The sequence below is a fragment of the Papaver somniferum genome, chromosome 4 (assembly GCF_003573695.1).
Source record: "Papaver somniferum cultivar HN1 chromosome 4, ASM357369v1, whole genome shotgun sequence".
Classification (NCBI taxonomy): Eukaryota; Viridiplantae; Streptophyta; class Magnoliopsida; order Ranunculales; family Papaveraceae; genus Papaver; species Papaver somniferum.
In genome coordinates, this window is record NC_039361.1 from 106,699,581 (window position 1) to 106,771,669 (window position 72,089).

The 72,089-nt window shown below is 36.1% G+C and overlaps 4 protein-coding genes across 5 annotated transcripts in view; 2 read left to right on the forward strand and 2 right to left on the reverse strand.

Moving 5' to 3' along the window:
* Positions 1-1,021, forward strand: part of LOC113274148 (two-component response regulator ORR24-like) — a 5,593-nt gene extending 4,572 nt beyond the window's left edge. The window contains exons 5-6 of the mRNA XM_026523632.1: positions 1-458; positions 591-1,021. The exon at positions 1-458 is cut by the window's left edge and continues 856 nt beyond it. Of these exons, the coding sequence (XP_026379417.1) occupies positions 1-458; positions 591-689 (557 nt within the window). The 3' untranslated portion in view covers positions 690-1,021. The remainder of the gene's footprint in view (positions 459-590) is intronic.
* A 5,430-nt stretch (positions 1,022-6,451) lies between these two features.
* LOC113272944 (mavicyanin-like) lies at positions 6,452-7,108 on the forward strand. The gene is made up of 2 exons (XM_026522726.1): positions 6,452-6,623; positions 6,714-7,108. The coding sequence occupies exons 1-2, from the start codon at positions 6,452-6,454 to the stop codon at positions 7,106-7,108; spliced, it is 567 nt and encodes a 188-aa protein (XP_026378511.1).
* A 2,044-nt stretch (positions 7,109-9,152) lies between these two features.
* LOC113272945 lies at positions 9,153-9,728 on the reverse strand. Its single transcript, XM_026522727.1, has one exon. The coding sequence runs from the start codon at positions 9,726-9,728 to the stop codon at positions 9,153-9,155; it is 576 nt and encodes a 191-aa protein (XP_026378512.1).
* Positions 9,729-43,614: 33,886 nt separating this feature from the next.
* Positions 43,615-51,726, reverse strand: LOC113276270 (serine hydroxymethyltransferase, mitochondrial-like). Of its 2 annotated transcripts, XR_003324223.1 has the most exons (11): positions 51,456-51,726; positions 50,637-50,859; positions 50,410-50,536; positions 49,625-49,717; positions 49,408-49,500; positions 48,923-49,120; positions 48,323-48,388; positions 46,713-47,657; positions 45,721-45,937; positions 44,078-44,689; positions 43,615-43,884 (listed from the first exon to the last, which is right to left on the reverse strand). XR_003324223.1 is itself a non-coding variant. In XM_026525847.1 (8 exons), the coding sequence occupies exons 2-6, from the start codon at positions 50,639-50,641 to the stop codon at positions 49,016-49,018; spliced, it is 423 nt and encodes a 140-aa protein (XP_026381632.1). In that variant the 5' UTR covers positions 50,642-50,859; positions 51,456-51,726; the 3' UTR covers positions 46,569-47,657; positions 48,323-48,388; positions 48,923-49,015. The 2 variants fall into 2 exon arrangements, 1 of the variants encoding a protein (XP_026381632.1); XM_026525847.1 differs by lacking the exons at positions 43,615-43,884; positions 44,078-44,689; positions 45,721-45,937 and having other exon boundaries at positions 46,569-47,657.
* Positions 51,727-72,089: the final 20,363 nt, after the last annotated feature.

Below are 72,089 nucleotides of genomic sequence, written 5' to 3' on the forward strand. Positions count from 1 at the left end.
TACCTGGTCTGGTTCATGAATCCCCCGCCATTCAATCATCTTATTCTGTAATTGAAGAACCAAACTCAGACCCTGATTACCTGAACAGCGAACCATCCTCAGTTGCACCAGTGGAAGTTTCTAATCCGACCCCTCAACCACCTTGCATGAATACTAATGGTTTTACTGTTCCTCAAGATGAAGCTTCTTTCAGAGGTGGCATAATTCCGAATGCAAATCATCAATCCATTTCCCCACAAGAAGAAACTCAAGTACCAACTGTACCGGTGGCACCAGCACCATTGGTACAAGAGGCGCAACAACCGGAGCAGGCTGGGACAGACGAAGAAGATCCATTTGAAGGATTATATGATCTACTAAGGAACGATTCTAACATTGGGAGCTCACTTCCTCCTTTAATGGACAATGAGGATTTTGCACATTACTTCCAGGATTTCGAGCAATCTAATATTCATCAGGCATGTTTTCTTACACATTCGTGAATATATTCTACATAATAATTTGATTCGGTTACTTTCTAGTTCGGACAGTAAAGATCTTGTTTTAATAATACTAATCAATGGCTTTCTATATTACTTTGATAAATGTAGGGAGAAATATATGGTGGGAAGGATTTTCTCAACCCCGACTTCGATACAAGTGCGTGTGAAGTGACTAATGGTGGAAATGACGGGATATCCCAGTTGTAATTGGTTCAGATATCCATGGAGGTCGATGGCACCAGAAGTCATATGTTTGTATCAATGATGGATCCCGCTGTGCATTCAGCCATGGAGAAGCTTTCTAGCTATATTGAGACATCTTAATAATCTGCTATCACGGTGGATTTCATTCAAGATTATAATCTTAGTGGTTATTTCCTGAACCTATTTGTGTTTGTTATCTTAATTTGAACTATTTTATTTACATAATAAGCTCTAAAAAATAAGGGTGATACTATTTGAGTTATCAAAACTCCAGCCATATTATGTGGCTACCATAAAAACCATATCCAATAAAAATGGAACAAAATTCCCATTTTCATTTAAAATCGTTAAATTTAGTTTTTTATTAGATTTCATAATTCTAATCTTGCCCTTCATGTGTATACACGATCCTTTGGAGGAAACAAATTCAGAGATTATGAAGATCATATTTTCCGAGAGAATTCGAGATCTTTTCTACTGAAATTTTCATGTATTTAGATTTTAGGGTTCATATAAATCCGATTCTTCCTAATTCATCAATCTTTTCAATTCCTAAAATAGTTTTTAGGCTTAATTTTATATCTAATCATCTCCAAAATTGATTTTGAGATCTCGTTTTCGTTTCAGTATAGTTGAAGTAGTGAAGAGATTATAGATAACAATCCTTCGAACTGTATCTGAAGATTAACTTTTTAGTGTTGAAGAAATTGAAGGACTTTCGTTTTCAGATCTCGTCTTCTTTTCAGCCTACAAAGAAAAGAAGAGATGTTACAGTTTAAGCCTTCAGATTATCATCTTAAGTCCATCATCTTCAAATTGATCTAATCGTAGCAGTAGTCGAATCTCCATAAAACATGATTCCAGCTTATGAAAACGATACTTGATCGTCGTGAAGATTCTCCGACATTGTTCAAATGATGTTTTAAACCTTGATATGTTTTTAGAATTCATTTTCTTTGACTGTTGTTGTTCATTTGTTTTCTTGTCTATATATTTTTACAGTTAAACATGTCAATTTTTTTGCTGATGTTTCATTATTTTTTCATTTAGGTTATGTTTTTCCTTTTGGTTTCACCTGCAACGATATTAGAACCCTTTTTGATTTCATCATTTTTACTACTATGAAAAAATAAAAAATCACTTAAGCATATTGCATGTTATCACCTAAACATATATATGTAGGATTTCTGATTGTACCTATATAAACAATGGATGGAAAAAAAATCACATTACTACCCAAGTAATTAAAGTGACTAGTGATTTATTTGAGATTTTTTGTTAGACCATATTGCAGTAGTTTAGTACAATATATCAAACTATGTTTGGTGTGTTTTCTGGTGTAGTTTAATACTTTGGTGTAATTACACTTGTGTCTTGGAACTTGAACACATTCCGTTCCTAGAAATATATCATAATTTTTCATTTAAATCTTAAAATCCTCAGTTCTATGTATGTGTGTCTTAAGGCTAGGAATGAACCCTGTATAACGAGTCATAATATTGATATATGGAGATGGGTCTAAGTTAAGAATACATGCTATAATTAAGACTTTAAATCAGGATCAGGACCACTTCCTGGTCCAAAACTCTTGGAACGGAGAAGATTCATTTTTCTACATGTTACAAGATTAAGCCGTGATACGACCCTTTTCCTTTTTGGTTTCACCTGCAATATGTTGGAACCCTTTTTGGTTTCATCATATTTACTATTATATTGGAACAAAAATACGTTGGAACCTTTTTTGGTTTCATCATAAAGCAGTTAAACATATAACATTTCACTACACATCCAGTATATTAACATGGTTTGGTTTAAGTTGCAGGGCACCAATAAACATAAATGTGATAATCAGTATTGAAATCATTCATAAAACATTTAAAACTTAACTATTATAAGCATTTTTAAAGAAAACATATAATGTTGCAAAAGGCTATTACAAGTATTACAACTAGCTAATGTTACACTAATTTTTATGTATGCAATGACAGTAGTGTCTTCTTTTCTAATTCTTTGGTGGTTTGTCCACCAGTATCTTACAGGAAATCCTTTCTCTCATGTTTTCCACCTTTTCTGATGTATTCTCCTCATGAGACTTCATGATTTCTCTTCAAGAGGCTCTTCATGTAATAGCAAACATGAAGTCCGCAATCTTTCCTGAATTTACAAAAAAATGTCTCAACGTTTAGACTTGCAAAAGAATATTGTTAGTATGAATTTAAAAAATTGTTTCATCGAAAAAATCAGAATAACCAAAACCACCAACAGTTTTGGTGGAACCAAATATAACAAAGGGAAAATGATGAAACGAAATTGGTTCCATCAAAAAGACAAGAATAAACTACATCACCAACAGTTCTGGTGGAACCAAATCTAATAAAGGGAAACTGATGAAACCAAAGATGGTTTCATTAAAAAGGCCAAAATAGACTAACACCACCAACAGTTCTGGTGGGATCACACTAGATCTAACAAAGGGAAAATAATGGAACCAAAAATGGTTTCATCAAAACAACCAGCACTAATCAACACACCAACAGATTTTTGATGGAACTAAATTAGACAAAAGTGAAAATAATGGAACCAACAATGGTTTCATCACAACAACCAAAATTAATCAACACACCAACAGAGTTTGTAACCAAAATTATACAAAGTGAAAATACGGCAACGAACAATGGTTTCATCAAAACAATCAGAATTAATCAACACACCAACACGGTTATGGTGATGAAACCAAACAGATAAACCAAAAATTATTTTACTAAGAAATTCATCATTAGAAGATCAGTTTACGAACAATCGATAAAACGATGATGAAACCAAACAGATAAAACATCGATCCATGTTAGTTCAAACACTTAATAATTTACGAAGAACATGAAACAAAATATTCAATTTACCTTTTGGAGTATTTTTGATCGTTGTACAGAGCAATTCATCTTTCTTCTTCATTTGTTGCGCATTTTTCTTCACCATTTTTACCAGCTTTTCTTATTTTGGTTTCTACTCTTTTGATTTTAGGTCATAATTTGTTTCAATTTTGATTTCTAATCTTATATTTCAGGAGAATCGATTCTTTTTCAGTTGAAACAGGGAAAAAAAACAATTTCGTAGATATGTTTCTAATTTTTGAGAAGCAAAGGAAAGAGAATGGGAAAAAGAATAGGAAAAAGAAGAACGATGAATCGAGGATATTAAAGGGGTCTACTTGTTATGTTAGTTTTGGGCTGAAAGAAATAAGGGGTATTTCGGACAGTTCTGCTATTTTGGGTTCTTTTATATCATTTGTTTTGTCGGGCCTATCTTACACCGATGTAGACATCCATGGGGATGTAACGCGCGCATTATTTTATTTATTCATGTGGTTTGTGTTTGTGACTTCAATATGTGATGAGTTGTTTGCCTGAATGAGTATCTAGGTCGTGCACCTATATAGAGTTACTCAGTCTGCTGCTAGTAGATATGCTTAGATTGGAAACCTGTTTTGAGGCATACTGAATTTTTTTGAGGCATACTTATTTATTATCCCATCTAGGGTGGTTTTATAAGGGGTGTCTAAAGGTAGTGCAATTACCTATATATCCTTAAATAATCTAATTATTAGAGTGTGCTTATCCTCAAAAACCTAAAATCAAAATTCAAAATAACCTTTAAACTTAAACATCTTGGACTCCAATTCAATCAAGCAATCAATCAATCAATCAAAGGAAACACGAATCTAATCGAAGTGAGCGATGTTGGAGTGCGAAATCCAAATCTAAATTGCTCTTAGATGTATTTTAGGATGCATTTTTAACAAACCCATCTTGTTTTTGATTGATTTTATTTTGTTTGATCGATAAAATATGATTTCAAATATGAAATTAGGGTTTTCAGAAGATCAGTTCGGCTGATCTTAGAATATCAATTTTGAGCCGAACCTAGTATATGATTTAGAGAAATACTATGTTTGGCTAATGCGATTTTGCTAGATTTTGTTCGAATCAACTGAACCTAAATTCGTCAGTTACAGAGTGAAGTTCGGTTGATAACTTGTCAGCCGAACCTCTGTTTTTTGAAAATACACCTGGGTTCGGCTAACAACGATTTTGTTCGAATCAGCCGAACCTAAATTCGTGAGTTACAGAGTTCTCAGCCGAACCTCTGTGTTTCGAAAATATACCTAGGTTCGGCTGACAAGTTGTTAGCCGAACATAAGTATATTTTCAGAGGTTCGGCTGGCATGTTATCAGCCGAACTATTTTCCAAAAATAGGGTTTTACTAACCGAACTTCTTGAAAATGAAGAACACGAAGAACAGTTCGGTGTTATTGGATTTAAAACTAAGTCATCGAACTCTCTGTTCGGTTGTTTCGCAAAAAAAATTTAAAACTACAAAGTAACCGAACTCCACCCTTAGAACCGAAAAAAAAATCCAGTCTAACCGAACTGTGTTGTTGTGGCCACTATCTTGAGTTCCAAAATAACCGAACTTAGCCAATAGAGTTGGGTTTTTTCGCAAAAAAAAATTAAAACTACAAAGTAACCGAACTTAGCCAATAGAGTTCGGTTGATTCGTAAAAAATACTTTTAACCGAACTCCTTGTATTAGAACAACAAAAGTCCATAAGTTCGGTTCCTTCGAAAAATAAGGATATCACCGAACTTTCGTAGTAACCGAACGTTTGCCTAATTGCATATATGCATATAAGCCCAGTTCGGTTGATTCGCAAAATATGTTGAAGTTTGCGAACCAACCAAACTTCTAACACTAGGTTACTTTTAACCTGCAGTTCGGTTGGAAACTTGGTTGCGTTGAAGTTTGTGAACTAACCGAACACACAAGATGTACCCAAATAAATTGTTAAGTTCAAAGTTCGGTTACCTACCATTTTATCCTAGGTAATCGAACATTACACAGTACGACCAAAACCTCCATTAACGAGCGAGTTCGGTAACCTGCGTGTTTGGAAAACGTAACCGAACTACACTTTCAGGTGTGTTCGGTTACATGTTCTTGACATATGGTAACCGAACTGACCCAAATCTACATAAAAATTTTCATTTTTTTTGAAAGTTTGGAGCAATTCAACCAACATTATCTAAGTTTGAAGCACACCTGGGTACCCAAATACCCTTCCTCCGGTTGTGGTTGGTAAAATCCATCGTTTTTCATGTTTTCCTTCTTCATCTTCTCTAACTTTACTCTCTCAATAATTCTACTTCTTTAAAAAAAAAAACATCTGATTTTTTGATCTCACTAATTATCTTTAAGTTAATCATCTCACTAATCATTACACTAACTATTATTAACACTAATTAATCATCACCCAAAATTAATCAGGAGGGTAATTTAGGTATTAATATAAATTTCCAGATAAGGGGTGACCTAGATTTATTTCTAATGTCTTTGCCCAAAATAAAACCATGGTCCCCCAAAAAAACCATAGTCCCCAAAAAATCGTTCTTATGAATAGTCCATACCATATCATTAGAGTACAGCCCAATACTAGGCCCATTAAAGGATTCACCCGATATAGAAATAACTCCTTTTTTTTATTTTTGTTCTCTCTAGTTCCTTCGAAGGAGAATGGTTTATGGAAACAACTTCCTTGTAAAAATCAGAATGGTTTTTAGAAGCACGAACGGGTTTGAAGACAATGCAAAATCTATAAATAGATGACCCTGATAAGCTTAGCCTCCCACAAACGTACAGATTCACAATTATTTGTCTCTGCCTCCTCTCATTAAACCTTGTTCAATTCATCAACTTGAGCTTAGAAGATATGGGTTTCAGTAGCAAAGCTTTGGTTTTCTTCCTGGTAACTATGATGGCAGCAGCTTCGTCAATGGCTGCAACTTATGATGTTGGTGATACTGCTGGTTGGACAACCATAGGAGACATCAATTACGATGAGTGGGCTTCTTCCAAGACTTTTCACGCTGGAGACACCCTTCGTAAGTTTCTTCTTTTCAGTTTTTCGGTCGATTTTTATATCTAGTTTTTTCTTCTTTCATCTTTTCTTGATGGTTTATTGTTTGTTTTAGGTTTCGTCTACAATCGAGATTATCACAATGTCTTACAAGTGACATCTTCAAACTATGAATCCTGTACTACAACAGCCCCACTCGCCACCTACTGGACAGGGAACGACGCTATTCCAATCATGAGGGATGATGATCACTTGTATTTCATCTGTGGTATCCCTGGTCACTGTGAAATGGGCCAGAAGGTTGAAATTCAAGTTGCTGCCCAAGCTCCAGCTATTTCACCACCTTTAGCAACTCCGCCACCAACCTCTACACCTTCAGCAACTCCGCCACCAACCTCTACACCTTCAGCAACTCCGCCACCACCCTCTAAATCTTCTGCGTCGTTTCTCTCTTGCAGTCTCCTTGTCGGTTTAGTTGGTGCCGCAACTTATCTTATTTTCATGCACTAGTTTTGGTTACAAGTCTTTTTGAGGTTAAATTCTTTAAAACTGTTTACAGTGGGATTTTTATAATTTTTTTCAATTCGGCAATCATGGGATTTTTATGAAATTTATTTATTAATGTTTGATTAAATTGAGTAGTTTTAGTAGTTTTATTTTCTTTTCATAAACAAACCAATCAACTGAAGAAAAAAAATATATATGAATACTGAAAAAAAATATATATGAATCTTCAGTCAACTAGGCATCAAAAACTTTATCCAGAGTACTTACAGAAATCAAGAAATTCAATAGCGGAATCATAGAACAGAAGTACTAAGATGAATTACTGGGAGAACTAATGATTTTTCAAATATCTCAAGCAATATCATGGAACAGATGTGTACTAGATGAATTACTGGGAAAGCTAACGAATATCTCTCAAGCTTCTTCACCACCAAAAACCTCAAATAACCTAAGAGTGTAGTGCAGAAAACTCTGGTCAAAATACTGCTTCCTGCTGTAACACCTATGCTCCACTTCACTTGGATACACAATCTCTGGAGCATAGGTAACACCTATGCTCCACCACTTGGATGTGCACAATCTCTGGAAATTCTAATGTACACTTCACTTGTAACACCTATGCTCTAGGTCTGCCAGAAAGTTGTCTGAAACTTTAAAGAACCTTTGCAAGGCTTCTTTTTTCAGATCAGCTTGCCTCTGCGAAAGATTACACTTATGTGCCATATGTTTTTCTTCCTGAGTCATGAGTGAAACTCAGAACTGTTTCTTCAATCCATATGTCAAGTAGTCTAGATATGTTTTGTGTCTCTCATAAGATGTCACAGTGTTCTCCACTATTTCAAAAGAACTCACTTATAAAATTCAAATTTCAACTTAAACTCTAATAACGTCATTCCAGTCAAGGGCAGAGCTCACAATAACAGTATCTATAACTGCATACTTATGTTGAAAGAAGCACAAACTGGGATATTCAAAATCTACATAGATACTCCATACCTAACTAGGCTAAGATCATTATAGGTTTGGAATTGTTTCATAGCCCATTACTAGGCTCGCGACGCTTAGAAAGTTCAGAGAAGTTAATCAACCAATTCCACTTTCTTGTAGGAATCAGAACGGTTTTAGAAAACATGTAGTGATTTGGACACCATACAAAAGCCATAAATAGATGATCCTAATAAGCTTAGCCTCCCACAAACATTCAAATCCACTCTTTTTTCGCTCTGCCTCCTCTAATCAAGTGTTGTTCAATTCATCAGTGATTTGCTACCAAAAAGTTTATGCAGTAATGTCAGAATGAAACTCATAACCATTTCTTCAGTCAAACTATGAACTTTAATATATTCCTTCTGATTTCAGTAACACGTCTCTCTTGTAGCGTTTTTCAGTATTTCACCAAATTAGACTTTTAACACTTTCATCAGAATACAATAGCAGTCTGTAGCCTAAACAGGACTCACTCATAGCATTCGTAGTTTAACTTGAACCCTTTTTTAATTCTGGTCAAGCGCAAAGCTCATAATAACAGCATCTTCAACTACATACTTATGTTGAAAGAAGCACAAACTAGGTGTTGAGTATCCACTAAACCCCCTATCACCCTACAGGTTTATGTGAACTTCAAACATAAACATGCACATTATGCAATTCCACATCATGCAAAACAAGATGTTCAGTACTAAGTTAAACATTTCGTGTCATGTAATTTGCACACAAAGCAAGCGTGTATATCAATGTTTTATGTACTATACTTGTGCTAATGTTTGTCAATTCTTTCTAAGTTCTCCGTTTCCTCATTCAAAATCTCATGCTTTCCTATTCTCTACCTACAAGCAATCAAATTAAAATGCTCGAAACGCCCAAGTTCATAGCATGAGAAGAAGCTAAGATCACTTGAATTTGAACAAAGCAAATTATTTCATTAATACACATTTGCTAAAGGAAAAAAAAAACAGACACATAAACACAAACACAAACAAACAAAACAAAATTAGGGTTTAGAGTTAAAGAAATTGACCCCAAATTAGAAGATTCCAGCTTGGATTACTCAGGCATGAAACTGATAAATCAACTCCAATGATCTTAACCTTGTTGCTTGTGGATCAAATTTATCTTCAAAACCTTGAACTAATACAACCCCATTATTAGTAGTAGTATTACTGTTACAAATCGTATCATTATAATAAATTCTTTGATCAAACCCTTGAATTGATGAAGGAGATGATAAATTCCTTTTCCGTCTTTTATTACTGTGAATCACACAATTCTTCATCCTTTCTTCAACTTTATCAATAATAAATTCAGAATCCTCTTCTTCATCTTCTCCAACTTGCATCGGTTCAACTTCATCATCACCACCACCGCCACCAATGGCTGAAGACACAGAATTTTCTAATTGCGGGGGTTGTTGGAGGAGGTGGGGTTGTTGTGGTTGGGAAGAATTGAAATTGGAAAGGAAAGAAGTGAGTTGATTCTGAGTGTTTTGAAGAGACAAATAAATTTGGAAGATTTGTGTTTGTTCTATTGTGTTTGGTAATTGTTTTGCCATTAAGGTTGCTTTTTCTAGTGATGCGATTAGTTCTGTTAATGGTGGTGGTGGAATCTCCACTGGTAATGTCTCCATTACTGCAGACCGGCTGTGTCTTCTTCTCCGGTGGTTTTAGATTTTAGTTCAGTTTAGCTTAGTTATGCTCTGTGCTTCCATCTCACTCTCAAAGTCTTTTAACTTTCACTTCGGGACTAGGTAGAGACTAGAGAGTCATTTTAGCGAGTTGGGTAGGCTAGAAATGTGATTCATTTTTGTTTTATTATTATTTTTATTTTATTATTTTATCAAGTTGGGCTACCTGTTCAATTAATGTAATAGTATGTCGTTGGAGCTTAACTTGTTAGGCTTCCAACTAGTTTCATGTAATAATATCCATCCAATAATATAATAAATAAAAAAAGTAGGAATAAATTTTTGAGAATAAATTGATTTATATTAATAAAAAGTTGCCCTAGACAGGGATATTCCTCCAATGTGATGTGAGTCCAAATCACTCGCTTCGCACGGAATACATAAGAAATAAATTTAAAAAGTTGCCCTAGACAGGGATATTCCTCCAATGTGATGTGAGTCCAAATCACTCGCTTCGCACGGAATACATAAGAAATAAATTTAAAAAGTTGAAAAGAGACAAGACTCGCTTTTGTTGCCTCGTTAAAAACCTTATCAAGAAAAATCCATGGTGGTAAACCCTTGACTAAGAAAAAGAGTGCAACACGAAAGGTCCATGAAACTATAACGAAATTGAAACTATTTAAAAAGATAAAATTACATTTATAATTTTTCGAATTCTTTGAAATTTTCTGCTCTCCATCGGTACCCATTGAGCTGTCTTCTAATGGTAGCACTATGTATGTCGCCACAAGCAAGTTGCGGAAGTTAAGCGTCTTCACTCAAATAAAACTATCAATATATGGTCCTGAGCCCTTCTATCAATAGCAAGACTAATAGAAGTGTCACGATGGCTTGTACAAGATAGGAAATTCGTCCTCTTGGCGATTGAGAATATTTTTTTAGCCTTTTCTGCAATCAAGAACTTATAAAATGAGAAATGTATCTCCAAAGAAATACAAGTAGATGTGTCACGATTTACAAAATCGGACCTAGACAAAACATAACTAACATTGATTTTCAACATCATGCTGTTTCACAGGGAAAGCCATTGTTTCATGAAAAGAAGAACTACACATGTGGACTAATGAGCTACTCAGTAACGTAACAAAGGATAAGCCTCTTATTTAAGACCCAAAATTAAGCTTCTTAACATGAAACCACTATAAATAACCTATAACCAAGAAATTGAGCAAAGATATGTAGTATTGTTAACTAGTACATAGAACTAATTTATAGTTCAATATAAAAACAACAATTTATAGAATACAGAGAACTAACTATCATAAGAGCTAAATACTAATTTTTAGTAAAACATTTACCTAACAGGGAACGTTAACGGACCTAACACTAGTGAACTTGAATAGTAATCATCATAAACTTATGAATTAAACTATCAATTTGCTTCAATTTTGTCTTGTATACTTCTATGAGAATATAAACAATTGAACAACTCTAGAACTAGTTTTATTTGAGTCATTTGAACTAGTTATGGTTAAGATGAATAAGGTTGATATGAAAGTGTTCATATGGCTAACTTCGGTTAACTATTGTTGAGCCAACAAATATGTATATGTTTAGGTACGTTTACTCATATCTAAATGAAGTCACTTTTCATTTGTGTGGAACAAGCTAAGTTCGATCTAACGGTTGAAAGATATTAGCTTTGAGTCTAATCATCTTTTCATCTAACGGTGAATATTGAATGCTTTTTTACCAAGGTAACATTGATTGCAAACCCTGATTTGAAGACTATATAAAGGAGAACTCTAACAACTGGGAAACCTAATCCCCACACCTCATGTGTGACACTAGTTGGTACTAGAATCCAATCTCCTTTAACCTTAGTTTTTTCCAAAACCCTGTAGGTTAACGACTTGAAGACTTCATTGGGATTGTGAAGCCATACCCAACTATTTTCTGTGTAATTGCGTGTTCTGATCTTGTTATTTTCTATATATCGTGATTGAGTACTATCTTCTCTAAGATTTTCTCGAGATTTAATCTCTGATAGGCAAGATAAAAAGTAGTCACAAACATCTTCGTCTCATTATTTGTGATTCCACAATATCTTGTTTCGTTTCCATACGATTAAGATTGTTGTGAGGTGATTGATATTTCTAGGATGTTTTTCGGGAATATGAGTCTGGTATATCGATTGGTTCTGTTCACCTTGATTTATCAAAAGACAGAACAAAATTCACATGTTTATCTGTGGAAAACAGATTTTTTTATTCAATAGAATTTTCTGTGTGGGACAGATTGGTTTATCAAGTCTTCGACTTTGGGTCGTAGCAACTATTAGTTGTGGGTGAGATCAGCTAAGGGAATCAAGTGCGTAGAGTCCTGCTGGGATTCAGAGATGTATGGAGCGCAAATGTACCTTGATCAGTGTGAGATTAGTTAGGGATCAACTACATTCCAATGCGAAGTTAACATGGAGTAGGCTAGTGTCTGTAGCGGCTTAATACAGTGTAGTGTTCAAATCTGGACTAAGTCCCGGGGTTTTTCTACATTTGCGGTTTCCTCGTTAACAAAACTTCTGGTGTATGTGTTATTTCTTTTCCGCTTTATATTTGTTTATATAATTGAAATATCACAGGTTTTGCGTAAGTTCAATCAATTGTGGATCCAACCTTTGGTTGTTGGTTAAATTGATTGACACTTGGATACTGGTTTTTGATACCGTCCAAGTTTTTTCTTATATTTCAATCGGGCTCGCAAATTCCTATTTGTTTGATTGCAGATTGAATTGAGAAATTGAGATACAATTCTTTGATATACTTTTCTTAAGATTGAGTCGGACTGACTAGTTGATTCTCTTGAAAGTATATTGGAGTTAGTCCATACAGATTACTAAGAGAAATACTGGGTGTGGTTGATAGACCCCCGCTTTTTCAGAATGAATAGAATCTCGGTTTTAAACTGTAATATTTAGCTAAGATGAGATAAAAAAAACTACAATAATTTGGACTAACTACAGGTTTTCTGATAGTTTTTTAAGATATAATTAGCTTATAAAATAACTAAAATAATTTTGGCTTAAACTTATATTTTTAACTTATCAGCGGATTCTGGGGATTTAACTTATATTTTATCCACTACTCAAATAGATCTCGGAAGATGGTTAGAAAATGACAGAGGCAAATTGTTAGAGCATTGCTCGGTCGAACTCGCATGCGTTGCTATCTCAAGCATGTTTGTCAAGTTTAGTTGTCAAAACTATATGTCTTGATTTCTAGACTACTTATAGCTAAGTCTCGGTTTAGCACAGTTTAGTGTAGTTGAGCTCCATACTCCATGGCGATCATCTTACAAAGACGAAGAACTACTCAAGGAACAAGTGGAACTTCATCCGACTAAAAGGTATGTGGAGACTTGAACTTATCTATCAATCAAAAGTCTATCTACTCTATCTCCTACTCTTGAAACAAAGTCGTATAAGTATGATAGTTTTCATACATACAATTTGTTATTTCGAGCTGAGTTTACTTGCCTATCTTTTTCTCGAAATATGTGTTGGTACGCTTTCGCTTTAACCACTTTTCATCTTAACCCGTGAACAAAGTCATGATGACGTTTCAATCTTGAAAATAGCTTTGATGACGATAGTTATGAATAACGATTGTTATAACATTATAGAAGAATGTTTAAATGATTGAAATGTAGAGTTGGGATTACGTAACCAACTATGGATATAAGCATATATAGTGTGTTCGCACATTAGTGTATAAATCCATGTGTCCGAAACCAAGTGTGTGCATACGGTATTGGTGAAGGAGACAGGTTGGGTGTGCGTACCAGCGGAATTTTTCGAACCGAAAATTTCTGCTGAGTTTGTAAGTTTGCAAACTTGTTAAACCAGTCACCTTGGGTACGCATACCCGTACGCGTGCTCACAGAAGTTTTCGACCGAAAATTTCTGCTGAGTTTCTAAACTCAATTCTGGTAGCTATGATACACGTACCCGTACGCGTAGCCAAGCTGGTTATATTTCTCAAATCGGAAGTTCATGAACTTAAAAAATAAATCAATAAGGAATGAAATCTTTGCAAACCATGGCTATATTATTCATGAACGGATTCAAGTAAATCAAACCGATTTTGTTTCAATTATGTCTATTCATAAAGACCTAAGGAATTGAACAACTCTTCAACTAGTTCTTATGAGTCATTTGAACTAGTTATGTGAAGAAGATGAATATGGTTAATATGGAAGTACTCATATGGCTAACCATTGGTTAACTATATGTGAACCAACTAAGTGTACACGTTTAGGTACGGTTACTCAAACCTAAATGAAATACATTTCATTTATATGTGACAAGCTAAGTTTCGATCTAACGGTTGAAAGATATTATCTTGGTTAAATCAGGTTTTTCATCTAACGGTAAATATTGAATGCTTTGTTACCAAGGTAACTTGGATTGGAAACCCTGATTTGAAAACTATATAAAGGAGACATCTAGCAACTGGAAAACTAATCCCCACACCTCCTGTGTGATACTAGTTGGTTTTGCTAGAGTCGATTCTCCTTTAACCTTAGGTTTCTTCTCGAGACCCTGTAGGTTAACGACTAAAAGACTTCATTTGGATTGTGAAGCCAGACGAAACTACTTCCTTGAGCGATATTATCTTTCCATTTTCTATAGTACGAGTTGAATTGAATAATTAACTTTAGATTATATCTCCGATAGGGCAAGATAAAAAGAAATCACAAACATCTTCGTCTCATCGTTTGTGATTCCGCAATATTTAGTTTCGCTACCATACGATTTAGATTATTGTGAGGTGATTGATAGTTCTAGGCTGTTCTTCGGGAATATAAGTACGGGTTATCAATTGGTTCCTGTTCACCTTGATTTTATCAAAATACGGAACAAAACTCTTAGGTTTATCTGTGGGAGACATATTTATCTATCATCGTAAACTTTTCTGTGTGATACAGACTTGTTTATTAAAGTCTTCGACTTTGGGTCGTAGCAACTCTTGGTTGTGGGTGAGATCATCTATGGGAATCAAGTGCACAGTATCCTTCTGGGATCAAAGACGTAAAGAGCGCAAATGTACCTTGAATTAATGTGATATTGATTAGGGTTCAACTACAATCCAGACCGAAGTTAGTTCGTAGTAGTCTAGTGTCTGTAGCGGCTTAATACAGTGTGGTGTTCAATATGGACTAGGCCCAGGGGTTTTTCTGCATTTGCGGTTTCCTCGTTAACAAAATTTTCTGATGTCTGTGTTATTTCTATTTCGCATTATATATTGTTATATAATTGAAATATCACAGGTTGTGCGTTAAGATCAATAAATTAGAATATCCAACCTTTGGTTGTTGATTTAATTTGATTGACCCTTGGATATTAGTCTTTGGTACCATCCAAGTTTATCTCTCTAGTATTTGATAAAGACTCGCAGATTTCCATTTGCTTGAGTAAAGATCAAATCGAGAGATTGAGATATTAACTCTTTGATATACTTTTATCTAGATTGGGTCTGACTGTCTAGTTGATTCTCTAGAAAGTGTATTGGAGTTAGTCCATACAGATTGTTAATCGAAATATTGGGTGAGGTTGTTAGACCCCCGCTTTTTCAATTGGTATCAGAGCAGGAAAACACGTTCAAGACCTCAAAAGTCTGTGTTTGTAGCAATCTGAATCTATGGACAATAGTGATATCTCTGCCTTCGCAAAACCAGATCAGGATCCTCTTGATGATGATAAGAGTTCTGAGACCTCCAAGAAATCTATCATATCTTCCCCTCTGTCAGAAACCGATGTCAATTGGGAAAATCGCATAGATGAACAATTGGATGAACTTTCAGATGAAAGTGACTCAGATGAGGGACCGAGTATTGATGAAGAAGTCCCACAGTACATTATACTCTTTAACGATATCATAAAAAAAAGGGATCAACTGCCTACCTGGCAGAATATCTGTTTCCTCTCTGTCGTGAAAACAGGAAACTAAAAAAACTCTATAAGGGATATGATAGTGGTTATAAGCTTTTACAATCAATCCTTAAAGATCATGATTGTTAGAGCATAGCTCGGTCAACCTCGCATGCGTTGCTATATAAAGCATGTTTGTCAATGTTAGAGATCAAAACTATAAAGTCTTGATTTCAAGCCTATTAACTAAGTCTTGGACTAGGATAGGAAAAGTGTAGTTGAGCTCAAGGACATCATGGTGATTCAACGACAACGACGAAGATATACACCAAGGAACCGTGGAACTTCATCAACAAAAATTTATGTGAAGACTTGAACTTATCTATCACTCGAAAGTCTATCTATTCCTCTCCTACATCTTATGAGACAAAAGTCGTATGACTAGATCATATACACTTGATATTTCGAGCTGAGTATTCATTGCTTATCTTTTACTCGAAATCTTGTGTTGGTAAAGCGTTTCGCTTTGATCAGGTTTATCTTCACCTAGTGACGAAAGTCATGAAAGTTTCAATCACTTTGGAAATTGCTCTGACGAGAAAGGTATGTTGTTCTTCACGACTGAATATCAACCTCTGAGAATGTTTTAATGATTGAAATGAGAGTTTAGATTACATAACCATGTATTCCTTGAGCCGAAGTTTTCGAACTTTGTTGATCAAGAGAAATCGGTAGGATTGTGGATTTGGCTTGCCAAGTCCGCGAACCCGGTCCGCAGACTCAGTCCGCGAACTGACGGAAGTGCTCGACCGAGAATTTATGCTGGGATTTCCAAAACTCGTTTGTGTGCTAAGACCGCGAACTGCGGAAGTTCTCGACCCGAGAATTTCTGCTGAGTTTGGAAAACTCAACTGATTAACTTAAGTCCGCGAACTTGTTTGTGAGCTTAAGTGGTTATGATCTAAAGATGTGCTCTGAACATGAAACATTAATTATTAAGGAATGCTTTATTCAAAACGTGGTTATAATGTTAATGAGATGATTCTAATCGAATCGAATCATCTAACGGTGAATAGAGTTTTCTTTGTACCTAAGGCAAAACCCTGATTTGAAGGCTATATAAAGGAGACTTCTAGCATTGAGAAAACCAAATCCCCACACGTCTGTGTGCTACTAGTGCTCTCGCTAGAGTCGATCTCCGTTAACTCTTGAGTTTCTTCTCTAAACTCGAGTTAACGACTTAAAGACTTCATTGGGATTGTGAAGCCAGACCGATGCTACTTTTATCGTAGTTGTGTGATCTGATCTTGCATCTTCTATCGTACGAGTACAATCGATTGATTGGCTTGAGATCGTGAGAGTTCTCTGATGGGCAAGATAAAGAAGTCACAAACATCTTCGTCTCACTGTTTGTGATTCCTCGACAATCCGCTTGTGTAGTCAGGAAGGATTGTAGAGAGGTGATTGATTAATCTAGGCTATTCTTCGGGAATATAATTCCGTTTTATCAATTGGTTCCTGTTACCTTGATTTTATATCTAAAGACGGAACAAAACCTAGGGTTTATCTGTGGGAGACAGATTTATCCTTTTGATAGACTTTTCTATGTGAGACATATTCGTTTATTATCAAGTCTGTGATTTTGGGTTGCAGCAACTCTTTGTTGTGGGTGAGATCAGCAAAGGGAATCAAATACGCAGTGTCCTGCTGGGATCAGAGGCGTAGGAGTACAACTGTACCTTGTATCAGTGGGAGATTGGTAGGTGTTCAACTATAGATCAGTCCGAAGTTAGCTTGGAGTAGGCTAGTTTCAGTAGCGGCTTAATACTGTGTGTATTCAATCTGGACTAGGTCCCGGGGTTTTTATGCATTTGCGGTTTCCTCGTTAACAAAACTTCTGGTGTCTGTGTTATTTCTTTTCCACATTATATTTTATATAATAAAAATAATACAGGTTGTGCATTCGTGATCATCAACTTCTCTAATCCAACTTTTGGTTGGTGATTGTAGTTTATTGATCCTTGGACATTGGTCTTTGGTACCGTCCAAGTTATCTCTCTTTGATAAAGACTCGCTATTGATTTTAGCTTGAGTAGAAATCAAATCAAGAGATTGAGATAATAACTCTTTGAGATACTTTTTATCTAGATTGAGTCTGACTGTCTAGTTGATTCTCTAGAAAAGTATTTCGGAGTTAGTCCATACAGATTGCTAAGAGAAATATTGGGTGGTATTGTTAGACCCCCGCTTTTTCAATTGGTATCAGAGCAGGAAAACACGTTAAATACCTCATTAGTCTGTGTTTGTAGCAATCTGACTTTATGGACAGAAGTTCTATCTCTGTTAGAGTACCACCAGTCCTCGATGGCTCAAACTATCTCTGGTGGAAAGTTGTTGTGCGCACATTTCTTCAATCGCGTGACTTCCAATCATGGATATGTGTTGTCAATGGCTATGCGACTCCCGTTGTTATGGAAAGAGATGTTGTTGTACCAAAAGATTTATGTATGTACAATACTGCCGAGTTGGTTGCTGCAAGGCAAAACTCCGACGGGTTGAATGCCATCCTGCATGCTGTTACCCCAAACCTTAGACATTATGTGGCATCATGCACTATGTCTAAAGAAGCTTGGGATACTTTAGAAAGCATATTCGAAGGTAACCCCAGTGAAAAGGAAGCTAGGATTCAAAACCTTAATTCCGAATGGGAAGACCTTTATATGGCAGAAGAAGATTCGTTTGACGATTTTTATCACAAACTGTCTGAAATTGTTAACGTATCATGTGCATTGGGTAGGGCCATTCCTGAAAAGGAAATTGTGATGAAAATCCTCCGATTGCTGCCATCTAGATACGAATCTAAAAGACATGCCATCGTTGAAGGAAATAACCTTAATACTCTTTCGCTAAACACAATTGTCGGAAAAATTAGAATTTTCTATCGCGAATATATGGAAAGAGATGATCACCAATTGATTGGAAATCGTGCCACCTCTTTTGATCACAAGTCTTGTCATCCGAAATTGACGAAAGAGAAAAATGAGAATTGTTTTATTTCTACGTTGTCTCTGTTTATACAAAAACTTAAGAAAATCCTCAGACGTAGTAAAAGAAAGTCTCAAAAGGAAACTCCGTTAGTCAATACAAAGGATAAGAATACCAAGAAGATCCATACTAATGAAACTAGTCTTGTGTGTGTTCAAGTCTCTTCAAAAAATCCTGAAACTGAGGTAAGAGAGATAACTAAAGCATGGATGAATACTCTTGATTATTTTCCTGAAGAAATCTATGATTGCTCTCTCAATCTTTTTGCTGAATATCATTCTCATGATTCTGTGGATCAACAAACCTCTCCTGATTGTGACGAAAAAAGGGGGATTTCATCTCAATATCATCTTAGCACGTCAAATCAAAAACAGTCTCGTCTGGCTAACCGTTGTATGACGAAAAAAGAAAGGAAGTCCTCCCTTCATCAAAAGGCGTTTTCAAAAATGATGCGGGATTGGAAAAGATCAACAGTCAATTTTTTTTAAAACTCTGATTACATTGGATAGGAAAGTTCTTCGTAACTCTCCTTCTCAAATGGATAAGCAGAAACCTAGTACAATGAGTGGTTTCTCTCTCTGCAGGATTTATCCCAGTCCAAACTTGGATTGGAGGCCTTGTGTTCAGTAATCTTGTTGAAAAATGGTTCTTGCGTTTCTTCCTCTTACACAAGGATCATGATATACAAGAGGACTGTGATATAATCTGTGTGTGCTTCTACCAGGTCGTGTTCATAAACGACTCCATATCTTCAGGTAACTAACTTCTGTTAGGGTTTGGTAAAAAGGGTGTTTCTGGGATTTCTACTCCCTGGTTTCTTTTTAAGCACTACCTCTTCTACTTTCTCATTTCATCTTCTCTACCATGTCCTCCTCTAGTCTTTCAAGTAAACAAAGTGATGTATGGACGGTTATGTTTCCTTCAAAGAAGATTCGTTTCGACTCTTTTGATGATGAGACATGCTATGACAAACATGTCTCTTCTTCTGATGAGAAACCTACTGTCTCTCAGTTTGATAAGCTCTCCTTAACAATGAATCTCGTCTTGGATCATTTCGGGCTTTGAAAAATGAACTTGAAGTTTCTTCCAAATGACTTGAAGAGAAAATGGATAGTCTTGAATCAAGGATTGACCTAATCGAAGATGAGCTTGAAGAATATAGGGAATACGAGAAGAATATTTAAAGTAAGTGAAATGATTTACAAGAGGTTTAGATACCTAATATGTCTTCCTTTTGGACTAGATGGAAGAATAACTAGTGCTTTGAATAGCGATGATTGTGACTACACATAGCTATTTTTGTTTTCATCTTCTTATGTTATTTTTTAGGTTTATTCTAAAAATATTTGGAGGATGATTGTTATTGCATTATTTTCTTGGTTTATTATATTGTAATATTTTTATGGGATATGTATTGTTTGCATGCGTGAACTTGAAGGTCCCATATTGCGGTCAAAAGTAAAGTCATTCATGAATTGATGAAAGGACGAATAGACTTTTGACATATACAAAAGTTATGCCGATGAAATCATGTATTTGATGGAAAATAGGATTGAATCTTTTGTATGACAAGGATAAAGTGTTATGTTGTTATGCATATAATGATGCAAAGATAGAATAGATCCTTGTATGTTATCCACGGTATTGATCTTCATTGATCCATTTTATTATGTTTTACCGTGAAGGCTCCATTATGTGTCTTATGTTGAGCACCTTAAAACTAAGTCGATTAAACCTTGGCTTTGTTGGTTGTTCCGTAAGATGTTATATGTTGAGCGTTATGAACTAAATTAATCATACTTGGTTATTTAGTTTTGTACTCCATAAGTTTTGTTTCTTATGTTGAGTACATGTGCGGTTAAGATGATCATGATCCATGATAATCTTAGTTGGGGTTCCATAATCTCTTATGTTGAGCCCAAAATAATTAAATTGATTACCTCGGTGATTAGTTTGCTTATTTGTTTGTATACCGATTAGATTAATTATAGGTTCTCTTATAATTAATCTAATTGAGTTTTCATAGATTCCACAAGTTCTTTTGTTGAGTATATGAACGGCTACACTATCATGTTCTTTTGGTTAATGTTTCACGTATTCCGTAAGGTTTTCCTTATGTTCAGTACTTGAACGGTTAAGTTAGTCACCTCCATATGATTAACTTAATCGTAGCATGTTGCTCCGTGAGTTTACTTATGTTGAGCACCTTCGATTAAATTGATCATTTTTTTGGTTTTGATTTAATTGCGTATTCCAATTAGAATATTCATGGGTTTACTTGTGAGTATTTTGGTTGAATTTTGGATATAAAAAATCATTCTCATGGTTTTTGGTGTCCAAATAAAAATCCTTTTTTTCTTTCGAAATTAAGGTCTCTCTTGTTGTTCCTTTGGGAATGACATCAAATGGGGGAGAGTTCTTTTGAACTTGTACTTAATGGTAATATCTTGCGGGGAGTGCGGCTGTGAAATTTTATAGGGGTTATCTTGCGTCTTAAAACTCCTTGATGAATGTTGTTAGCTTCGGCTATAAGATTGCATCTAAATTAAGATTATATGTTGTCTTTCTTTTGGTCATGAAATATCTCTTGTGGAAATTTCATTATGAACTCGTTCTTGTACCTTTGCCAATTTTATTGACAAAAAGGGGGAGAAATATTGTAGGTCACACTACAAATACATATGGTTTTTCGGATCATTGTGTAAGGGGAAGTGGTTTCCATGATCGAGATGGAGTATTGACTAAGGGGGAGTGATACATATCACCATAGTATTATTGTTAAAGTCGTGATACAATTGGACTTTGATGTTCACAATAATACTATGACACTGTATCATAATGATCGAGAATCTCGATTTCTCTCATTGTTATAGCTACGGATCTTCAACAACGGTGATACTGAACTTACAACCTTTGGGATCATTGGAGTACTTGGAAGGATGAAGATTTCAAGGAACGTTGAAGATTGGACTATGGAATAGGAGCCACTAAAGTTTATCTTTTTTGTATTCCATATGTATTAATAGTTTTGTCACTAAAATTGACAAAGGGGGAGATTGTTAGAGCATAGCTCGGTCAACCTCGCATGCGTTGCTATATCAAGCATGTTTGTCAATGTTAGTGATCAAAACTATAAAGTCTTGATTTCTAGCCTATTAGCTAAGTCTCGGACTAGGATAGGAAAAGTGTAGTTGAGCTCAAGGACTTCATGGTGATTCAACGGCAACGATGAAGATCTACACCAAGGAACCGTGGAACTTCATCAACAAAAAGGTATGTGAAGACTTGAACTTATCTATCACTCGAAAGTCTATCTATTCTTCTCCTACTTCTTATGAGACAAAAGTCGTATGCTATATAAAGTAGATCATATACACTTGATATTTCGAGTTGAGTATTCATTGCTTATCTTTTACTCGAAATCTTGTGTTGGTAAAACGTTTCGCTTTGATCAGGTTTATCTTCACCTAGTGACGAAAGTCATGAAAGTTTCAATCACTTTGGAAATTTCTCTGACGAGAAGGTCTGTTGTTCTTCACGACTGAATGTCGCCCTCTGAGAATGTTTCAATGATTGAAATGAGAGTTTATATTACATAACCATGTATTCCTTGAACCGAAGTTTTCGAACTTTATTGATCAAGAGAAATCGGTAGGATTGTGGAATTGGCTTGCCAAGTCCGCGAACTGACGGAAGTTCTCGACCGAGAATTTCTGCTGGGATTTCCAAAACTCATTTGTGTGCTAAGTCCGCGAACTGGCGGAAGTTCTCGACCCGAGAATTTCTGCTGAGTTTGGAAAACTCAACCGATTAACTTAAGTCTGTGAACTTGTTTGTGAGCTTAAGTGGTTATGATCTAAAGATGTGCTCTGAACATGAAACATTAATTATTAAGGAATTTTTTTATGCAAACCGTGGCTATAATGTTCATGATCCGGTTCTAATCGAATCAAATCATCTTTATTTCAATTGTGTCTTGTGTGGTTACATAATATCTCATAGCAATTGAACAACTATTAACTAGTTCATTTGAGTCAATTGAACTAGTTATGGTGAAGAAGAACATGATTAATATGAGATGCTCATATGGTTGACCTTTTGGGTTATTATGTTGAACCAACATACGTGTACTCGTTTGGGCATAGTTGTTTCTCAAACCCAGTAAACGTGTACCAAAGTGTGTGTGACAAGCTATGTCTTTCGATCTAACGGTTGAGAGATATTGGCTTGAAACTAAATCAGGTTTTCATCTGACGGTGAATAGAGTTTGCTTTGTACCTAAGGAAAAACCCTGATTTGAAGGCTATATAAAGGAGACTTCTAGCATTGAGCAAACCAAATCCCCACACGTATGTGTGCTAGTAGTGCTCTCGCTAGAGTTGATCTCCATTAACTCTTGAGTTTCTTCTCTAAACTCGAGTTAACGACTTAAAGACTTCATTGGGATTGTGAAGCCAGATCGATACTACTTTTATCGTAGTTGTGTGATCTGATCTTGTATCTTCTATCGTACGAGTACAATCGATTGATTGGATTGAGATCGTGAAAGTTCTCCGATAGGCAAGATAAATAAGTCACAAACATCTTCGTCTCACTGTTTGTGATTCCTCGACAATCCGCTTGTGTAGTCAGGAAGGATTGTAAAGAGGTGATTGATTAATCTAGGCTATTCTTCGGGAATATAAATCCAGATTATCAATTGGTTCATGTTACCTTGATTTTATATCTAAAGACGGAACAAAACCTAGGGTTTATCTGTGGGAGACAGATTTATCCTTTTGATAGACTTTTCTGTGTGAGACAGATTCGTTTATTATCAAGTCTGTGATTTTGGGTTGCAACAACTCTTTGTTGTGGGTGAGATCAGCAAAGGGAATCAAATACATAGTGTCCTGCTGGGATCAGAGGCGTAGGAGTACAACTGTACCTTGTATCAGTGGGAGATTGGTAGGTGTTCAAGTATAGATCAGTCCGAAGTTAGCTTGGAGTAGGCTAGTGTCTGTAGCGGCTTAATACAATGTGTATTCAATCTGGACTAGGTCCCGGGGTTTTTTCTGCATTTGCGGTTTCCTCGTTAACAAAACTTCTGGTGTTTGTGTTATTTCTTTTCCGCATTATATTTTATATAATAGAAATAATACAGGTTGTGCATTCGTGATCATCAACTTCTCTAATCCAACTTTTGGTTGTTGATTGTAGTTGATTGATCCTTGAACATTGGTCTTTGGTACCGTCCAAGTTATCTCTCTTTGATAAAGACTCGCTATTGATTTTAGCTCGAGTAGAAATCAAATCGAGAGATTGAGATAATAACTCTTTGAGATACTTTTTATCTAGATTGAGTTTGACAGTCTAGTTGATTCTCTAGCAAAGTATTTCGGAGTTAGTCCATACAGATTGCTAAGCGAAATATTGGGTGGTGTTGTTAGACCCCCCCTCTTTTTCAGTGATGAAGAAGTCCTTTCAAAGGTTGTTGAATGTGAAAAACTTCAAGAGAGTTTATTTGTGCTGAAAGAAAGACTTGCTGAATCTGAGGCAAAGTATGACTCTCAACAGATCTACTATAATGACAGAGAATGCCTTTTTCTTTCCAAAGAAAAACAATTGAAGAATGACTTATCTACAGCTGTCAACAAGGTAAAATCACTAGAAGAGAATCTGAAAAGATTCAATACTAGCTCTACAAAATTATCCTCCTTGTTAGGATCATGTAAAGAACATCGTGATACACGTGGTCTGGGATATAAATGAATATACGCTCCAAGCACTGGAAAGATCAATTTTGTATGTGCTAGTAATAACTCACTATGTGAAAACTCATCTATTACAGCTGATGCTTCTCTAAAGAAAGATTGTCATACTTCAAAGACAGGGCATAGAAGAACCGTTACAAACTTTACCGTTAACTGCTACTATTGTGGGAACAAAGGTCATGTTGATCGGAAATGTCGTTTTCGGATAAGGAATGAAAAACTTCATAACATTCTTATATGGATGCCAAAAGAAGTAACCAAACCTGTTTCTCTCCACACTGGGAACATCTGTACCTCGAATTCAAAAGAGCACTGTGACAAGTCCTCTCTTAGTTATATGTATGATATTAACTCTTTCTACAATTTTAGACGAAAGAAAGTCATATGTACAACTAAGTTGGTTGACGTTCCAGTAAAGAGAAAAAGACGTCAAAGGAAGAAGGATGGTTCAATCAAGGAAGGAATATCATCCATTGGCAAGGATCACACTGCTTCTAAAGTATCAGGCACTGATTATATGCACATCAATAATCATGCATCTGATCTAAGGACCAGTATGAACAATCTCAAGCGGAAAATCAAAAAATTAAGGAAGAAAGCATCTTAAAGTATGACTTGTCCTCCATATAATAATTCTTTTGAAAATATTTCTGCTATTTCTCCATATATCCCAGAGAAAGAAAACGATGATGAGCTACATGCTCAGATTACAACCTAACCAACTTTCTAAGTGTGCATTCTCATATCAACCTTAGGAGAATGCACATAAAGTTCAAGATACAACTTGTCTTGACAGAAAATGGTAGTTGTAATACTCGTCGGTTTCTTTAGAACTGATTCCCTCTATGAAGAATTCTGTTCTGGTATTTCTTTCATAATAAAGCTTAGTTGATCAATCTAAACTCTTGAGAAAATCATGTTGTTCAAAAATCCTTTGACAAAGCCTTTTGAATTAAGGATCCTTTGCTTATAAGGTTTAGAACCGGTTCATAACCGTAAACGTTCGCGTACCTAGCCCATTACCGGTTTTTAAACGAGTAACCCTAGGATTCTTTTATATGTGTCTTGAACATGTATATATATACACATATATATATATATATATCATGAAATTCTTCATTGATATATATTCGTACGGTAACGGCAATAGTTCCCCTTGAGATAATGGTGCAAACTATGGATGGAAGCATGAAGGAAGTTAAGGATGAAGGAAACAACATTGCTGAGTTTTATGAGAACCATGTTCTTATAAATTGCTATCATGCAATTGATCATGAAAATAGACAACCAGTACAGATGTCATCACAACTGGTAGGAAATCTTCTTAAAAATATTTTGAAGTCGTGCGTGATCAATTTGTCATTTCCTTTAAGAATCTCGAGTTTGTGAAGATCAAGCTAAAGGAAGCCAATGAGGAACTTGAAAGTGTTCGAGCATTGATTGCCGTCTGGGATAGATTTTTCTAGGAAACTTCTTAAGAGAATTTTTATTCTTGTTTTGTTTAAGAAGGATAACTAGGGTTTGTAATAGCCATTATTGTGAGTACACATAGCTATGTCCAACATTTTCATCTTGCAATGTTTTTAGATTTATTTATTTAAATTCTAAAGTGATTTGGAAGATGATGTTTGTAGTATTAATCTTTATGGTTTTATATACTGCAATATGTTATGGGATATGTGTGTTTGCGTCCGTGAACTATTATTGTCCCATACGGTGTCAAAAGTTATCTCCTTCATATATCGATATGCATGTATTGATACAAGATCGATGAACTTTTGACAAACAAAAGTTCAGCCTATTATGTCAATTCTTTGATGGAAGATAGGTTAAAATCTTTTGTTTACAAAGATTATGTCTACTGTATGTCATTATGCAAATAGCGATGAAGATAAAATGAATCTTTGTATATTCCGCAGTATTGATCTTCCCTGATCCATATTTTATGTATATACTGTGCGGCTCCATAAGTTTTCTTATGTGAGCATTTCCAACTAAACAAATCATAGATTCGTTTGTGATTAATTTGGTTGTGTATTCCGATTAAATTAATCATGGGTTCTCTTGTGATTAGTTTGATTAAGAATTTTTGGATACAAAATCATTTCCTTATGGTTTTTGCTGTCCAAAGAAATCCTTATTTTCTTGCAAAAAGTAAGGTCGCTCTTGTTGTTCTTTCGGGAATGACATCAAATGGGGGAGAGTTCTTTTGAACTTGCGCTTAATTTCCATATCTTTGTGGGGAGTGCGGCTATGGAATATTTTAGGGGTTATCTCGTATCTTTATAAACTCCTTGATGAATGCATTTAGCTTCGGCTTTATGATTGCATCTAAACAAGTTGATATGTACTTTTCTTTGGTCTTGAAGCATCTCCGTAGAAATTTCATTAAGATCTCGTTTTCGTACCTTTGCCAATTTTATTGACAAAAAGGGGGAGAATTAATATGTAGTTCACACTACAAATACATATGGTTTACGTGTTTTACGGATCATTATGTAAGGGGGAGTGGTTTTCATGTTGAGATGAAAGTATTGACTAAGGGGGAGCGATACATATCACCATAGTATTGTTGTTGAATTTGTGATATAAGAACTTTGATACTGTGTGATAATACTATGACACTGTATAACAATGATCGAGAGCTCTTGTTTTCTCATTGTTATGGCTACGGGACTTCAGCAACTATGATGCTGAATCGAACATCTATGGAATCATGGGAGTACTTGGAAAATACGAAGTTTTCAAGTAATATTGAAGCACCAAGGAGATCAAGCATGTGGACGAGAAGCTACAAAGTTTTATTTATTTTGTAATCCATATGTATTAACAGTTTTGCCACTAAAATTGACAAAGGGGGAGATTGTTAGAGCATTGCTCGGTCGAACTCGCATGTGTTGCTATCTCAAGTATGTTTGTCAAGTTTAGTTGTCAAAACTATATATCTTGATTTCTAGACTACTTATAGCTAAGTCTCGGTTTAGGACAGTTTAGTGTAGTTGAGCTTAGACTCCATGAAGATCATCTTACGAAGACGAAGAACTACTCAAGGAACCAGTGGAACTTCATCCGACTAAAAGGTATGTGGATACTTAAACTTATCTATCACTCAAAAGTCTATCTATTCTATCTCCTACTCTTGAGATAAAGTCGTATAAGTATGATAGATTTCATATATACACATTTGCTATTTCAAGCCGAGTTTAGTCGCCTATCTTTTTCTCGAAATATGTGTTGGTAAGTTTTCGCTTTAACCACTTTTCATCTTAACACGTGACGAAAGTCATGATGACGTTTCAATCTTGAAAATAGCTTTGATGACGATAGTCGTGAATAACGATTGTTATAACATTATAGAAGAATGTTTCAATGATTGAAATGTAGAGTTGAGATTATGTAACCAACTATGGATATAAGCATATATAGTGTGTTCGCACACTAGTGTATAAATCCATGTGCTGGAAACCAAGTGTGTGCATACGGTATTGGTGAAGGAGACAGGTTGGGTGTGCGTACCAGCGGAATTTTTCGAACCGAAAATTTCTGCTGAGTTTGTAAGTTTGCAAACTTGTTAAACCAGTCACCTTGGGTACACATAACCGTACGCATGCCCAGTGAAGTTTTCGACCGAAAATTTCTGCTGAGTTTCTAAACTCAATTCCGGTAGCTATGATACACGTACCCGTATGCATAGCCAAGCTGGTTATATTTCTCAAATCGGAAGTTCATGAACTTAAACAATAAATCAATAAAGAATGCAATCTTTGCAAACCATGACTATATTGTTCATGAATTAATTCAATTGAATCAAAACGGTTTTGTTTCAATTGTGTCTATTCATAAAGACCTAAGCAATTGAAAAACTCTTCAAGTAATTATTATGAGTCATTTGAACTAGTTATGTGAAGAAGATGAATATGGTTAATATGGAAGTACTCATATGGCTAACCATTGGTTAACTATTTGTGAACCAACTAAGTGTACACGTTTAGGTACGATTACTCAAACCTAAATGAAATACATTTCATTTGTGTGTGACAAGATAAGTTTCGATCTAACGGTTTGAAGATATTAGCTTGGTTAAATAAGTTTTTTCATCTAACGGTGAATATTGAATGCTTTGTTACCAAGGTAACTTGGATTGCCAACCCTGATTTGAAAACTATATAAAGGAGATATCTAGCAACTGGAAAAACTAATTCTCACACCTCCTGTGTGATACTAGTTGGTTTTGCTAGAGTCGATTCTCCTTTAACCTTAGGTTTCTTCTCGAGACCCTGTAGGTTAACGACTAAAAAGTTCATTGGGATTGTGAAGCCAGACGAAACTACTTCTCTTGTAGTTGAGCGATCTGATCTTTCCATTTTCTATCGTACGAGTTGAATTGAATAATCGACTTGAGATTATATCTCCGATGGGGCAAGATAAAAAGAAATCAAAAACATCTTCGTCTCATCGTTTGTGATTCCGCAATATCTAGTTTCGCTACCATACGATTTAGATTATTTTGAGGTGATTGATAATTCTAGGTTGTTCTTCGGGAATATAAGTCCGGGTTATCAATTGGTTCCTGTTCATCTTGATTTTATCAAAAGACGGAACAAAACTCTTAGGTTTATCTGTGGGAGACATATTTATCTATCATTGTAGACTTTTCTGTGTGATACAAATTTGTTTATTAAAGTCTTCGACTTTGGGTCGTAGCAACTCTTGGTTGTGGGTGAGATCATCTAAGGGAATCAAGTGGGTAGTATCTTGCTGGGAGAGACGTAAGGAGCGCAACTGTATCTTGAATTATTGTGATATTGATTAGGTTTCAACTACAGTCCAGACCGAAGTTAGTTTGTAGCAGGGTAGTGTCTGCAGCGGCTTAATACAGTGTGGTGTTCAATCTGGACTAGGTCCCGGGGTTTTTTTGCATTTGCGGTTTCCTCGTTAACAAAATTTCTGGTGTCTGTGTTATTTCTATTCCGCATTATATTTTGTTATATAATTGAAATATCACAGGTTGTGCGTTAAGATCAATCAATTAGAATATCCAACCTTTGGTTGTTGATTTAAATTGATTGACACTTGGATATTGGTCTTTGGTACCATCCAAGTTTATCTCTATAGTATTTGATTAAGACTCGCAGATTTCCATTTGCTTGAGTAAAGATCAAATCGAGAGATTGAGATATTAACTCTTTGATATACTTTTATCTAGATTGGGTTTGACTGTCTAGTTGATTCTCTAAAAAGTATACTGGAGTTAGTCCATACAAATTGCTAATCGAAATATTGGGTGAGTGGTAGGCCTCAAAGATATTATATTTAAATGCAAAATGGTCCCCGGCAGCGGCGCCAAAAACTTGGTGGGCCCGGAGATGTGTAAAATTAAGCGTAATAAAACGCGGGCCTACTGTAATACCGCAAGTGCACGGTCGTCGGTTGTAGCTCGTGCAAGTACGGGTCGATCCACAGAGATTGGGAGTGTTTTGTAGTGTTAGATATTTGGGCTCTAAATTGCTATTGTTGGGCTTTGAATACCCTTTGAATAAATAGGGCCTAATGGGTTTGTTTTTAACAATGAAATGAACTGAGCTTGGGCTCAGTTGGTCTTTGAAGTGTAAATGGGCTTTGGCCTTAAATTTAGGCTTGGGCTCAGTGAACTGAAATTAGCCTTGAAGGCACTGGGCTTTCACAGTGAATTGGGCCTTAGCTTTTTGGAATGAGCTGAGCTTTGGGCTCAGTTGGATGGGCCTTGGGATTAAACCTGGGCTTTTAGCCTTTGGTTTCACTGAATTGAACTTGGGCTTTGTAACTTATGAGCTTTGGAGCATCAGCAGACAGGGAACAGGCAGCAGCAGTGGAGCAGAAGCACAAGGCAGTGAATGCAGCAGGAACAAGGAGAACAAGAATTGCTGCCTTGCACAGCAGCAGCACTGCAAAGAGGAATGAAAGCAGCAGAACAAGCAATGCAGCAAAGAGGAAGGAAAACAGCAGCACTGCAAGTGCATAGTGCAGTGCAGGAGAAGAAAACAGTGCAATGCAGCAGTGCAATGCAGCAAGGCAAGTGCACAGCAGCAGTGCAAGGCAAGTGCAAGAGAGGCAACAACAGGGAAAAACAAGGCAATGAAGAACAAAAGAATGGCAAAAACAGCAAAGATTAAACAGACTAAAAACTAAACAGCAAAAGAAAAATGACAATGAAGAAAACAGTATGAACAAGATAAATGAACCAAGGCCTAAGGCCAAGGGCAGGGATGTGGAGAAGAAGTAACAAAGCAAAGCTAAGGCATTCATCTAGAGTGGGAAGAGAACTAGCTTGCTCATTGTCACTAGTGAGCACTAGTTTCTCCCCACTACTCAATCAACACAATGCACCCTAAGCATACAAAAATGGAATGGCAAGATAATCAGCTTGCTATGAGCACTGATTTCTTCCATTACTCAATCAATTCAGTGCTTCAAAGGCTTCTAGCCTAGCATTCCACTAAACTAACAGTGAATTAAGACAACAGGAACAAACATCACAAGAACATGAAACAACTGAAATTAAACCTTAACAGACATCACAAGGAACAAACATCACAACTGAAATTAAATCTTAACAGAACAAACATTACAACTGAAATGAAGGAACAAACATCACAAGGAACAAAACAGGATATGAAAATAAATGAAATTGAACTGAAATTGAAAATTAACATAAAATTGAACTAAAAAACAACATTAACAGAACATGAAAAGTGCATGAAACAGCACAAAACTGAAGAGAAAAAAACATATTAACAGGACATGAAAGTCCTGGACGCCGGCTAATCCAAGCATAAAGTTTTACAACAACACCCACAAGGCTATTTATACCCACAGACCCCATTTCCCCAAAATACAAAATTAGGGTTCTTCACCCAAATCCCAAAATCAAACAACACAGAAATTAGGTATTTGATTCTACCTAATTTGATAGTACAATTTGAACCCATGTTTCTTTCTATTCGTCTCCAGGCTTTCCCTAACAGAAATTAGGGTTTTCTATAAAAATCCCCAAAAACCTAATTTGGACAGTTGAAATTAGGGTTTCGAATTTTACTCACCAAACATGTGATTTGACACTTCAATCGTCGACCCATTATTTTCCTTGTTCACCTGCTCCATTCCCACGCGCCAATTGCTTCATCTATCAACCTAATTCACCAAATCCAACCCTAACAGTGATGAGGATGGTGGAGTTGTTGAAATAGATTAATAGGTGATGGGGGTATTGAGGGATATGATGGATTGTGGTTGTTGTGGGGAGTTGTTGATGGAGAAGGAGGTGGCGATGGAACTGGTACGGCAGAGTAGGTGGTGGTGGTTCTGCAAACAGGGTATGGTGGTGAAGGAGAGCTCGATGGAAGAAAGAAGAAGGGGTAGTTTGTTTGGGTTATATGTTTCTGGTACTATGGTGTTAATCGGGCGTATCGAGTTTGATGATCTGCGACGCTGAGCCGTGGGGTGTGGAGATGAAGATTGATCTAACGGATAAAAGTGAAGATGCTGGCAGCGACCGTTGGATGCAGATATACAACGAAATTAACGGCGCCAGATGGAGTTAGGTGTTGTAGTGTTAAGCGGAAGTATCTGGGTTTGATGCGCAGGCAAAGAAGCGATCGTTGGATTCAACTACAATCTAATCTGAAGGCTTGGAATTTAGGCACTATGGTGTTTTGCAAGAGCTTCAGATTTTGATGCGCGATGAAGGAGCGACCATCGGATGATGAGATGGGTCCAATCCGACGGCTGAAGATGGATGCGGTTTTGGTTATAGAAAATGGGTTTGGGTAAGGGTTTTGGGCCTTGGGTATGCCAAGCCCATATCTTCTTTAAGAACAATTCTTCCTTCTTGAGCCCATTCCTAGCTTTTTGGACTTGCGCTCCATTCTTTGCGGCTTCCTTGCGTAATTTCTTCCGGCTTTTCACCACTCTTCAACTCTTTTCCGCTCCGCAATTCATCCAGACTTTATTTATTACCTAAAAATGCAAAATTAAGTAAGAAAAATATTTATTCTTGAAAATAATGAAAATACAGAATATGGGATAAAATGTAGAATTAATGCACAAAAGATGAGTTAAATGCCAACAAAAAAGGATAGATATATACAATATTTGGCACTCATCAAATACCCCCAAACCTGAATTTTACTTGTCCTCAAGTAAAACAAAACTAAGGAAATCCTAACTATACCACTGTCGCTGGTCTCTCGAATGCATTTAGCGTATGCACTAAGCCTTTTAAACCACTAAGTGTCCCTAGTGGACGAGTTGAAGTCTCGTGAAGGTTTGCTTAGAACGTACCTACAAAGTTCTAGGTCAAAATATAAGCTCAGATTCCATCAAATGTGACATGTGCAAAACAGTTAAGCTCACAGCAAAATGGAGATGTCAATCTAGCTATCAAAGGCACAATCCTAGCACTGATAACAAAAAAAGACATGTGATAAGAGTGTAAAGTGTATCTACACATGTGTAAAGAAAGATTTGAAGTTATGACTACTAATCACCAAGAGATAGTTTCTCAGGCTAAGAACCGAGGTCGAAATCTAGCTAGCTGTTCGGACTTTACGAGAATTGTGAATGAGTTGGAGGCATTTCACAATTACTCGCGTTGTACATCAATGGCATACACCCTTCCTTGCTTATTACAATAAATCACAAAAGATGACTCTTTACATGACTCTTATTTACATTGACTACTCTCTTTTATTTTTGGAACAAGAGAGAATGGAATTGATTAATACTTGATTTTTTTTTGTATTTTTCTGATATTTTTTTTTTTTTTTTTCTGAATATATATCGTTTTTTTTTTTTTTTTTTTTTTTTTTTTTGAACAAGGAAACACTTTTGATACATATACAAAAGGAAACAAAAGATTACATGACACTTTGCAAGAGGTAGCCCTTTTTGATGCACCCAGTTAAATTCGATGGTTGTCTTTCTTAATGTAACCTCCACCTTCTATCCCAACCAACCAAAGAACAAGCTAGTCAAGTTTCGTTCAGTATTCTAAAGTGATTGGCAATCGTAACTTCCTATCAAACACCTTGAAGATCGAGGCCATACATGTATTGGTAGATCGTGCGCGTGCAAATTTATTATCACTATGTGAATTGTGCTAGAATCAGGGTGCCTAAATATCTAGACTAAGACTCCTAATAAAAATACATATTTGCACAAGAGTCAACATTTCAAGGTAAATGAGCTCCATTTTTATGATTTTTTTCAATTTTTCAATTTTTTTGAATTTGATTTTTCAATTTTTTTGGAATTTTTCAATTTTTTCAAAAAAAGAAGAAGGAGTTCGTTTTCAATTATGGCAAATTATCATGGTATCTACTCTATACCCCCAAACCTAAACTAAACATTGTCCTCAATGTTTCAAAATATGGAAAGAATTAAAATGCAACATATGGAAAGGGACATGATGAGTAGAGTAAAAGGAAAGAGAATACCCGATTTCGGCGAAAGCAATATTAGAACTCCGTTATTCAAGGCAAAAATCCAACATATTTCAGCCGAGATCATATTGGATTAGCAAAATATATACAAAATTAACACATTATCTACAAGAAAATTTGGTTTTTAATGGGATTGGACTTTTTGGGAAAATTTTGGTTTTGATGGGATATATTTGAAAAAGAAAATTTGGTTTAAAAATGGGAGCAAAGTAGAAATTTGGTTTTAAAATTGGGAGCAAAAGAAAATTTTGTTTTTTTTGTTTTTTGTTTTTTTTGTTTTTTTTGTTTTTTTTTAAAAGAAAATAAAATTTGGTTTTTTTGAATGGGAGCAAGCCCACTGTTGGTTTTGTGTTTGCTTTGGCTCCGCTTGGTTGAAAACTTTTGGTGGAACTGAGTCCAAAATCTCGGCCTAGAATTTGGGTACTCGGCCCACTAACGAGTTCAACTAGCGTGATCGGTCACAAGCTCAGCTGGGTTTAAAAACCCAGAATACAAAATACAAGTCCAAATTAAACAAGCTCACAAGAATTAAATACAAGCCCACAAATTAAACAAACAAGCCCACAAATAAATTATTACAAACCCAACAGAAAATAAGAGAAGCCCAAAAATTGGCTTTAATATTACAAGCCCACAATTCGGGTTCTCTTAAATGGGTTACCTTTTAAGCACAGCCCAGCTGCTCTGATATTGTTGCAAAAACCCAGTTGGGCTTTGGTTCTTTTCCTTGGTGGCGTCCCAGCAGAGGAAAAACAGGTTCAGAACAGCAGGTCCAACAGCAAATGAAGTGAAGCAGATGCAGATGCAAATGCTATGCAGTGAAATGCAAAAATAGCTAATAAAACACAAGAAAAACACAGCACCAATCCCCGGCAACGGCGCCAAAAACTTGGTAGGCCTCAAAGATATTATATTTAAATGCAAAATGGTCCCCGGCAGCGGCGCCAAAAACTTGGTGGGCCCGGAGATGTGTAAAATTAAGCGTAATAAAACGCGGGCCTACAGTAATACCGCAAGTGCACGGTCGTCGGTTGTAGCTCGTGCAAGTACGGGTCGATCCACAGAGATTGGGAGTGTTTTGTAGTGTTAGCTATTTGGGCTCTAAATTGCTATTGTTGGGCTTTGAATACCCTTTGAATAAATAGGGCCTAATGGGTTTGTTTTTAACAATGAAATGAACTGAGCTTGGGCTCAGTTGGTCTTTGAAGTGTAAATGGGCTTTGGCCTTAAATTTAGGCTTGGGCTCAGTGAACTGAAATTAGCCTTGAAGGCACTGGGCTTTCACAGTGAATTGGGCCTTAGCTTTTTGGAATGAGCTGAGCTTTGGGCTCAGTTGGATGGGCCTTGGGATTAAACCTGGGCTTTTAGCCTTTGGTTTCACTGAATTGAACTTGGGCTTTGTAACTTATGAGCTTTGGAGCATCAGCAGACAGGGAACAGGCAGCAGCAGTGGAGCAGAAGCACAAGGCAGTGAATGCAGCAGGAACAAGGAGAACAAGAATTGCTGCCTTGCACAGCAGCAGCACTGCAAAGAGGAATGAAAGCAGCAGAACCAGCAATGCAGCAAAGAGGAAGGAAAACAGCAGCACTGCAAGTGCATAGTGCAGTGCAGGAGAAGAAAACAGTGCAATGCAGCAAGGCAAGTGCACAGCAGCAGTGCAAGGCAAGTGCAAGAGAGGCAACAACAGGGAAAAACAAGGCAATGAAGAACAAAAGAATGGCAAAAACAGCAAAGATTAAACAGACTAAAAACTAAATAGCAAAAGAAAAATGACAATGAAGAAAACAGTGTGAACAAGATAAATGAACCAAGGCCTAAGGCCAAGGGCAGGGATGTGGAGAAGAAGTAACAAAGCAAAGCTAAGGCATTCATCTAGAGTGGGAAGAGAACTAGCTTGCTCATTGTCACTAGTGAGCACTAGTTTCTCCCCACTACTCAATCAACACAATGCACCCTAAGCATACAAAAATGGAATGGTAAGATAATCAGCTTGCTATGAGCACTGATTTCTTCCATTACTCAATCAATTCAGTGCTTCAAAGGCTTCTAGCCTAGCATTCCACTAAACTAACAGTGAATTAAGACAACAGGAACAAACATCACAAGAACATGAAACAACTGAAATTAAACCTTAACAGACATCACAAGGAACAAACATCACAACTGAAATTAAATCTTAACAGAACAAACATTACAACTGAAATGAAGGAACAAACATCACAAGGAACAAAACAGGATATGAAAATAAATGAAATTGAACTGAAATTGAAAATTAACATAAAATTGAACTAAAAAACAACATTAACAGAACATGAAAAGTGCATGAAACAGCACAAAACTGAAGAGAAAAAAACACATTAACAGGACATGAAAGTCCTGGACGCCGGCTAATCCAAGCATAAAGTTTTACAACAACACCCACAAGGCTATTTATACCCACAGACCCCATTTCCCCAAAATACAAAATTAGGGTTCTTCACCCAAATCCCAAAATCAAACAACACAGAAATTAGGTATTTGATTCTACCTAATTTGATAGTACAATTTGAACCCATGTTTCTCTCTATTCGTCTCCAGGCTTTCCCTAACAGAAATTAGGGTTTTCTATAAAAATCCCCAAAAACCTAATTTGGACAGTTGAAATTAGGGTTTCGAATTTTACTCACCAAACATGTGATTTGACACTTCAATCGTCGACCCATTATTTTCCTTGTTCACCTGCTCCATTCCCACGCGCCAATTGCTTCATCTATCAACCTAATTCACCAAATCCAACCCTAACAGTGATGAGGATGGTGGAGTTGTTGAAATAGATTAATAGGTGATGGGGGTATTGAGGGATATGATGGATTGTGGTTGTTGTGGGGAGTTGTTGATGGAGAAGGAGGTGGCGATGGAACTGGTACGGCAGAGTAGGTGGTGGTGGTTCTGCAAACAGGGTATGGTGGTGAAGGAGAGCTCGATGGAAGAAAGAATAAGGGGTAGTTTGTTTGGGTTATATGTTTCTGGTACTATGGTGTTAAGCGGGCGTATCGAGTTTGATGATCTGCGACGCTGAGCCGTGGGGTGTGGAGATGAAGATTGATCTAACGGATAAAAGTGAAGATGCTGGCAGCGACCGTTGGATGCAGATATACAACGAAATTAACGGCGCCAGATGGAGTTAGGTGTTGTAGTGTTAAGCGGAAGTATCTGGGTTTGATGCGCAGGCAAAGAAGCGATCGTTGGATTCAACTACAATCTAATCTGAAGGCTTGGAATTTAGGCACTATGGTGTTTTGCAGGAGCTTCAGATTTTGATGCGCGATGAAGGAGCGACCATCGGATGATGAGATGGATCCAATCCGACGGCTGAGAATGGAGGCGGTTTTGGTTATAGAAAATGGGTTTGGGTAAGGGTTTTGGGCTTTGGGTATGCCAAGCCCATATCTTCTTTAAGAACAATTCTTCCTTCTTGAGCCCATTCCTAGCTTTTTGGACGTGCGCTCCATTCTTTGCGGCTTCCTTGCGTAATTTCTTCCGGCTTTTCACCACTCTTCAACTCTTTTCCGCTCTGCAATTCATCCAGACTTTATTTATTACCTAAAAATGCAAAATTAAGTAAGAAAAATATTTATTCTTGAAAATAATGAAAATACAGAATATGGGATAAAATGTAGAATTAATGCACAAAAGATGAGTTAAATGCCAACAAAAAAGGATAGATATATACAATATTTGGCACTCATCAGTGAGGTTGTTAGACCCCCGCTTTTTCACAAAACATATGGATAGAGTATCCCTATCAAGTTACCTTCTAGTACAGAATTCAAAGTTTTTCAGGCCTCTATCCTAGAGTGATCAAACTTGATACAAGTATCCACATCCATGTCTAAAACATGGTCTTTGTGCTTCTTCAACTCGCCAGTCAGATCATCATACCGCTTTTCTTAGTTTATCTCGTCTCTTGCGAGATTCTTGTTTCTCTTAGGGAAAATCTTGCACCAAATTATTCTTGGAATTCAGCTATCGATCCCGATCAGCGTTCATATCTTTCAGTTGATTCCTTGAAAGTCCTCAAAGAAACTTCCATATATCCATATTCATGGTCTCTAATTGGTCGAATTTTGTCCCAGGCGCCCTCCAGCATATCATCCAATATTTTATCTGATCATAGATGTTGCGAGCTTCAAAGGATACCTCATTATACTAAAATTAGAGAACGAGATGTTTATCGCTGCTGTTTTCCATACTCTTTGGCCTCGCGTAACTGGGTTTCGAGATCGAGATTTCAATTCAATGCTACTCGTTGTAGAAATGGTATCCAAACTAAAACAGAGACAACCAACTAACAAACGTGAAGGGATAAGGGTGTATAATTTTTGATGTTTCGGTTTCTCGGGCCTACTCCACCGCTCGCTTCTTGGAAGCTTCGGCTCTCTGCTTCTTAAGACATAAGAATACAAAAATAAATGTCCATGATTAAAAGCCTGCAAGTCAAATGGGAGTTAAGCATCAACCATACGGTGCAAGACTCTAGTGAAGCTAAATAAATTAGCTCACCGTATTGAGCAGCGATATATGCTGGCCCCTGGCAAGCGTCCCTTTGTACAGTGAAGCAATCAAACTTTGACGAAAACATTGCTAGAGACGTGGCAACACCAACAGGAACATAAGTTGAGTCACCACTCACGGATCTCAGTAACATGTTCAACTTGGGAGAAGGGCCCCCGATCGACAACCGTGAAACTGTGTTGCATTAAGGGGAATCGCAACTGTACGCGACCCATACCCACCTGCACTCTGTTGAGGCAAAGATATACCAAGTGTTAGAGCATTGCTCGGTAGAACTCACAAATGTTTCTATATCAAGATTGTTGTCAAATTTAGTTGTCAAAACTATATCTCCATTTCTAGTCTACAATTAGTTAACTCTCGGTCTAGGATAGAGGTAGTTGAGAAACGAGCCAGTCATCATTTGCGTTCTACCGTTTGAAGGCGAAGATCAACCAAAACTTTTGGAGAACTTCATCAACAAAAGGTAAGTGAAGACTGAACCACATATTTCTCAAGTTATATTCACCTTTCTATCCTTGAAACGATTGTCGCATAACTAATTAGACTAGCATGCATAGACAAGAATTTCAAGTCGATAACTAATTATTTAGTTTACGAATTTCTCGAAATATAATGACTAAGCTTAATGAACGTTTGTTCATACTTTATCAAATTTCGGTGGAGAACAATTTATTGTTCGGAACCAAATCATGATCCAAGTTTATCATTCAAAATATCCTGGAATAGTGATATGTGTCATTGATGTTATTCAGGAATGTTTTGAATTGGTTTAGATAAATATAGAACTACTATATTCGGAATACAAGACAGTGTTATCAGTCTTACAAACTGAGAAAACTGTCATATGTCTGAAGCCGTATTACATGCATTTGTACACATAATAGAGTAGCTATATATCGACTTTCAGATTTGTGTGATTTGCATATTCGTATGTACATCATGGGAAATTATGTTTGTTTCGTGATCCGGATAGTATGCATATTCGTATGCAAACCATTTGAAACTGTGGTAAGGGAACCAGGTCAAAATAATCAAACCGGTACGCGAACCAGTACAATTCTAATTTCTAAAACCAGTTAGTACCCAAACCAGTACGTGAACTGAAAAAGTTCTATGAACTCCGGAACTGATAAAAGTATTAAGTTTGCAAACCGGTGAGTGAACTGAAAACATTATGTCAACTCCGGAACTTTAGGTTGCACCTAAATTTGCAAACCGGTACGTGAACTGTAAAAGTTATGTCAACTCCGGAACTCAGTTATTGCTTATAAGTTTGCAAACCGGTCCACGTACTGTGACTCAGCCGACTCACGAACGATCCAAGTAATTGTACCTTGTACATTTACCAACTATGTCGATTATGATTCAATTGCAATTAAATTATTTCTATGAAGTAATTTGCATTTGATCAGTTCTCTAGTTAACACTAGACTCATTTAATCACATGATTGTGATTCTATGAAGTAATTTGCATTTGATCAGTTCTCTAGTTAAAAGTAGACTCATTTTATCACATGATTGTGACTCAAGATTAATGTCTTAGTGAACATGATAATGAGTGTTATAAGCTTTTAAAGTTCAAATCGTCTAGTTTGGGCTAACCATGTTGAACATAGTCTTTATACACGATTCAGTTACGGTTTACCTAACCTGAGTGTATATCTTGTATATATGAATAAGATTCAAAGCTTTCATCTAACGGTGCATATTGTTTGCTTGGTTCCAAAGCTATATTATTTTAAACCTAAGAGCTTCTCCAATGGCATGTGTGTGGAGATTAATGTCAAAATCCACCTAGGATGCAAACCCATTTTCTCTAAAAACATTCTCCAACCCGGATGTCATAAATCAATGTATGCATGACTTTAGGTAGAAAATGTCAAGGAGAATGTCTAGTTTTCCACATTCCCCTTGACATTGTCTACCATCCTAGTCATCTTTTTTTAATTAAAAATATATTATTTACTAAAAATTAATTCCAGTATAATGAATAACCATTTTTAGCTCTAACAAAATTTTAAAATTACTAAACATAAAATTTACATCTAATAAGAAAATGATCAAAAACAACACCATTGGAGATGAATGACTTTTTTCACCTAAATTTAAGGAAAAATGGAATAAAAATGTCTTGTTTGTGTTGCCACATAGGAAATACATACAACAACCATTGGAGAAGCTCTAAGAAACCTATATTCAAGAATTTGCATACTAAATCGTCCTATGTAATGCACTAATTTCCTAAACTATGTAATGGATATTTTGTTTATGAAAGTACCATATAATCGGTCTATGTGAGCATTTATAACATCCGTTTATAGCAATCGGTTTATGTGTACATTAGTAAGAAACGATTCTGGATTTTCTTCGTCAATTTAAAAATCTCAACTCAGAATCGGTTTACGAGTGCATGAACATATATCGATTATGTGTTAAGATTTTTCGAAAAAAGATCAAAACTTTTACCTACTTTTGATGATGATTTCAGATTAGTTAATTTTTAGATTAACATGATTAAACATAAATTAACCACATTTGGTTGCATCTTAGGCAAATAATAATATAACGAAGCTAACAAGACTACACGGTGCTGTAGACTAATTATTCATTTCGCATCTTAGGCAAACTAATTATTTTGTATCAATTACTGTTCATATTAATCTAAAGAAGTACTCCACGGAATCATACAAATTCTCTACCATACAAAATATCATGTCCTGGGAACGAACGTAAACCATTATCAAGTACCCATAATCAACACCAACTCAGATGAATTGAAGTTGAGTCAACTCAGAAAATTTGGAAGAGATTAAGGAAATCCAGGGTTCCCTTTTTACTTCTCCCATTTGCTGTTCCGTCGAAGAAGAGGAATTTGACAGAAGAAAGCATAATTCCAGGGCGTTCTGGTCGACTCAGATGTTAAGCCCAATACGAGTCAGGTATGACCTTAATACGAGTCAGATATATATTTCGAGTCAGCTAGCAAACAAACGGTCTTGATTTACATTATTATATGTGTTAATGGGCCTGGCCTGGTTGGTGGTGGTCTTAATATTAAATAGGAAATTTTCTTGTTTGGTCCTAGGCCCAAATAGTTATTTATTCCTGGGTCCAACCGAAAATTAATATTATTCTTAGGTCCACAAGATGGAAAAGACCTGGCTGCCCCTCCATGATACGTGTGAATGTCTTCTCTCTATTCGAAGTTCGAACCCACTGGTTAGCAAAAACACCTTCTGTCTTCGTCTCTCTTCGTTTTTCCTTTCCCTTCTCTATTCTAAGAGAATTCTTGTGATTCAATCAAGGAATCACAAACCAAAAACCTAGATTCCTATCTTTGAGAAACCAAAACTCTAAACTCTAAACCTAGATTTCGATTTTCCATATTGAATCAAGGTTTTTTTTCTAAATCTACGAAGATAGTACTGCTCCTATATAAGAAGAAGATGATTATGAAGAATCACCAACACAAAAAACCAAATAAGCGAGCAAAAAACAAACAAACAGAAAAAGAGTATCGAAATCAGTAGCAGAAAAAGGTATGAATCAGAAGTACATATATGATGTACGGGAAAAACCTAATTTATTTTAACCAATATGATACATCACTGCGTATAAGATGTTTTTTTTTGGATTTTGACTGTTTAATCAGAGGTACATAACTCAAAATCTGATGAAAATCATCATAAGTGACATGCGTTTAGTGTTTGTGTTTGTAGTTTGTATTTTCTGACATATAGATTTGTGGGTACATAACTCAAAAACTGATTGAATAACAATCAAAGTGACACGCGGTGTGTTTTTATTGTTTTCTGACACATAGATCCACCAGTACATATATACAATACCGAGATAAAAAATCACTATATTCTTTATATACTCAAAAAATCAATATGTTGTTTATTATTTTTGGTTGATGAGATAATGATCCACCATTACATATCTCTAGTACTTAAGAAATAAGTCTTTTATGCTTTCATTGGATTTAAGCCCTATGAACATCAAGTACATAACTCACATACTGAATAGTAACCATTATTATGCTTTCACATGTGATTTTTGGGTGTTTTAGGCATATGAGTATGCAGTACATAAGGCCATTACTGATTATGTAACATTGATTATGCTTCTATATAAGATTGTTTGTGTTTCTTGCATGTAGATTTTTCAGTACACATAATTCAAAAACTGTTGAATAACAATCAAAAGTGACATGAGGTGTGTTTTTTTTCTTTCTTCTTTTCACTGCATACCAATACATATATGTTGTACTGAGGTATAACAGTGCTTTTGTACTATAAAATCATTATGTTGGTTTATGAGATAATGATCTTGGGTATGCAGTACATAAGGCCAATACTGATGAATGTGTTTATGTTTCCATATATGATTGTGTTTAAGTAACATTGTTTATGCTTCCATATATGATTGTGTTTCAGACATGATGATTGTGCAGTGCATAAATGCTACACTGAAATAAAATTAACTAAATTTTTGTAGGGAAGGTTATGCCAAAACCTGGTACGAAGTTGTATAGATCTGGACTCAAAGACTTACATATTTTAGTAGCCAACATGAGATTGAGTGGATATACTTTGAGTGATGCGCAATTACAAAAGATAGACGAAGCATCGTCATTCGCGGACCTCCCTTCAAGCATTGGACGCTTATGGAAGTAAAGCCACATTCTTATGGAAGTAAAGGTGCTCAATACTAGCAGTGTATATTAGTTGTACTATGAAAAAAATACTACAATGTATATTGGTTATAAAAAACACAGTTAAAACTCAAATAAATTTACATCTGAGCATTAATTTATAGTGATCACTCAATGTATGTGTGTGATAAACTTCAGTGTATATCTGCTGCACTGCTTTAATTAGTTTAAGTCTATAATTACATGTACTGGTTTAAATTCAGTTAGTATTTGTTCTACTCAAAAAGAATAGAGTATATATTGATTGTACTACAAAAAAGTTTAAATTCAATATATATTGGTTGTACTGCAAAAAAAAATAAAAATGTATATTGGTTGTACTACAAAAAAAAGTGTACAATGGAAACTTCAAAATTAGCAATAAATGCAATGAAAAGAAATAAATAAAAAATTACATAAGCTTGAGCAAAAACCAAGGCGTGTTGGTTTATTACATACTAATTTCAAGTACTTCACATACAACCAAAAAATCAGTACATCTGATACATACTGAGAAAGTGAGTGCATAATGGATGCACTGAAAGAAAAATAATGACTGAAAACACTTTCATTCACTTTTAACTCCAGGTATGCAAGGCTTTCCTCCATAATTTTCACAAGTTACCCTTCTGTAGTTCCCAGAAGAATGAAATTGCTCTTCCCAAATCCCGGTTTAACTTGTTTAGCAGCATCGATTGCCTTTCATGGACAACAACCAACACCAGAGCATTATTTCATGTAAAATTCAGCTACTAAAGCAAATATAACAGTGCATATATGATATATCCTCAGAACCTAAAAATCTACACTAATTGAAACCGGAAAAAAAAAAAAACTCAGAATGTTCAGTACATAACTTACATACTGATTAAAAAACCATGCTTATACTTACATATATGAGTCTATGTGCGTTAAACTCTTGAACCTGTAAATGTGAATTTCCAGAACATAAATGGTATATTCAAAAAGTTCTTAGTGTTTAGATTAGAACTAGACATCTTGAACCTGTAAATGTGACCAAAACCTAACAATATTGACACAGCCATGATGAACAACAGATAAAAATGAGTATCAATATGCAGACATGGAGACCAATGAGACATACTTTGGTGGTATTAGATACATGTCAGATGCAACTTGGGTTTCTCTATCTCAGCAAGTCATGCTGCAACCAAGATAAAACCTACAATAGTAGTCAATCAACTTTCTATCTCTAACCCGCACATATAAGAACTAAACCACTTATTATTGGTTCAAATAATCAAGCTAAAAAGATGTTATATGCATGCATTAATAAGACTTGTAGTATGAAGATCCTCATGAGCTTTAGTTTTACCATGCACATGTATAAACATGTATTCATCCAAATAAAAAATGTGTTATCATAAGAAATCAAACATCATGAGATTATCCTTATTTGAAGAAGACCAAGAAGCAACATCTTCTTCAGGAACTAGTGTAACGTCTTCTCCAGAAACTAAGCATATGCTAGAGGATAATAAACCTGCAAAATATAACAGTACATATATGATATACTCTCAGAAACTAAAAAGCAACACTAATAGAAACCGGAAAAAGACTCAGAATTTTCGGTACATAACTTCCATACTGATTAAAAACCCATGTTTATGCTTACATATATGAGTCTACGTATGTTAGACACTATGAATTTGCAGTACATAAATGTTATACTAAAAACAAAACTAGTTAATCTGCAGAACATAAATGGTATACTTAAAAATTTCCTAGTGTTTGGATTAGAACTAAATATCTTGAACCTGTAAATGTGACCAAAACATAACAATATTAACACGACCATGATGAACAACAGATATAAATGAGTATTAGTTCATTCCATCATCATAATACATAAAAAAATGAAAATACAGTGCACTCATTACAGACTCCATCAAACACACTATAAATGCATGAGAATGCAATAAAAAATGAGAAATACAATACATATTTCAGTATTTCGCATATGTATTGTAATCATGTATCAAAATAGTAGTGGTCCTTGCTAGTGGAAAACCCATCCACAACCTAACCATTCTTCTCCTGCTCCATAATTGGTTCTTTGTCAAATAAGAACCGCCCTTTAGATAAGATAATCTATATGTTTCTACGTGACAGTTGGGTTTTCAGTAGAGAATAGATGATATGTTCCGTCTAAATTTGGTTTAGCAAAAACATAGGTACTGTCCATTTGAAAAAATGGTAACAACAAATATGCTCAACAATTCGGTGGAAGGGCATTTAAAATTAATTTCCAATCCCCAACATTTCTAAAGTTCCAATATCAATAGTGGTTTTATTATTTAAGAACCAATGACATTGCTAGTTTCTTATCACTAGAAAACTATATCAACTAACAAAGTTTAACGTGTACAATCTTTCATAATCATGCTCAATACATCAAATATGCACTCAATTTATATGGTGACTACTTGCTCAATAAACTTAAACTGTAATGAATAATTGTATAAAATTTAAGGATTCTTTGTTCAGTTAGCAAGTCACAAGAGAGATTCTCACCTCTTCAGAGATTATTTTGGACTTCAAGCTTGCCTTTCCTCTGGAGTGATGCTTTTATGTAATGCTTTTATGCACTTTCCTTCACCCACTTGTCAATACATAGTTTATGCACTGCGATTTTATCTGGAGTGCTGCTTTTAAGTTATGATTGTTCAGCAGTGCAGCGTATATATACTGTGATTTTTCTGCAGTGCATCGTATATACAATATGATTTATCTGCAACAAAACATAGGACCCCTGCCGGAACATTAGATGATTTTGATTCCAGGACAAAATCGCTTAAAAACCACATTTCAGTGATTCTATATCAACTATATAATACGCTTACCCACTGCATAAGCTGATCAAAGAAATTATAAACATCATTTACAAAAAACAACGAACAAACAAATAATAATCGAGAGAGTATTATTTCAGTAACGCATATATGTACCTATGGATCAAACAACAAGTGGTAAAACTAAGAAATAAAACAGAATCAAAAGCAGTTTGTATCAGTATGACACATATGCACTGCTAATTTATGAACTAAAAAACAACCATATGTAATGAATCTATCAAAAAAACGGAATCGAGAGAGTCTTATTTCAGTATCGAAGATATGTACTTATGGATCGAACAACAACAAGTGATAAGATAAAACTAAAAATAAAACAGAATCAAAAGCAATTTGTATCAGTATGCAACATATGTACTACTGGATAATACCCCTGAAACAACAAACAAGCACGAATTTGATAAAATAAAGAAGCGAAAACAACAAGATAATCAAAGCGATAGTTCAAATATGTTAAAAACACCATAATCTAACCAAAAAATTGAGTAATTACGATCAAGATTCATAAAAAACAAACCAAAACAAAAATAAATCTAAAACTAAGATTTATGTGTACTACCATCAATAAATAAAAACTAAGATCTATAATGATCTCCAACAACAGATTGAGATGAATTGAATAATCAACCTAAGAATAAAATATACACCACATACCTTGACTGATTCTTTGTTGATTATCTTGATCTGTAGGTAGCAACAACTTCATGTACGTATCTCAATTGAATTTCTCCATTACAGTGAAAATCCAGATCTAAATAGCTTAAAATAAAATAAAACAACATTAAAACTAACTAAATCTCGGTTAATCAAACAAAATCGAAATAATTCTCGCATTCGGCGATGAAAACCTAAGAAAAAAATTCTCTTCTAGCAGCTCTCCCGGTTTGGATATGAGAAATTAAAATGAAAACAAAAAAGTAAAATGAAATTTAGTTACCCAGCTTTTATATACATAAGGGTGTTTTGGGAATTTCAAAAATGCGCGTAGTATATCCCACACGTGTGCAGGACCTGGGCTTAAAAAAATTGGTCCATTTTCATGTTTTCTTTTAATTATGGACCTCTGATTAGTGGGCTTTAATGGGTGGACCTGCCACTAACTAAGAACACTATAATGGTACCTATTGGTAATTCCTAGTATTAAATATGGTCCGCCCGATAACGTATTTGCCCCTAGTTTCTTTCATTTTTTTAGACACAATTAACAAAATTAATAGTCCATAATACCAGGTTTGTAGATCCAGTTTATAAGGAAAAAATATGGGACACACTATCGCCAATTGGTGAGGCTTGGAAAGCTTGATTACTCTTGGAAACACTTAACCCTAGGTCTGGGATATCCTCTGATAACACGCATCCCGTCCCATGGGGCACTCATATATGGGAACTAACTCATCACTTAGATGAGACTTACCCTCCCCGACTTCCACACTTTAAATGCTACCTCAAGATGGCTCAGAACTATCCAGTAATCCGGGTAACACCAATTTTACCAATTAGTCCCCCCCTTACTTTCTCAACTCTTGAGCCATCAATGGCAACACCAATCTTACCAATTGGTCCCCCCCTTACTTTCTCAACTCTTGAGCCATCAATACCCTGCAGAATTTAAGACATAACAAAATAAACTCATGAGTATCTACTCCCACCAAACTGTTGGACATGCCACATAATGACAAGACATGACTCTAAGAGTACAGACTTTCATTCGATTGTATGCCACAGAACAGGGTACTAAACAGCAATGCTTTCGAGGAATTAAAGTGGAACGTTATTTCTACTAACCTTGTTTTTCAGATTGACCAAGACCAGATGGTTCTCAATACCACCGGAAACAAGGTCATATCCCAACGCATTTATAGCCTGTTCGGTTGGGAGAATTAGAATCCTAGGAATTCAATTATGGGGTAATCCAATTCTTGGAATTGGATTCCAATCCAAAAAATTTATGTTCAGTTGAGGTAATTCAATTACCTTTGTTTTTACCCCGGAATCCAATTCCATTGCATCATTGGACCAATGCAATGGAAATCTACCATTTTGGAGGGAATTGGATTCCTAGGAATTAAAATTCCCAATTACATAGAGTTCATTAGCCCCGTTCGGTTCAAGGAATTGGATTCCAAGGAATACAATTCCTTGAACCGAACGGGCTGTTAAGGTCTTCAAGAGTTAACATGTCATAACATAAGAAAATAAACGTTAAGAGAGAGCATGGTATTAGTTTTTAATTCTAAAGGAACATAACCATGTAAAACCCTTACTTCGGCAAACTGTGAGCCATTTTTGAGAACTTGTTCTTGATAAGCCTTGTACTCTAGGGTAGTTGCCTGCATCACATGATATGGAAAATTAATCTACACGAGTTTTGACATTAACAAATCAACAAATCTAGTCCTGTGGATCTCAAGAGTACCAATAGTTGCAACATCAATAAATGTTGACATTATAAACCAAAATAATTGACCGGGTTAATCAGCGAATCAAGGTAAAAACTGCAGAGTAACACATAAAATACACAGAATGAATATCTTTTTCTCTACAGGACAATGCTTTAAGGAGATGCTAATGTGTGTTTGTGTGCATCTACCTTTTGAAGAAATAGTAACATTTCAAATATAGAAAATACAGATTCACTAGAACGAGAAGGATGAAAAAAGTAAAACAAAGGACATCCTGCACAATGAATAAAAAATATCCAATTATCTAAAGAAGAGTCAATCAGTCTGCAAACCTGTTTAATTTTGTCTTCATAGTCATACATGACCTTCATGACAGAATGAAAGGATATGAAAGCAAGAACAACTAGGCTTCCTAATGATAAAGTAAAATAATAAAATTCGCCTTCTCTGAATAAAACTGACCTCTGCCTTGTTTGTTGACTTCCTTCAACCCCTTTCCGTAAAAAATCATCGACCCATGTGGTCGACGAAGGAATTTATTATGTGTCGTGGTGGTCACCATATCAGCATACTCAAATGGGGATGGGATGACCCAGCAGCAACAAGACCACTGATATGTGCCATATCTGCCAACAATATAGCCTTTTGCTTGTCGCACACCTACAAATATGTGAAAACTGAAAAGATCATTTTTCAGTTGGTAGGCAGACCTGTATAAAACTAAATATACAGGTGTGACAGAAGGAAATAAAATTTACCCTATATGCATATTCTATCCTAGCAATATGTTGAGAATCTAATGAGTGAGATGGCAACGTTCAGTGAAATGATACCACTGCGGATTAGAGAGTATAATCAACTGGCAATGCCAAAGTCCAAAGATGCAAAGAAAAATACAAACTGAAAAAAGAGTTCAACTGAGCTTGGCTGTACTTAATGTAGTTTACCTGGTGAATGCGTGCATAATCATAGAAGCGTGAATAAGCACTTGCACCAGCAACTATCAGTTTTGGCCTGAAGAGTGTAGCGCTTTTCTCCAACTGGTAATGGAAATTACAGAACAAATAAAAGAAATTATTATCTTCAGCGTTACTTTCTGTGGAAATAATCACTCCTAGTATGCTTGTGTACTTGTGCTGAGCAATAGCTTTCAAAACCAAGTACCTGATCATAATCAATGTAACACGTGTTCTCATCCAATCGGTATAGCATTGTCTCAAAAAACATAGACACGGCGGATATCTTTTTGGTGTCAGTCTGCAGAGAAAGATACAAACATCAAGATTAATTGAAAATACTGTGTTTCCACGAACATGTTACTGACTCGTGCTTGATTGAACATGCATGTGATAACCGCAGCCCGCATATTAAATCAAGTTCTCATATTGGTTCACACCACTTTAAGTTGGAAACAATTGCGCCAGGATATCCATGGGACTACTGAACTACTATACCTACGAGCCTAGGTAAAAAGACAAGGAAAAAAAATCTCCCCACTCCGTTGTAAGTGGGATTCGAATTCCAGATTTTTTTGGTACAACCACTAACATCCTGTTTGTCTTTTTTTTTTTTTTTGGATCTGACTAAAATCACCTGACTCCCTGGGTCTGACTCAAAAAAATGTTTTGTTTTATGAGTCAGGTCTGACTCAACTGATTTATTTCATTAGGACAGAATATACCCTTATACACATCTTAGACCATATAATTTTACACAAAGAAGTTTAGAATGAGCTAGAACCTAACACCGTACGGAAACAAAATTTACCCTGGATCTGTCCTTGTGCTAACAATCTCATCCGGGATGTGTTAGGGATGCTTCTTTGTTCAGCATGCACACCCATTTCGATTGATGTGTGTCTACTATGGGAAAATATATAGATTGGCAGATGTCGCCTAATCCCAGAGAAGCAACGAGACAAGTATATGAATACAGCAGACTAGTAGTACCTTTGATCCTTCCATCATCAAATTCCAGTGTGCATCTTGCATCCGACCATTAATATTGCGAGTTCCTCTATTTTCTTCCAAAACAGCACCTCTTTTCTTTTTCCAAATCTTCTGCTGAAACTCGAACCTATATTGCACAAACGAATAAACAAGTAAATATTGAAGTTCACAATAATCTGCATTTTAGACTGGTAGGTCAGAAATCAATGAAAACGAATTATCAATACCTCATAGCAAAACTCTACTAGAACTGATATAGCTTGTGATAGTAGTTCAAGCTTGACGACAGGCACAAGCAATTCATATATCGTTTCATCTGCCGACGTTGTAGCATTTTGACAAGCACCAAACTCTGCCCCAACACTTTCTAAAAACTTAATAATATCATGATTTGTTGCACTGGAAGCAAGTGTGAGCAACTCCACGATCATCATCCTCTGCACAACCGATCTGCCATCGAAAAATTAACTCGACTAGTCAATCAAGACTGTAATTATACACATCTAGAAAAGAACACTAGTCCAGAACCAGAAATATTGCATTGAGTTCCATCTTCTTCTGACTAAAGGAATTCCTGTCAGTCACTAACAACAAAATCTAACTGCACTTTCACTAGATTTTTTTCCAATTTCACTGCAGTTTCTTCCGATATCACAGCACTATGGCTTGGCATTATCTCAAAACTAATGTCCTACCCACCACCGCAGGTGTCACTAGCTTGTATCTCCGAAGTCTATTCTCAATGAACAGCTCCAGTCAAATGCAGGGGCACACTAGTTAGTCTCCGCCGACTCATACAAATTCTCTACCATCCTCTTCTTTTATCGCTAAATTGACCAGTAACCTACTCAAATTTAAACCCAATTCCCTCTAATCACCAAATTAAAACCCCAAAACCCTATAATGCAATTAACCTAACAAACCACTACAACCCAAACAAGACCAACTTAACAACACCCAATTCATAAAAATCCAAACTTTAATCAATCCAATAGAAACTACAAACAATTAAAAAATTGAACTTTATTCATTAAACATCAACTTACTCAGATTTTACAGCAAGGGCAAGAGCATTACTCATCTCAGGTTTAGAAAGAACGTAATAGAAACCATGGCCTGGAAAGGCTTTCTTGTCTGAAAGTAAACCATTATCAAGTACCCATAATCAACACCAACTCAGATGAATTGAAGAGATGGAGAAGATGAGTCGATGTATTGAGAGAGATGTAGAAGATGATATGAAAGAGACGAAGGAAATCAGCTGAGAGAGATTAAGGAGACCTAGGGTTATTTATCCATTTGCTGTTCCGTCGAAGGAAGAAGAAGATGCGAAAAAATGCATGAGTCTGGACTCTGGTGCATGTTTTGTAGGGCTGTCAATGGACGCTAACGTAACGGATAAAGGCTCTGCCGCTGCCGTTGCCATTAAAAGTTAGCGGATATCCGTTATCTGTTAATTTTCGACGGAAATAGAAAATTCAAAAACGTTACCGTTACGTTGGACTTATCGGATAACGGATATTTTTTCGTTACCATCCGGTATGTCACAGACCAAACACAAAACAGGCTAAAAACACAGAACAAATACACAGAACAACTTTTAAATCCAACAAAACAGGTTATAAATCCATGCCACACCAAAAAAAAGACATATAGATGTTCATGCCACACAAGAAAACAAGTTCAGAATCTTCAGATGCTCTAGCAAAAGAAAAAACCATGTTTTTTGCAAAAAAAAAAAAAACAATCTCCATCTCCATTTGTTGTAACAACTGCAAATGCATTCCTCCTCCATCTCCAGATTCTCCACTGCCAAGTGCCAACTGCATCTGCAAATGCATTCCACCTTACTCCTTAGTCCCGAACTTCTGCATTTTGAAAGGAAAATCAAAAGTGTTAAACATTTTAAGCTGGCAAGTGACAATGTCATTGTCAGTACAATAAGCATCTAAATTGCAAATAAAAGATTAAGATGTAAGGAAACTTACCAGTAACACAACCATCACTGTCACTGAGAGTGAGATCTGACAGCCAATCACCCAAACAAAGCAATGCTTCAACAAGTTCTGGAGCTAATGAACTCCTGTGAGATGTGAGACCCCTGCCACCAATACTAAACATAGATTCTGAAGCTACACTTGTCACTGGAATTGCCAAAACATCTCTTGCAATCCTTGAGAGAGTTGGGTACTTTGGAGCATGATTCTTCCACCAACTTAAGATATCAAAACCTCATTTCTTCAATGGTTGTGCTTTTAGGAAGAACTGGTTCTGCTAAGTAAGTCTCCAGTTCTGACTTCTGAACCTCAAAGACATTGTTTTCCATAATAAAATCATCATAACCAAATTCATATGAAGTTGTAGTTGCAGAGATCTCCATTCCAGCTGAACTCATTCCACTATCATAATAATCTGGAACTATGGTGTTTGTTTCATAAGCACAGTAAAGAGCATTGAGTGCAAGCTCAAATTTGTTATAGTAGACTTTGATAGTGATTGACACCATATACTCTCTTCATAACAAACTCCACCCATCTAGCCTTATATCTAGGATCTAAAACAACTCAAATTCCCATCAAAGTGTTACTTTCTTTCCAGTAGATATCAAATTTTATCCTCATATTCTTGGCCATGTCTCTGATATACTCATGCTCACTTGATTCCCAGATCTTAATGCATCTATTAACTTCTTGCATCCCATTATAATACAAATTTGATGTGGGATACTTAATCCCAGCAAATTTGGATGAAATGACATCAAACAATTCCAAACATTCACATATATGTATTCCTTGATGCCACTCCTTAGAAGATGGTGGTATCTTGAAGTCATTATCCAATTCAGCTATCCTAACAAAAGCTTGTCTCAAAAAAATTGCATCCTTTAGCATCTTAAAGGTGGAGTTCCACCTGTTATCCACATCTAAACCCATAGACCTTGAAGCAGGAAGCCTAACTTGGGCCATTGCACATTCAAATCTCTCTTTTCTAGCCCGACTTGACTTGACATATTTTACACACTCTCTAACTGCATCTATAAATGGAGCAGCTACTCTCATTCCCCACCCAACAATCAAGTGAAATACATGATTACTACACCTCATTTGGAACATATCCCCATTAAGAACTAAACAGTCTTTGATATCAAGCCATTTCTTCATATTTTCCATCATAACATTGTTGGAGCTAGCATTGTCATCAGCTACAACAAAAATCTTATTGTCTATGTTCCAATCTAGACACACTGATTTCACTACAGATGCTAGAACTTCTCCAGAGTGTGGTGATGACACTAAAGTATATGCTAGTGTTTTCTTAATCAGTTTCCACTCCTCATCTATGTAATGCAGTGTCACACAGCAATAACCATCCTTTGTATGCTTACATGACCACATATCTGTTGTTAAACTATATTTAGATGTAATATTCTCAAATTGTTCTTGTAATTGCAGTTTGAACTCATTTGTTAGTCTCACGATGTCTTCCCTAACTGTATTCCTAGTGTAAAGCTTAGAAGTAGGATTCAAAGACTTAAACTCTCTAAAATAAGGATGCTCAACTATAGTGATTGGATAACCATGTTTAGCAATCATTTTGGAAACTAGTGTCCTAGTAACAACAGCATCATACTTCCAATTGGATTACCTGTTTTGAAAGAAGTAATCTTCCTTTGTCCTTTCTTATTCTTAGGCTTTTCTTTGCAGATTCTAGCATGGTAATGCAAGCGGCTGGTTCCTTGGTTACTGGGAGAAGGTATTCTCTTATGACAACGTTTGTATTCAGCTATCGGTATCTCAACCTCCTTCCCACCTTTTACTTTCTTCTTTCCAACTGACCTTTCAAAATCAACCATATATCAGACGTTACTGAGCGCAGTTTTTTCTTCTCTTCAGGTATAACTGGGTCTTCATCTACTTCTACTTCTACATCTTCTTCTTCTTCTTCTTCTTCTTCTCTAGGACGAATTGCAGGTGTAACAGAAGCAGGTGTTGAATTAATTCCAGAACCTTGAACTTGGTTGGATGCAGCAGCAGTAGCAGCAGCAGGTAAATGTGATGCAACTGAAAATGAGAGATTTTGTGAAGACCCAACATGGTTTGATGCTCCTCTTTCGCTTTGGGACATGATTAATTTCACAAATCTGAAATTGTGAACCCTAATTTCAGAAACCCTAAATTGAAAATTGAGTTTTGAATATTGAAATTAAACTCAAAGGAAATTGAAGAAGAAACCCAGTTTCTAATCAGTAATCACACATGATTTCTATTGAGAAGACGATGATTTCTAAGGCAGAGAAATCAATGATTTTAGGTTTTTTCTCTTTTTCTCTCTGTTGTGTCGATAAAACTGAAGTGAAGAATGAACTGATGAATGACTGAATGAGATTCATTCGACGAATAAACCCTAGCTACAAGAATTTGCACGTGCAGTACGCACGTTTCTAGATATCGAATGTTAACCTAACGGAAATACATGGTTCCAATACCGTTACGTTAAGAGGAGATTATCCGTTAGCTTATCGGTATCGGATATCTGTTTACCTCAATGTCGGATGGCAGCAGTAACATATTACGGATTATCGGTATCGGATGTCGGAAAATCGGTATCCATTGACAGGCCTAATTTTTTGATACCTGACCAGTGACCCTGGAGGGTCTGAATCACGAGTCAGGTGTAACAAAAATTATCTAATATCTGACTCAGTACGAGTAAGATAAAGATTCTGAATCAGCGAGGAAACAAGCCAGCCTTAAGTTTCTAAGTACCTCGAACCGGGGTAGTCAATTGAGATTTGTGGAGATATCTAAATATCTTTACATACTTTTCAAATCTTTTGTTAGTTAATAGAGAGTCATTCAAAATCTCGAGCAATTTTTGTTATTGGATCGTGACTTTCTAAAAATATTCAGAATTCTCTGTTATTGGTTTTGAGAGACTTGAGACGTTTATTACAAAACATGCGGCTAAAAAAAAGTCTCTCCTAAGTAGGTGATATTTTGAGAAACTTTTTTCTTTAAGGATTAAATATCCAAATATTAAAAACAATAACCAAATAAGCTACAGTTAAACTCTTAGAAAATGAAGAAAAAAAATGTTGTTTCCAAAACCCAATAAGTTTACTACAAATTTGAATCCTTAGGCTAAGTCTTATGGGCTAGATTGAGCTGCTAGATTGGCAGTTAAGTGTTGCAAATAAAAAAAAAGTGTGGTCTAAAAGTTAACACTAGTTTTCTCTCCTAGCATTTGCTCGCAGTTGAACTAGCAGCGAGAGTGAAGCGCTGAATGGTTCAGCGCTCAAAAAGTGACCCTAACGCTGAATGGTTCAGCGCTGAATGGACAGTGGTCCCAGATGACGTGACTGCTAATCTAGCACTCCCATAGGACTTAGGAGGTTGCCCTAGCCGACGTGGATTGCTAATCTAGCTGCCAATCTAGCCCATAGGACTTAGCCTTATGTTCGTCTCGTTTTGATATTTTTTTGGCAAAATGGTTACAATTTCTATTAGCCATGCATGGACTAATACTTTTCACTGAACTATTTATATATTCATTTTGTGAAAAAAAAAATATATTTTTTGTCTCACTTGTGTAAGGTGAAATTCATATATGTTTTGTTGTCTCTATGAATCACCGTAATTCCTTGAAAATCATTCACATAGTCTCCCAAAATATCTAAACCAGAGAGTTACTCAAAATCTCTTGCATAAAAAGACTCTCAATGTCTCTACTAACCCCAGTTGACTAACCCCCTAGTCTTATAATCTGCCGAATGTGAGTGAATAGGTTCTAAGGTCGAGAACTTGCACACCTTGTCAATAGTGGAATTTATTGCTAGTATTTCATTGTTGTTTTGCAGAACCCTGTAGATGGTGAAATATGGATAAGGGGCAAAAGTGTCATTTCAAGACCATAGAAAAAACTCAACTCTTACGGGAGAGATTAATCCCTTGGCCCTCAAGGCACCCACGTCCACGATTTCTAGTATACGTCCCCGCGAGACACTGTTGGTCCTGATGTTGTGATTCTTAGCGCACATCCTCGACGAGATACTGCTGGTCACGTAGGTTTTGTAGAGCATAAAACTTTCCCGACATACTTATGAACCAGGACATCCACAATTTCAGCATGTCTTCACGAGACGCAGCTGATTATGATGTCATAATTCCTAGTATACATCCTCGACGAGATACTGCTGGTCATGTAGGCTCTGTAGATGCGTAAAAACATCCCTGACGGGCTTATGACCCAGAGAGGAGACATACATGTCTCCAGTAAGAACGACTCACCCTATTTGAGATCAAGGACTTATTTCTAGTACATCATCGCGAGATACACTGGTCATGTCTACTATATGCTTTGATTCGACTTACTGAGGCTTCCGAATAATTCCTAGGACATCCCCGCGATATATGCTGGTTATTCTGCCTTTAGTATCTTTCGACAAACTCCTGGAACATCCTATCGAGATACACTGGTCATGTCGGCCCATAATACACACACAATTGACTCCTAGTGTTAGAGCACTGCTCGGTCGAACTCGCATGCGTTGCTATCTCAAGCATGTTTGTCAATGTTAGTGATCAAAACTATAAGTCTTGATATATTTCCTATTTATAGATGTCTCGGACTAGGAAATAGATTGTGTAATTGAGCTTAGTTTTCTATCTCCTATATTGAGGCATAAGACGTATTATGATATAGTTTTCTATATACACATTTGAGATTTCGAGCTGAGTTTATCTCACTTACATATTTCTCGAAATATGTGTTGGCAAGCTTTCGCTTCGACCAAGTTCAACTTATATCATGTGAAAATTGTCGAGTAACATCTTACATGGTTTGTGTGATACAATCATTTGGTGTTTCCTTGGAACGTTTCGTAATGATTATTTCAATAACTTGAAAATTGCTTTGATGATAATAGTGTGTGAAAACGTCTATTGTCATCCTCTAAGAACGTTTCAATGATTGAAATAAGAGTTTTAAACACTTAACCATTATTGGATATGTCATGTTGTGCACTCTTGCAAATATGTAATCCATGTCCGGGAACCATAGTATGTGCACCCGTTTTCGTACCTGTTGGTTTGATAAATACGGGAACCTAAGTATGCGTACCCGTTTGCGTACTGGCGTACAGGTTCATGTCCGAGAATTTCTGCTGGGATTTGAATTTCGCGTACCCATTTGCATACTGGCGGAACTCAATCTTAGTCCAGGTATTTCAAGTATGCGTACCTGTTTGCATACTTGAAGGTTAAAGTTCTAAAATCGATTTTAAACATGAACATAAACATTTATATAATAAGGAATGCAATCTTTGCAAACCGTGGCTATTATGTTCATGATTGATTTGAGTGAATCAAACCGATTTTGCCTCAATTGTGTTCTTGTATAATTCTATGAGAATATAGAAATTGAACAACTATTTAACTAGTTTCATTTGAGTCATTTGAACTAGTTATGGTTAAAATGAATAAGGTTGATATGAGAGTAATCATATGGATAACCTCGGTTAACTATTTGTGAACCAACATGGTGTACACGTTTGAGTACGGTTACATAAACCTAAATGAGGGTACATTTCATTTGTGTGTAACAAGCTAAGTTCGATCTAACGGTTGAAAGATATTAGCTTGGTTGAATCAGGTTTTTCATATAACGGTGAATATTGAATGCTTTGTTACCAAGGTAAGTTGGATTGCAAACCATGATTTGAAAACTTTACAAAGGAGAAATCTAGCAACTGGGAAACCTAATCCCCACACCTCATGTGTGTTGCTAGTCGCATAAACTAGAGTCGATTCTCCTTTAACCTTAGGTTTATTCGAAACCCTATAGGTTAACGACTTCAAAGACTTCATTGGGATTGTGAAGCCAGACCCAACTATTTTCTTTGTAGTTGCGTGTTCTGATCTTGCCCGATTCTATCGAATTGAGCACAATTGAAATAATTGACTCGATATTAATTTCTCCGATAGGCAAGATAAAAGTAATCACAAACATCATCGTCTCGTCGTTTGTGATTCCATAATATCTTGTTTCACTAGTTGATTAAGATTATTGTGAGGTGATTGATAATATTAGGTTGTTCTTTGGGAATATAAGTCTGGTTTATCAATTAGTTCATGTTCACCTTGATTTATCAAAAGACGGAACAAAAACTCTTGGGTGTTTTTGTAGAAGACATATTTATTCAATCTATTGATTTTTCTTTGTGAGAAAGATTTGTTTATCAAGTCTTCGTCTTTAGGTCGTAACAACTCTTGGTTGTGGGTGACATCAACTAAGGGAATCAAGTGTGTGGTATCCTGCTGGGATCAGAGATGTAAGGAACGCAACTGTACCTTGAATAAGTGTGAGACTGATTAGGGTTCAACTATAGTCCAATCCGAAGTAAATTGGTAGTATGCTAGAGTCTGTAGCGGCTTAATACAGTGTGGTGTTCAATCTGTACTAGGTCTCGGGGTTCTTCTGCATTTGCGGTTCCTCGTTAACAAAATTTTGGTGTCTCTGTTATTTCTTTTCCGCATTGTATTTTTTTATATAATTGAAATATCACAGGTTGTGCGTTAAGATCAATCAATTAGAATATCCAACCTTTGGTTGTTGATTTACATTGATTGACACTTGAACGTTGGTCTTTGGTACCGTTCAAGTAACTCTTCTTATATTCAATCGGGCTCGCGCAGATTTCTATTTGCTGATTGCGGATTGAATTAAGAGTTAGAGATATTAAACTCTTTGATATACTTTACTCTAGATTGAGTCTGACTGTCTAGTTGATTCTCTAGAAAGTGTATTGGAGTAAGTCCTCTCAGATTGCTAAACGAATTGTTGGGTGTGGTTGTCAGACCCCCGCATTTTCAATTGGTATCAGAGCAGGCAAACACGTTAAAGACCTTATAAGTATGTGTTTGTAGCGATCTGATTATGGACGAGTTTATCTCTAATAACGTACCAGGCCTGAAATTACCAGATGTTTTTCAAAGCTTGGATTCACCTGAGATAACTGTCACATCTATGTCAATATCTAAACATTCTCTTAATGTAAAAATTGTTGATAACTGGGAAACACTTCTAGAAGAACAGTTGGATGAACTTTCTGATGAAGGTGATTTAGATATTGATAGAGAGGTTGATGAGGTCTCAAAGTATGTTAAGGTTTTGAATTCGTTAGAAAAGAAGAAGATGACAACTTCTCATGTCACACATGTTCTGACTCCTCTCTGTCGAAAAAACAAGCAATTGAGAAGATGTTACGCAGGTGTTTATGTTTTGAACCTTTCAAACGAATCCATCATTAAGGATTCTGAGGAAAACCTATGTATGAAGTCACTTGAATGTGAGAATCTTTATCAAAAGTACTTTTCGTTGGAAGAGAAACTTGCAGAATCTGAAGCAAGGATTAACTCTCAACAAGTTAGTTTTGATGACAGAGAAAGCGTGAGCGAGAAAAACGTCTTGAGGCTGATTTAGCTGCTACTCTTGATAAAATCAAGATGTTGGAAGATGGCGTGAAAAAGTTCAATACTAGTTCAAGCAAGTTAACCACTATGTTAGGAGTAAGTAATAATCATCGTGATACACGAGGATTGGGTTATAAGGGAATAAATGCTCCAAGTATTAGCAAAGAGGTAAAATTTGTCAAGGCTAGTAATTCTTCTTAACAAAAGGTTTTCATTGATGGAAAAAGTGAAATACCTTCACCTGCAGTTAAGGTTCAAAAGATCAAAGTTTATCAACCTCCAAAGTCAGCATACACGGATCGAGGTAAGAACATTCATTATGTTTGCCACTATTGCGAAAATAAAGGTCACATGAAAAGGGGATGTCATTTCCGTATAAGGAATGAGAAACTTCATGATGTTCTTGTTTGGACATCACAAGAAGTTGTGAAACCAAGATCATATGTTAAGACTAATCCCCTTAACGTTACAGGTTGTAATTGTCCAACCTTTAGGAAAATGAATCAGTGCTGTGATAATCCTAGAGTTGCCTATAAACGTCATAAGAATCCTTTTCACAATCGTAATGGTTACCAAAAGGATAACTTCGTAAAGACGAAGACAAGATCCGATGCTCCCAGTTGGAGAAAGACTAACTTGCAAAAGAATAGTCAATCCTCCGAAAAATATAGAAGAGAGTAATGGGAAGAAGGTTCCGGTCATTCCTAAACGCACTCAAAAGTGGATACCAAAGAAAGTCAATGATGTTTTGAGTGTGAAAAGGAATGATCTCCCAAAGAGTTCCATGACTATGGAGAAAGCAATATCCATGATGTTGGAACTTAAAAGTTCTTTGGAAAGATGGGTTTGGATGTGAAAAGTTCTAAAAGTGATCTCTTTCATAATAACCCAAAAGTCATTTGTGGTGAGCAAGACAGTGTTCTCCTCAACAGAACTTGATTGTGTTGTAAGTGCATCCTCACCAAGGAATGCCTTGCTATACGGTGAGGGAAGCACGAGAATTGGGGCACACAGATTATGTTCGGTAAGGCTGTAGAATTCGATTGGATTCTTCTAAAAAGGTATGTCTATAAACTTGAGCAATATTTGTGTTGTAGCTGCAGGAAATCCTACACTACGCCCCGACTATTTATAGGGAAATACATAGTGGATGACAGCTAATCTGTCCTTTATTTTCGGATATGGCTTGCGACATTCTCGCAACCTTACAAATGTTAATCTCGCAAACTCTCTAATTTTCGCAGGATCATCACATCTTTCTCATGATTTTAGCTGACGTCGTTTATTATGTCGTTTCTGAAATTGTTCTGCGACGCTGTTGTGTTGTGTTGTTGATAATTTCGCTGAAATATTATTGCTGCGAGATTCTGATCCTACATCTTGCCTCTTCTCATATCTTCTCTGCAAAGTAGAGAATGATGTGAGAAATGCCGCAGCTGTTCATCTATTCATATTCTGCATTTATCACACGTATTCTTTCTTCCATATGTTTCTTGACACGTCTTTTGTAACCGCTGCTTTTTAACCGCTTATATCTTTCCGTATTAATCATGTTTATCTTCTCGAGAAAAAATTCCCTTTATATATACTCTTTCTCATTCTCTTTTTCTTTCTTTTTATTTCCTCTGCAACTTCATCGTTCTTCTGCAAATTCCGTTATTGCAACTTTTCTTCTTTCTTCTTCAATCTTTTTAAATTCTTCTTCATCTTCATACCATTTCCTCTGCAGATCTTCATCATCCGTAACTTTCTTCGAAATAATCTTCCTGCTAGTGTTTTCCATGGATTCATCAAGGTTAGTTTTCTTTTTTCTTCTTTATGGGTTTTGCTGAAATTGATCTTGTTTACTGCCTTATTTGATGTTGTTTATGTGATTCCCATACTGTTGTTATTTCAGCAAAAGCTCCTCCAACACTAAATTTACGGTTCAGAACCCTAATATTCCCAAACCGCAGCATAAGATTGTTGCGCATAGAAGAAAGTCTGCGAATCAGAAGGTAGTAAGAAACATTATCCTTTTCTAATAACAATATTGTTGCCTCTGTTTCTTATCTGGATTGTAATTCGCAGGGTGATAAGGATGTCAATAAACCTCTCAAGAAATCTCGCCACCTTAAAACTGTTGAAACTTCTGTTCCATTCCACTTACTTATCTCTTCTAAATCTCCTGCGACATCTTCGCAAGATAAACCATCATCTCCAATTCGCGAAAAAACTGCCTCAGACTTCATTTCTTCAGCTGACCTTTCAATGATTGAAACTCTCATTATTGATCCCTCTGTAAATGAAACTTCTTCTCTTCCTATTGATAATATTTCTCAACCTTCTATCATTGCCAGTTCTCTACCTGAACCTCTTCCTTTTTCGAAAGAAACCGTGGAAGGAATAGATATTGCTTTCAAAGTTTTGTCTGAGGTCCTGGATGATGGCAAGAAGTCTTCCATTGATCCTGTCAAATCTAGTATGTGCGAAATTCTGAGTAGGTATTTCGGTTCTGACAGAGCTTCTTCGCAAACAGCTTTGCAAAAAGAGTGCAATGCTCTTCGTCTCGAAAATCAAAAGCTTCGGAATGTTTTGTTGGATCGTGAGAACCTTCGCAAGAAGAATGATGAATTGAGAGGTATGATTTTCTTATCTGTGTCTTCAATTTGCCTTTTTAATGGTTTTATCCTTCCCATATTTAATTATCCTTGAAATCCCTCTTTCGCATGTTAAGCCTTAAACCAGAAACGAATAATGGAGAGATATCAATTTGAATCTGCTGTTGAAGAAGCCCGTGTCGATAAAGAAATTTTGATGGATCAATATAACCAATTAGATAACCTCTATTCATATTCTCTTGATCATATAAATAATCTTACCAATGAAAATACCCATTTAGTTCAGAGGCAAGATTTATTAAGTAATGAAGTATCTCGCCTTTCTTATTCTTTAACTAAAGATAATTTAGGGATGGAAACTTTATCAGATGAGAATAAAACCTTATCTCAAGAGAAGCGAACTTGTTTAAACAAGATGGCGATATCTTCGCAACAACTTAGCATTTTTCAGAAAGTATGTGATGACCAAGAGCAATCTCTTCGCTCTTTGAGAAATGAACTTAAAGAAGTAACAGAATCATTCATCGTTGAAAGAGATACACTCATTCAAGGTAGAATAGCTTTAAGTGTAAAGTCGAATCAACTTAAAGAACAATATTCCAAATTAGAAGAATCTTATTCTTTTCTTGCGAAGAAAAATGTCTTTATTATTTCTAAAGAGAAAAATCTTAAGTCTCGAATTAAAGGTTTAGTTGGAGATAAATTTGATGACGCAATGGACCGTTGGGAAAATAGTTGTCTGACCTTGATTCAACACCTTATTTCACAAAAGGAAGGTAGTCATAATAGTTTGACTTCCTTAACTATCTTTTCTTTGTCATATCTTTTTAAGTTCTTCATCTTATTGAAATTTTGTATTCTACCTTTCGCAGAGTCTGAGAAGAATCTTCATTCCTCCATTTCTGTTTTGGAGGCTAAATATGCCAAAATTCGCAAAGAAAATGCATTGCTCGTATCTGACCTTACTGGTTCTCGGGACCGAGCAGAAAGAAGACTTGATTATCTTGCGTATTTTAAGGGTATTCAAGATAGGAATCATCATAGAGCACTTCTTCGTCAAGTTCATCTCCGGGATGAAGTCCTTGTAAATGATATTTTATTGTCTAAATCTCTTCCTCCTACATCAATCGAACCTTTGGAAGTAGATGATGATGAAGTTCCTCGTTCTGCTGATAGTGATTATGATTATGAAAGTGGTGCAGAGGATAATCTCTTGGAAAATGAAGAAGAAATTCCTTCTAAGGAAGCATCTGCTGGTGTTAATCAAAATGAGAATGAAAAAGAAATCTCTTCTGAAGAAGTACTTGCTGGCGATAATCAAGGTGCTAATCAAGGAGAAGATCAGAATCGAAATGAAATAGAGGCTTGCGATAATTAGAACATTGGCGAAGAACGTCTATCATCTCCTTCTACTGGAATTAATATTGAAGCATGAGCTTCTTATCTAGTTCTATCTTCTTGAATTGTCTTATCTTTATTACTTTTTACGAATAATATTCTCCAACCAACTTTGGAATCAATTTTCCCTTTTAGTATTTTGCTGGTGAGAAAGATAATGCTTATCGTTTATTGACTCTCATATTTGCCTCTCATTATCTTTCTTGCGAAAAATAATCTGTTATGAATACTTATAAATATTTTGTTTTGTCATGTGGTCTTACTTTTCCTTTCTAATTAAAGGTCTTGTTATGCCACCTCTTGTCATTGCGACAAAATCACAGGACGTCCTTGCACTTTCATGCAAAAACCCATTGATCTTGCCTTAAATTTTTCTTTTGTATTATGGCCTCTTCAGGAATGTTGTGACAATATGACAGGCCTAAATATTCTTGCGAAAATAAAGCCCCATGACATTGTCGTCTTGCGACGAAATCGCAGGACGTCTTCGCACTTTCATGTGAAAACCCATTGATCTCGTCTTATCTTTTTATTTTGTATTATTGCCTCTTCAGGATTTTTGCACAAATATGACAAGCCTTAATACCCTTGAGAGTAAAAATCCTCATGACATTTGCGTCTTAAGACACTTATCATCTCCCTAATGGAGGGTGCCGCCCTTTTCTCCCCCATGGTTGCCCCTTCAAGGAGGCATACTTCTACCATACAAGGTTAGCTCCTCCCATCAAGTCTTAACAACAACCAGCTGTTTTCGCAGCCTCTTATCCCTTTTACCTATAGGGCTTATGGTTACGAGACTGCACCCTAAGTGGGGTTTTCTTCAGGCCGAGTACAGTATAAGCCAAGACTTGTCAAGAATGGCAAGGTACGCTTCAAATGCCCCTGGCACTCTTGACTCAACCGTGTACCTCGGCGCCTTGATCAGATCTGCACTCCTTGGGAGAGTCCTTATTACCTTAGTCGCCCAACCTAAGTCATATGCTTAAGATGAGAATCCAAGGTGCCTCTCCCGGATGGGCTTTATTGACCCCAAATCTCCATGACTCAGGTTCCGGTGGCGGTGTAGCCTTTCCCTGAGCCATGCAACAGGTACCCCCTAATATGACGTACTTTAGGTCTTACATTTTCCTCTTGCGAAATTTTATTCGCGAACTAAGGTGTACGCCATAAAGGTTTGCCCCTTTCTTTTATGTCATTGTTCTGTGATTATCTCTGCGAAAATTTCACACATCATGATCTTGTTTTGATATGAATAATCTTGCAATTATTCTTTCAGAATCCATAACTTCTCAAAGCTTCTTACGGATAATATTTTTTTTAAGGTCCATCCCATTTTTCGCTAATTTTCCACCATTTTCTCGCTGATATATTGGTGTCTCTCGCAGGACTAAATCTCCTGTTTAGAATTCGCGTACTTTGACACGTTTATTATATTCTCGGGCTAATCTTTGCTGATAATTCTCCATATGTTGTAAAGCTTTTTCTCTTCTTTCTTCTAATTCATCAAGTTTGTTTAAGATCAAACCCGCACTAAGATTTTTCTCCCAAGCTTCTCTCTTTGTTGTCGGAATAACAACTTGGGATTTTTACAAAAATAGGCCTGTTTTTTTTGGTGCTTTTCAAATCTAGGCCACTTTTTTTTTATTGCTAAACTAGACAAGTTTTGACCAAAAGTGATGGATCGAAAGTTAGCACCGTTAGGTGCACTTAAAATGACAAGATAGTCCTTTGAATCGGTTATTTCGACCCAACCAGCTACTGTGACTATTTATACGTCATCACCCAGTGCGTACGTGTCAAGGCCCACGTGGCACTGCTTACGTGGCACTGCTTACGTGACACTCTTATCTTCTTCTCCATAAATCATAAATGAACATCTCCACAACCACATACTTCTGCTTCTCTTCATTTTCAGATATGAAAAATGGGTGGTGGTATGAATGATAAAGCAAGTTCTTCAACTAGTATGCTAGTGTGTTTAATGTGTGAAATGGAAGAAGATCATGAAACAAAAGCATGTCCATGGGTTTATTCAAGGTGCAAACATGTACCTTGTAATGGAGTAAGAGCTTTGTTGAGGTCTAAAACAGATGTAAGTAATGGAAAGTTGTTCTTGAAATGCTTGAATCCTACCTGCAACTACTTTGAGTGGTTTTCTCAAGCTTCTACCCATTCTTCAGCACTTCCAATCAAACTTCCATCAGGTCATGGTTGTATTGCCTGTGGAGAAGACAATCACAGTGTTACAAGTTGTCCACTGAAGGTTCAAAAATGATTTAAAGACAACTGCAACTCTCAATTAGAACTGAAGATATGCAAAAATCAACATAATTTCAACATAGCTTACCTTGTGTGCAAGAAGAAATCCTGTGATGCATTCAGATGGGCTTCAGATGCTCTTGTCATTGAAATCAAAGACACAATGAAGGGTAAAGTGTATGAAATATGCAAGGAATTTAAGAAAAATCTGAAAATGTAGCCTGCAACAATTTTATAATAAAATTTATCCCATTTCAGAACTTGCATTGTCTTACAAAAGCATCCATTCATCCATTCACAAAAGATAACCAAATTGAAACATAAATAGTATCAACCATATTGTTCAGATCCAGTCACAGAACAAAAACAAAAGAGACAAACACAAACATAGAATCCATCAGACTTTCATGTACTTCTTTGGTTTCTTCTTTCCCTTTGGATCTGCAACTGTGAAGGTGAATTTGTTGTTGACAGATCCAACATGTTGATTAGTCCGATTGAAAGCAGGTTGATAAGAAGCCTTTCTCTTTCTCCCTTTTGCAGCACCTTGTTTAGAAGATTCACCAACACATGCTTTGGAATTGTTTTGGTTCTTCATTCCATCCTTAGCAGTAGTAGATGCACCTGCAGAAGCACTAACAACCGGTTTCTTTCTATTGTACTTCCTTTTTGGTGGTTCAGGGACATAAGTAGATGATGTTGAGCTATCAACACAGGTTCTAGGTTTTTCTCCCTTTGGATTCTTTCCAACCTCTCCACCAGCACAAGTTATTGCATAGTGACCATAAACTCCACACTTCTTACACTTTCTCATTTTCTTCACACTTCCAGCTTCATCATAAGAAGGAATCCTCTTCTTCCTTGGCCTTCCAGTTTTCCTTATGATAACATGAGGATTAATGAACTCTAACAGTATATGAAACCCTTAAAGGTTGTGTATTATATAAATCATGTATGAAACCCTAAAAGAATCCAAGAATCTTTGTTATTATTAAATATTTATTGCACAATAATCAATATATTTTTCTTTAATAAAACTAATGGTCTTACCCATTCAATTTCAGCTGACAGTGGTTCAAACTCTGAAGCATATGTCTTTTTGTAGTATTCCACACTGTATACAGGGTCACAGTAGCTACAACATGAACTCAGACAAGCATATCCACAAATTATCAGTTTACAATCAAGCTTGATCAAGGAAAAATAAAGGGAACATAACAAATCAAAACATTGGAGTGAAAAGAGAGTGTGACTTACTCAACCCAGTTTGGTCTCAATGGTGTAAAATCAACTACAGCATGTTGACAGGGAAATCCCCTCAGCTTCTACTGCAAACAACTACAGCTCTTTTTGGGAAGATCCACAACAAACACAGCATCATGAACAATCCTGACCTCATACACCCTTCCCCTTACATCTCCAGTTAACTCAAACAGATGATTTAAGTCATGCATCTTTGTAATCAGCTTCATTTCCTTTGGAACTATCTCACCATCCTGCCAGTTTTCACTTTCATTCCTCCTCTTGAAGAAAAGACCCATCACCAGTTTATTATACATTTGTGCAAGTGTAATGATTGGCTTATCTCTAAAGGGCTTTGCCATGTTGTTGAAAGACTCTGAGAAATTATTGTTGATAAGCTCACACTTGCTGTCATTTGAGAAATGAGACCTAGACCATCTTTCAGGTTTTTGATCTATGAGATACAATGCAGCTTTTTCATCCTCAGCAAATAATTTATCCATGTGTTGCTAAAAACAAACATGACATAAATAGTATCAAACTCATGTATGTAATACTTGAAATTACATTATATTGTCTTGAGAAATGAGCATACCTGATAGTGTCTCTTCTTGTAACATTTGGCAGCATTCCAGAAATGAACATGTAAGTTGTATGACTTGAAATACTTCTTGAAATTCTTCATCAAATGTCTGTTAATTTATCAATAAGAAACAGTTAGTTATTGAACTTATATTATTAGGAAATATTAAGGATATAAAAACTTGAAATGCTGAAATGTATGTCAAGTGAAAGTTAACCTGAAACATAATCTGTGCTCATCCAAGCAGAATTATTTGTCACAAGCTTCACTAATCCCATTCTGCTTGTCTGATATAATGGTGAAATGCAAGTCTTCACCCAGTATAGCTTTCAAGTCTTTGAGAAATATCTTCCAGTTCTCAATGGTTTCATTCCTACACACCATTATACCAAGAGGTACTAAACCATTATGACCATCCAGACCTGTTGCAACCAGTAACACACCACCATACTTCCCATACAAATGGCAAGCATCCAATCCAATGATTTTCCTACATCCAGACAAGAATCCTTCTATAGCAGGCTTGAAGCAGAGTGTCATTGACAAGAATGTGTTGTTTGTGCTTCCATATGAGAAACTAGCTACACTGCCAGGAATTTTTTCCTGCAATTACAAAAAAGTAATGTTAATGCCATATAATTTGTAATATTAAGTCATGTTGCTCTAACTAAAGACAAACATTAACAAACAAACAACAAAACAATTAATGTTACCTTCACCATTTCACAGAATGCAGGAATTTTCTTGTACTGCTCCTCATAGCTGCCATGAAGTTTCTATAGCACAATATTTCTTGCTCTCCATGTTGTATGGTACTTAATGTTCACTTTCATCGTTTTGTTGAACTCATTTGCCAATAACTCAGGATCAGGGATTTTTTTTTTGTTACCAAGAATCTCCAACCTTTGCATGTACCAGTCAGCTACAAATTTTGGATTTGCACATACGTTCTCCCCTTTAACATTTCCATTGCATGTGTGCTTCACATTCCAACTTCTCAGAGTAAATGTAGTTCCTTCACCCTTCAAAACTCTTTCATAAATGAACATAGGACACTTGGTCTTCTCATGATGAATGCACTTCACCCTAATCTTGTAGTTGTTTGAATCTTTAAACTTGAACTGATGTTTATGCTTCACACAGTAGGCCCTCAAAAGATTCTTGAATGCTTTATTGCTGACAAACTTGCTTCCCTTCACTAGGATGTAAGGATCCACTTTTTTAAAATTAATTCCCTCAGGGAACATCTCCTCATCTTCCTCATCCTCAAAATGTTGTGCATGCTCTTCCTCAAACTATGTGTTATCATGAGGCTTTGAACATTTAGGCTTTGAACAATTAGGCCCATCAGTCTTGTTGGTTTCTGATACTATAAGTTCAAGCCCATCAGGCTTGTTGGTTTCTGATACAAATTCCCAAAAACAAATGATTCAGTTAGAGCCCTTCAAACAAACATAACAAACAAACAAAGAATAAGAAAAAAAAGACTACAAAACAAATGAAAATTTACCTTCTTCTTCTCTGTCAGAGACCAAGTCCCCATAATGTTCCTCTATAAAACCACAGAGACAAGGGCATTCGTACTAAATAAATGGAACAAATCTACAATCAAACACAACAAAGTTTAAAAAGAGACAGAAGCAATCACATACCTTCCTTGTCATTCTCAACCTCCACCTCCCCAAAGTTTGGATCACCAGCATCACTATCAACATTATTACCATCACTTGCAGCATCATTATCAACATTATCACCATCACTTCTCTCACTTGCAGTACCATCTTAAAGATACCCATTCTCAACTTTTTGTAGAAACTTATTGTAACTCTTGATATCTTTATCTTCACTGTCATTGTCATTCATCTTCAGGACATCCTCATCATCAGGGTTACATTCATCTTCTTCTACATTTTTCAAGTGCATGACATACTCATCACTTTTCTTGTACTCTTGGGAAACTGCAAACAAATCTTCCACCACTTCTGCCGTGTTGTAGCTTCAACCCAAAAGTCATGATTGAAATACTCATCAAATCCAGGTATCTCATTACCTTGTTCAGCTCCACTAGCCTCCAAAACAGGATTATTCTCAGCTACACTTGCTTGTGTTTGTTGAGTAAACTGTGGAATATAAACATCTCCATCATCATTCTCAGCTACACTTGCTTGTGTTTGTTGAGTAAACTGTGGAACTGATACACCTCCATCATCAACATATTCATCAGAAACGTCTTCTTCACTACCAGCTAAATCAACAAGCACTTTAGTAGGATTCTTCTTCTTCATCCTTGGTATTCTTTGACTTCTTATAACTGACTTGCCATGCCATCTCTTAGGTGATGAACCACTAGTAAAAACTGGTTTAGGTGGAGTCTTAGAGACTGGCTTCTTTGGAGTCACATTCTTTTTGGGTGTCATCTCCGGTGGAGGAGGCATTGAACCTACAGTAACCTGAGATACATCTATCTCACCATTCTCATCTAGTGGTATCATTTGCAAATACAATGTAATCCAACCATATTCATCTTGAGTTGCATTTTCCCAGAAAACCAAAACTCTTCATCATTAATGAAGTTTGATGGTAGGCATGGATAAACAAACCATAGAAGGTCCAATGTCTCCCTACAGGTTAATCTCAACATAGGACTAATCCTAGACTTTAACTGATTTATACCCATACCTTCTCTGGACAAACCCTTAAACTCAAAACACATAGCAGTGTTGATTAGATCCTTGACCTTAATATCTCTGTTTGGAAATATTCCCTGTTGAACCTCATTTATAACCTCTTGAACCACTTGCTTTCTACAATTAAGAACAACAAAATATGTATCAGGAAAATTATGGAAAACCCATTTCAGATAAATCGTGAAAAACCCATCCTAATCTAGAACCATAAAAACCCTAGAAATCAATTATCACAGAAACCATAAAAAACCCTAGAAATCAATTTCAATTTTGAAATTAACAAACTTTGTGAAATTATCAGTACAACTTCATTATCAACAGAACACATTCGAACTTCATAAAATTTTATAAACAGAGAAAACCCTAGAAATATAAACACCCACAAACCCAAATAAATCAACCTTACAAACAAAACCCATAGTATGTTCATCACTGAAACATTAAAAACAACCATGAAAACAGATTAGGGTTTTTTTGTTACCTCTCTTTAGAACGCTTCTTCCGTCTCGTCATCTTCACCAGCAGGAAATCTTCAATTTGTTCTTCAAATCTCAACTAACAAAACACTATTTCACTGATTAATCTCTCTACTAGAAACAAATGAATCGATGTTTTTCTCTGTCTTCTCTTATTCCTTCACATTCCCGCACTGTCGATAATAACAATGAAGAACTATCTTGGCCGTTCAATTAATCCTCGAGATGTCGTGTTAGTTAGATTAGGCTCTCAGATAGCAACACGTGGAGATCTTATCGAGAAAGGTGGACATCTTAACTAATGTGACTGACACACACGTGTGAAGGACATTTCAGTAATCTTACCACATGTATGAGATCTCCCTATATGATATTTTGGCGAGATATCGACAAGTCAATCCGATAAATTGACCGAGATGGTTAAAGTAGATGGAATCCGTTTAACTTGCCTAGTTTTGCAAGAAATAAAAAAAGTGGCCTAGAAATGAAAGTGAGGGTCCAGACCAGGCCTACTTCTGCATATAATCCTAAAAACTTCTGTTGGTAACACCGCTTCAACTCCATATGTTAAACAAAAAGGTGACATTCCAGTAGCTTCTCTCTAGTTGTATTATAATCCCATACTGCATTATGTACTTGTTCGCACCATGCTCTGTGATGTCCTTCCAATTTCTTCTTTAATATATCTACGATTGTTTTGTTTGTTGCTTCTACCTGTCCATTAGCTTGTGGATACAAAGGAGTAAACTTTCCACATTTTATTTTAAATGCATTGAGTAACATTTCTATGTTATGTCCTTCAAACTGTTTCCCATTATCAGATACCAATTGCGCAGGAATTCCGAGTCTGCAAATGATATTTTCGAATATGAATGTAAAGATATCTTTGTCGCGAATATGCTATACTGCCTTCACTTCTGTCCATTTTGTGAAATAATCTGTTGCAACTATTAAGTATCTTCTTT

What these genes read in the sequence shown, in the direction of transcription:
- LOC113272945 (XM_026522727.1), bottom strand. Translation starts at nt 9,728, where the DNA reads ATGGAGACATTACCAGTGGAGATTCCACCACCACCATTAACAGAACTA.
- LOC113272944 (XM_026522726.1), top strand. Translation starts at nt 6,452, where the DNA reads ATGGGTTTCAGTAGCAAAGCTTTGGTTTTCTTCCTGGTAACTATGATG. An exon ending in TCACGCTGGAGACACCCTTC is followed by an intron (nt 6,624 to 6,713) that starts GTAAGTTTCTTC and finishes TGTTTGTTTTAG; the next exon opens with GTTTCGTCTACAATCGAGAT.
- LOC113276270 (XM_026525847.1), bottom strand. An exon ending in TGATGATGGAAGGATCAAAG is followed by an intron (nt 49,718 to 50,409) that starts GTACTACTAGTC and finishes CTTTCTCTGCAG; the next exon opens with ACTGACACCAAAAAGATATC. An exon ending in GTTACATTGATTATGATCAG is followed by an intron (nt 49,501 to 49,624) that starts GTACTTGGTTTT and finishes TTCCATTACCAG; the next exon opens with TTGGAGAAAAGCGCTACACT.